This window comes from Trachypithecus francoisi, unplaced genomic scaffold, assembly GCF_009764315.1.
Source record: "Trachypithecus francoisi isolate TF-2019V2 unplaced genomic scaffold, Tfra_2.0 Lachesis_group5, whole genome shotgun sequence".
Classification (NCBI taxonomy): Eukaryota; Metazoa; Chordata; class Mammalia; order Primates; family Cercopithecidae; genus Trachypithecus; species Trachypithecus francoisi.
In genome coordinates, this window is record NW_022681470.1 from 88,807,134 (window position 1) to 88,868,081 (window position 60,948).

Below are 60,948 nucleotides of genomic sequence, written 5' to 3' on the forward strand. Positions count from 1 at the left end.
CCTCTCCTGAGGTGCTCCCAATGGAAACTTTGGAGATGCTGAAGAATGCCTAAAAACCACCTCAAGTTATTTCTAATGGTCTTTCCAGTTCTTGCCTTTTAAAATGACTTAATTCTGGATTGTGTATTTTCTCTTGGGCATTTTGCCTATAACAGAATGAACACCCATCCAATAAATAGTAGCAAATGAGTTATGGTTTCATGTTGCAAAGAGTCAGGAATAATAACTTAATGAGATGATAGTTCAAAAATTGTCCTTTTTGCCGGTGCTAGTGATGTGTATCAAGTATTGTTTTCATCATCAGCAATCAGGGATGTGGCAGAGGAATTACAAAGGGGAAGAATTTGTGCTAGGACTCAGAGTCAGGCAAAACTGATAGTACGAATCAGGGCATATAGTAGTTGAAAGCATACTGAAGTTGACTATTGAGAAATTTAGTGCTAGGCCAGCTCCACACTAGTTGTGCAAGTTTGAGATTCACTCTTCCCTCTGGACCTCAGTTTCTTCATATTGGGATGTTAGCTAAGTGACTCCAAAAATCCTTCCAAGTCTAACCACCTGTGATCCTACAAGTGTGACTGAATTCAGGCTAGTCTTATACTCCTCCGACTACTTCACTCTTCTTCATCTGACTAGTTACCAGCAGGGAAATCCCTCCAACCCCAAAATAGCCATTATTTTCATAATTCAACTATTAAAATGAATAAGTTTTAAGTTTGAAAATCTCTTCAAACTGTATACATTGTATAATGTCATTGAAAAGGTAAAACTATAATGACAGAGAACTCATCAGTGGTTGCCAGAGTTGCAGGTGGGGAGAGAGGTTAACTACAAATTGGTAGCACAAGGGAATTTTTGAGGGTGATGAAACTGTTCGGCATCTTGATTGTGAGGGTGGTTACGGGACTATATGCATTCACAAAAATCCATGAAACTATATATCACGAAGAATAAGTTTTACTGCATGTAAATTTAAAACTAAATAAATAAATAATTTTTAAAAATAGGGCAACAGCTTTGGTAGTGATTTACATCCATGTTTCTTTAAGTGTGCATCATTTTAATATATTCTAGATGATTTTCCAGGGATTAAATTTATTCTTATTTGAATAGCCTCTCAAAAGTGTATAAATTATTAGCATACACTTTAAAATACATAATGTATGTTTTAAAATAAATAATGGTTTTTTTTTTTTTTATTTCTACCACTCTTATGGCGATTATTTATTTTACCTTATTATTTGTGAAGAAGCCTAGAATTTGTTATATTTACACTGTTAAATGGTCACAACATTTTAAAAGCTGTAGAACAGTTATAGTTCATATATTAACTTTATAATTAAATGAAAAGGCAATGTTTATTAGCTGTTTCATACATCGTCTCTGAAAAGTTCTCAGTTCTTCTCACTGAAACTTGTAAGCAACTGAGCAGCTTCTGTCTGTATCTGTTTATCCTCCTCTGTGTGTGCTGGATAGTCCTTGGCTTTCATTAGCCAGAAAGCAGCAAGCTTTTTGTTGTGTAGTTTCAAGTATGTCTTTCCTTGTTCTGCCCTGTGAAAGTAGCCTAAGGCCTTCTCATAGGTGGAACTCGGAGGAGTTGCAAACAGCATTTTAGCAATTCTTCTTTGATACCAAGGCATTTCAGCAAATGTATAGCACCAAATACCCATAAGGTGAATTGAAGTCGCATCTTTAGGGTTCAGTTCAATTGCTTTCTCAAAATGCTCCTTGATAATATACGCATTTGCAATTTTAGCCTTGATGCCTTCATAATCTCCAACATCACTAAGGCAGATTGCATACCACTTATGCGCTGCAAAATGTGATTCATTTTTCTCTAGTGCTCTTTTTGCATACTCTAGGGCTTCATACACCAATAGCTTTTTCTCCTCTTCTGAGGTTCTGCTAAGCTGAGCAACATCACGTGATGCCCGTGCCAAACGCCACAGTAACTCTGCATCTTCACTTTCCTTGTATTGGGTTAGCAACTGATAAAGTTTTTCTGTTTCTCCGCTTTCATACAGGTAGTCTGCTTGTTCAAGTATTTCTTCAATGTCATGCGCGTCCATGTGGAGAGACCACCAAACAGGCTTTATGTCAAAATAATGGTTTTCAAAATATGGCAGTTATAGTCTTAAAAGACTTTCTAAAAACAGATGTATTGAGACATAATTTACATACCATGAAATCATTGGTGTGAAGTATTCTGATATTTAGTAAATTTACTGAGTTGGGCAACCATCACCACAATCTAATATTAGAACATTTCACCATCCCAAAATGATTCCTCATGCCCATTTTCAGTTTAAGAGACTCATAAAAGTAGAAGAGCGGTCAGTCTGCTAGTAAATTTGCTAACACAGAATCACAACATTTTTAGTGTTGGAAAGCTCTTAAGACCACCTTAAACTCCCATCCCCTGTTTAAATACCTCTGTAACAAGTCTGATGGGTAGTTACCCAGCCTAGCTAGACAACATTCAGTGATAAGCGACTGTCTTGTCTAACAGTCATTTCATCCTTGGCCAGATCTATTTACTACACAGTTATTCCTCACTTTGAAGCACTGAGGCTTTATATGGGTAATCCCCCATACACTGTAACTGAGAACTACATTACTATCGAAGAAAGGTGGCAGGAAATGTTTAAAAGGAATTATTCCTGAGCATTTGAGGTTCAAACACAAAGCTGATATAAGTAAAAGAAGCCTGCCAGCTTTAAAGCAGAAGCAAAGGCCAAGAGAATTGAGTATAGCATTCAAAGATGGGCTGGCACTGGTGGATGGCTATGGAGCATGTCCTGAGTAAAGGACAAAGAGCAACAGAGTAAAAAATTAGGAGACACCAATGGGAAAGTGCAAGGGACCGCATAAAACCATTCAAGGCAGCACTTTGATATCAACCATGTCAAGAGGCCCTATCATGAAAGTAGACCAAAATCACTAAAACTAAGATTATTTACATTTTGGCATATAATATCTTATTCTAGCTGGGCATGGTGGCTCATGCCTGTAATCCCAGCACTTTGAGAGGCTGAGGTGGGTGGATCACTTGAGGTCAGGAGTTCGAGACCAGTCTGGCCAACATGGTGAAACCCCATTTCTACTAAAAATATAAAAATTAGCCAAGCGTGGTGGCACACACCTGTAGTCCCAGCTACTCGGGAGCTGAGGTATGAGAATCACTTGAACCTGGGAGACAGAGGTTGCAGTGAGCCAAGATCACACCACTGCACTCCAGCCTAGGCGACAGAGTGAGATGCTGACTCAAAAAAACATACCTTATTCAGTGAATTTCCTCACTTTTTACTAAATTGGTAATAACTTGCATGATTGATCTTTTTGTATTGCACTGGGTGAGTGAAAAGACAGAAGCAGAAGTCATAATCCTGTAAACCATCAAGAAATTCAAGGACAGGCCAGACATGGTGGCTCTTGCCTGCCATCCCAGCACTTTGGGAGGCTGAGGCAGGTGGATCACCTGAAGTCAGGAGTTCAAGACCAGCCTGGCCAACATGGTGAAAACCTGTCTCTACTAAAAATACAAAAATTAGCCAGGTGTGGTGTCATGCACCTGTAATCCCAAGTACTCAGGAGGCCAAAGCAGGAGAATCACTTGAACCTGGGAGGCAGAGATTGCAGTGAACTGAGATTGGGCCACTGCATTCCAGCCTGGGTGACACAGTGAGACTCTGTCAAGAAAAGGAAAGAAAGGAAAGAAGAAAGAAAGAAAGAAAGAAAGAAAAGAAAGAAAGAAAGAAGAAAGAAAGAAAGAAGAAGGAAAGAAGAAAGAAAGAAAGAAAGAAAGAAAGAAAGAAAGAAAGAAAGAAAGAAAGAAAGAAGAAAGAAAGAAGAAAGAGAAAGAAGAAAGAAAGAAGAAGAAAGAAAGAAAGAAAGAAAGAAAGAAGAAAGGAAGAAAGGAAGAAAGAAAGAGAGAGAGAGAAAGAGAGAGAGAGAAGGAAGGAAAGAAAGAAAAAGAAAGAAAGAAAGAGGGGGGAGAGAGAGAGAGAAGGAAGGAAAGAAAGAAGAAAGAAAGAAAGAAAGAAAGAAAGAAAGAAAGAAAGAAAGAAAGAAGGAAAGAAAGGGAAAGAAGGAAGGAAAGAAAGGAAAGAGAGCGAGAGAAAGAAAGAAAGAGAGAGAAAGAAAGAAAGAAAGAAAGAGAGAGAAATGTAAGGATAGCAAACATGCTAGGTGCCTGGAAAATTACAATCTGGAAACAAAATTATCAAGGCTGGATTTATGGACTTGTGACCTGCATAGTCACTCAAGGTCTCACATTTGATTTAATGCTCTGCCATTGTTGTTTTTAAATTCTAAATAATTTTTTAACAGGGGACTTGCTTTCATCTTGCAATAGGCAAGAGGTCTTGTTTTCATCTTGCAATAGGCAAGAGGTCTTGTTTTCATCTTGCAGTAGGCCCCACAAATTAGGTAGCCAGTTTTGCAATCCATTCAAACCTGGGGGAAGAGTGCGGTGGTGATAGTAATAATCACATCTCATTTGCATAGCTTCTTAAGGTTTCAAAGTCCTTTCACACACATCTTACTTGACTCTTACAACCTATCTACTAAGGAGGCAAAAATGACAAGGAATAGCTGTGTTTGTCCGGGCGCACAGAATCAGAATTTTAGAACAGATATTACCAGCTGTCCAGTTTATCTTTCCTATTCCTTATTGTACAAATTATAAAGCTCAGGTTCAGGGAAGTTAGAAGACTTAGCCAAGATCACACACAAGTACACTATCAGCAAACAAGCCTTCTTGCATCTACTCCAGTATTCCTCCCATGATACCATGTTGTCTCTAAAGAAGTTCTGGACTGTGGGCCGGGCGCGGTGGCTCAAGCCTGTAATCCTAGCACTTTGGGAGGCCGAGACGGGCGGATCACGAGGTCAGGAGATCGAGACCATCCTGACTAACACGGTGAAACCCCGTCTCTACTAAAAACTACAAAAAACTAGCCGGGCGAGGTGGCGGCGCCTGTAGTCCCAGCTACTCGGGAGGCTGAGGCAGGAGAATGGCGTGAACCCGGGAGGCGGAGCTTGCAGTGAGCTGAGATCCGGCCACAGCACTCCAGCCTGGGTGACAGCGCGAGACTCTGTCTCAAAAAAAAAAAAAAAAAGTTCTGGACTGTGAAATCCTTGAGGACTGGGATCATATTTTATTTGTTTTGACAGGACCAGAGTGGATGCCTGGTGAATGCCTATACAGTTATTTCCATTTTAAAAATACTTTACTATTTACAGCTATACTATCTGATGTGATCTTCCCAATACGTTTATAAAGTGAGGTAGCTATTGATATTCTCATTTGTTAGTGGAGGAAACAGGTACAAAGAAGATGTATTGTTTTAAGCTTCAAAGTGACCCCAGGGGCAGCCTGGGTGGCTCTTTGCCCTTTCTCATAAACTTCTCATCTACTCAGAGTCCTCTTTTCCATTTCCTCCTTAGATACATCAGCGCTGTTCTACCCAAAGCAGGAAGAAATCAAATATTTACTTAGTACTCACTCTAAATAGTATCTGTAAGAGAAACTGGAGCTATGGAAAGAAAAACCAAAAAGATATTTAGATACATATAGTCACACAAAAAGATGGTGACAGAGTCTCATTTGAATTTTAGAAGTGAAAGAGATAGTGTAGCTCATGTAGCCCAACAAATAAGAAAACTGAGAACAGGGTCACACACAAAATAGTTAAAGAAAGGACGGAGATCCTCTTGCTTCCAGGTTAGTACACAACTTCCGCAGACACTACTCCTTTAGTTCACTGCCCATATTATTTGCTTAGTGACTTGAATTTTCTCCTTCTTCTCCCCAGTATCAAAGCCTGAGAGTCAACTATTCACAACAGTTACCAACCACTCAGCTCTGATTTGCATGACTTGGGATGAGGCCACCAATGGGGACACAGCATCCAAGGGGACTTACAAGTCATGAATGATAGTTAAATCAAGGAAGTTAAGAGATAATACTGATTACACTATAGTGTTTTCATGATACTACATCTGTAAAATAACCACATAGAAACAATAAACGGAGAAGAAGAGAGAGCAAGTACACAAAGTTAATCATTCAACTGTTCTCAAATATGAACAGGGGACAGTGATTACCCCACTGGAAAAAGTCATGGAAAACTGATATATAACAAAGATAGTAATGTGTATCAGTAGGAAAACAAAGGATCTTTTTTTTTTTTTTTTATACTTTAAGTTCTAGGGTACATGTGCATAACGTGCAGGTTTGTTACATATGTATACTTATGCCATGTTGGTGTGCTGCACCCATCAACTCGTCAGCACCCATCAATTCATCATTTATATCATGTATAACTCCCCAATGCAATCCCTCCCTCCTCCCCTCTCCCCATGATAGGCCCCAGTGTGTGATGTTCCCCTTCCCGAGTCCAAGTGATCTCATTGTTCAGTTCCCACCTATGAGTGAGAACATGCGGTGTTTGGTTTTCTGTTCTTGTGATAGTTTGCTAAGAATGATGGTTTCCAGCTGCATCCATGTCCCTACAAAGGACACAAACTCATCCTTTTTTATGGCTGCATAGTATTCCATGTTGTATATGTGCCACATTTTCTTAATCCAGTCTGTCACAGATGGACATTTGGGTTGATTCCAAGTCTTTGCTATTGTGAATAGTGCCGCAATAAACATACGTGTGCATGTGTCTTTGTAGTAGAGTAATTTATAATCCTTTGGGTATATACCCAGTAATGGGATGGCTGGGTCATATGGTACATCTAGTTCTAGATCCTTGAGGAATTGCCATACTGTTGTCCACAATGGTTGAACTAGTTTGCAGTCCCACCAACAGTGTAAAAGTGTTCCTATTTCTCCACATCCTCTCCAACACCTGTTGGGAAAACAAAGGATTTTTAAGAATAAATCACACTGGAACACTAGACCTCCTCCCACTACCTGACACTATACACAAAACTCAACTCTAGGAGTATGAAAGACCTCAATGTAAGAGACAAAAATACAAAGATTTTAAAAGGTATTATAGGAGAATATCTTCATGACCTTGGCATAAAAGAGGATTTCTTAAACAAGAAATAAAAAGTACTAATCATACCCATACATTAAATTTTTTAAAATCCTTTTACTTAAAGAAACCATAAAGAAAGTAAAAACCAAGCCACAACTGGGAGCAGATATTTACAATATATGTAACTGACAAAGGACTAATATCCAGAAACATTTAATGAATTCCTGTGAACACACACACACACACACACACACAAGCAGCATTTCCCAAAGGGTAAAGAAGAAATCCAAATGATCACTGAAGATACGTAAAACTGTTCACCCTCTTTAATAATCCAGGAAATGTACATTAAAATCACAGCGAAGGATCACTACACACCCCTAGATGATAAACGCATTAAAATCTAATAACGCGGCCGGGCACGGTGGCTCAAGCCTGTAATCCCAGCACTTTGGGAGGCCGAGACGGGCGGATCACAAGGTCAGGAGATCGAGACCATCCTGGCTAACACGGTGAAACCCTGTCTCTACTAAAAAAATACAAAAAACTAGCCGGGCGAGGTGGCGGGCGCCTGTAGTCCCAGCTACTTGGAGGCTGAGGCAGGAGAATGGCGGGAACCCGGGAGGCGGAGCTTGCAGTGAGCTGAGATCCGGCCACTGCACTCCAGCCTGGGCGACAGAGCGAGACTCAGTCTCAAAAAAAAAAAAAAAAAAAAAAAATCTAATAACGCCAAGTATAAGAGAGGACGTGGAGCAATGGAAACTTGGTACCTGCTGGGTGCAGAGTCATTTAGTGTAAACGGTTTAGCTTTTTCTTCCACTCAGTAAATCTACCCGTAAATATGTACACTAGACTTGGAGGGATTTCTGCAATCTGCACCAGGAGACACATGTAGGAATGTTCACAGGAGTGTTGTGCTAATTAGCTAAAACCCAGAAACAACCAAAGTGCTCTTCAACAGTAGAATGAATAAGTACGCTGTGATTTATTCACAGAACGGAATATCATACAACAACAATAAAATCTATAGGCCGGGCATAGTGGCTCATACCTGTAATCCCAGCACTTTGGGAGGCCAAGGTGGGCGGATCACAAGGTCAAGAGATCAAGACCATCCTGGCCAACATGGTGAAACCTCGTGTCTACTAAAAATACAAAAATTAGCCAGGCATGATGGCACATGCCTGTAGTCCCAGCTACTCAGGAGGCTAAGGCAGAAGAATTGCTTGAACCCAGGAGGTGGAGGTTGCAGTGAGCCGAGATCGTGCCACTGCACTCCAGCCTGGCAATAGAGCAAGACTCCATCTCAAAAGAAAAAAAAAAAACTATAAATGCATACCCATGGCTTAGCTCCTACTTAAAAGTAAGAACATGCAGTATTTGGTTTTCTGTTCCTGAGTTACCTCACTTAGGATAGTGGTCTCCAATTCCATCCAAGTTTTGCAAAAGACATTACTTCATTCTTTTTTATAGCTGAGTAGTATTGTGTGGCATGTATATACACCATTTTCTTTATCCACTCATTGGTTGATGGGCACTTGGGTTGATTCCTATCTTTACAATCATGAATTGTGTTGCAATAAACATACGTGTGTAGGTGTCTTTTTTAGTATGACGTCTTTTCCTTCCTACTGGGTAGAAGGAAGTAGCAATCCCAGTAGTGGGATTGCTGGATCCAAGTGTAGATCTACTTTTACTTGTTTAAAATATCTCTAGATTTGATAAACGAATTCATCAAAGTCTTCAGGTTACAAAAATTAATGTACACAAATCAATAACACTGCTATACACCAACACAACCAAGCTGAGAATCGTATCATGAACTCAATCCCATTTACAGTAGCTACCAAAAAAAATAAAATAACTAGGAATACACTTAACCAAAGAGGTGAAAGATCTCTACAAGGAGAACCACAAAACACTCCTGAAAGAAATCATAGATGACACAAACAAACATCCCATGCTCATGGGTTGGAAATCTAAGAAAGTGGTATAATGGACATTGGAGACTCAGAAAGGGGGAAGTCAGGATGAGAAAAAGGGATGAAAAATTATCTATTGGGTACAATGTACACTAATTTGGGTGATGGATACATTAAAGCCCAGACTTCACCACTCTACAATTCATCCATGTAACTAAAAAACACTTGTACCCCCAAAACTATTGAAATAAAAATTAATTAATTAATTAAAACTATAAATGCATGCATCAGTCTGGAAAATCTCATAAACCTAATATTGAAGGAAAAAAGCAACTTGGGAAAGAACACTTGCAGTATAATCCATTTATATAAAGACATAAAAAATAAAAACTAACTATATTCTGTAGGGATGCCAACACAGTTGTTAAACTACAAAGAAAAGAAATGATTATCACAAAAGTCAGCATAGAATTATCTACAGAGGGGAAGGAGGAGGAGGGGCACATAGAGGGCAATGCTCTACTCTTTAAACTGTGTGCTGGTTATATTAGGGTTTGCTTAACTTTAGTTCATTAAACTAAGATATAGTAGTTCATTAAATAGTTTCATTAAATATGAATGAATTGGCTGGGCGTGGGGGCTCAAGTCTGTAATCCCAGCACTTTGGGAGGCCAGGGCAAGTGGATCACTTAAGGTCAGGAGTTTGAGACCTGCCTGGCCAACATGGTGAAACCGTGTCTCTACTAAAGATACCAAAATTAGCCAGACATGGCAGCACATGCCAGTAATCCCAGCTACTCAGGAGACAGAAGCACAAGAATCTCTTTAACCCAGGAGGTGGAGATTGTAGAGAACCGAAATCATGCACTGCACTCCAGCCTGGGTGACACAGCGAGACTCCATCTCAAAAAATTATATATATATATATATATATATATATATATATATGTACACACACACACACATATGAATGAATTAATATAGTTCATTAAAATACAATACAGTATATTAAATCATGAAGTTACTATTGTTATGTGCCAAATCTGAGCAAATATTGACAATTTCACATGGTTCAACAAATATAGTCTGTGTGTTCATCCAGTATAGTCTGTGTATGACATATTTCACAATAAAAAAATGAAAAAAGCAAGAAAGAAGCATTGGATAAAAGTCAGGACACCCAGGTTCTAAGGTAACGAATTGGATTCTAACCTGAGTTATAATACCACACGGGTGCCCTTTACCCTAGATTCCACTCGCTAGTGGTTAAACACTGGATTCTGCAGATGGCAGACCAGGTTTTAATCCCAGCCCAACACTTATAAGCGATGTCTCCTTGGCCCAATTAATCGACTTTTTGTCATTGATTTCCTTTTGTGTAAAGCAGAGGTAGGTAACAGTACCTATCTTACACAGTTATTACGAAATGTATGTAAATATATATGTTCATAAAGTGTTGTAAATAGTGTATATAAATAGCTTAGCTTAATACCTGACACTTCATAAATAATTTATCAATGTTAGTTTTGTTACTGGGTCCCATTCTCTTCTGTCACATTTCTTCAGATGGTTTCAGAAAGGGGCAAATGAAGAATTGTGTGAATATGCTTTGAAAAAAACAGAAGATCCCATGCAAGCACTATGACTGTTACTACTCTTATTCTCTTACACGTCCATATCAGTCCATTATCATTCATCACAAGAGCAACATTATCAGTGTGGAGACACTGGAGGCAAAGCAGCCAAAAAGAGTTAAGACAGAACCACCACTGCTTTCATGAAGTCTGGTGAACAGAACAGAGATTTAAACTGCATACTCTTCCTAACCCCAATCTCCTAGTGCAAAACTGAGAGTCTTGAACTCACAAATCCCAAGCCACCTTCCAGGGGAGCCAGTTGTGCCAGGGAGTCAAGGTCAGCCAAGGCTTTGAGGATACCAGGAACAGAAGCTCTGAGTGTGTAAGGTCCCTTTTCAGACAAAGCCACAGGCTGCCCAGACTAGGGTGGATTTCTGCCTCACTAGGGCTTGCAGATGGCTTGTTTTTTTCCACCCTGAAACTCTTTTTTTTTTTTAATTCAAAGTTGTACAAACTATTTCTATATAGAACGTTAAAAAAATAAACAGGAAATGGGAGGTATCTGCTGTGGAAACAGGATGGATTGTGCCAACGGTCCCTGCCCCACCCTCGTAAACACCCCACCGCCATCCAATTAGCACTAGGCACCAAAGACTGGAAACTCAGTTTAAACTTGGGACCAGAAGAAAGCTTAAAATCCCTGGCTGATTCAGTTTCAACCAGTTTAGTTTAAAAACAAAACAAAACAAAAAACAGGCATGTGGAAAGAAGGCAAGTTATGTAGAAATGTAAGCACAGCATAGCTCTCTCATTCATATTTCAGGTAAGAACTTCAAGTTTTGTTTATCATTTGGCTGATACTGTTGGGTGAATTAAGAGAATGCAACAGACTTCCCAAAATTCAATGCAAAGTACTCAGTTACATCCTTCCAAAAATTTCCTAAGACCCCCTCAGCCCATAATGTCACAGATATCTGGATCTAATCTCTGGGGCATTACCTTGTTGGGTTCATCATTTATTGGTATAAAAAATGACTTTGACAATCCCCAGTGAGTCCCAATACTATTCTAGAAACTCAAAAGAAACCAAACACTAACAAAAAGTCAAAATGAAAATAAATACTAAGACCGACAGCCTGGGCAACATAATGAGACCCCATCTCTACAAAAGAAAAAACAAAAAAAAGTTTTTTTTTGAGATGGAGTCTCGCTCTGTCACCCAGGCTGGAGCTCAGTGGCACAATCTCGGCTCACTGCAACCTCTGCCTCCTGGGTTCCAGCTATTCTCCTCCCTCAGCCTCCCGAGTAACTGGGATTACAGGTGCACACCACCACGCCCGGCTAATTTTTGTATCTTTAGTAGAGATGGAGTTTCACCAGGTTGGCCAGGCTGGTCTTGAACTCCTGACCTCAAGTAATCCACCTGCCTTGGGCTCCCAAAGTGCTGGGATTACAGGCATTAGCCACCGTGCCTAGCCCCCCAAAAACTTTTTAAATTAGCTGGTAAAGTGGTGCATGCCTATAGTCTCAGCTACTCAGGAGGCTGAGATGGGAGGGTTGCTTGAGCCTAGGAGTTCAAGGTTGCAGTATCACACCACTGCACTCCAGTCTGAGTGACAGAGCAAGACCCTATCTCTAAAAGAACAAAAAGTACTAAGACTGACCATACACCACATTATTCTTCCCTCACTTCATTTACATTGTCTTTTACCCAGAGGATGCCCTTTTAAAGATGATATTTATATAGGTTTATATGTTCAATTAGCTTGAACATTTGAATAGTATAACTTTCAAATCTCCTAGTAAAGTTTGCAGCACTACACAGAATCACGTTTTTAAAAAAAATTTCAGATCTGTTCAAAAAAAGGATAATAATAAACACCTATGTAGTCAGCACCCAGTTTAATAAATAAAAATTACCATATAATATAAAAGTAGATACATAGACCAGTGGAAAAGAATAGAGAACCCTGAAATAAAGCCAAATACTTACAACCAAGTAACCTTTGACAAAGCAGACAAAAACATAAATTAGGGAAAGGACACTATATTCAATAAATGGTGCTGGGAAAATCGGATTGCCACATGTAGAAGGATGAAACTGCATCCCTATCTCTCACTATATACAAAAATTAGCTCAAGATGGATCAAAGACTTAAATCTGGAAGATAACCTAGGAAAAACTTTTCTTGACATTGACCTAGGTAAAGAATTTATGACAAAGACCCCAAAAGCAAATGCAACAAAAACAAAAATAAATAAATGAGACCTAATTAAACTAAAAAGCTCCTGCACAGCAAAAGAAATAATCATCAGAGTAAACCTACATAATTGGAGAAAACGTTTGCAAACTATACATCCAACAAAGGCCTAATATTTACAAGGAATTTACAAGGAACTCAATCAAAAGAGGGCATACAAATGGCTAACAAACATGAAAAAAAAAGCTCAACACTGTTAATCATCAGGGAAATGCAAATTAAAACCACAGTGAGATACCACTTTTTTTTTTTTTTTTTTTTTTTTTTAGGCCGATTCTTGTTCTGTTGCCCAGGCTGGAGTGCAGTGGCATAATCTCGGGTCACTGCAACATCCGCCTCCCAGATTCAAGTGATTCTCCTGCCTCAGCATCCCAAGTAGCTGAGATAACAGGCACCCATCACCACACCCAGCTAATTTCTGTATTTTTAGTAGAGATGGGGTTTCACCATGCTGGCCAGGATGGTCTCAAACTCCTGAACTCAAGTGATTTATCCACCTCGGCCTCCCAGAGTGCTGAGATTACAGGCGTGAGCCACCAAGCCCAGCCAAGAATAGCCGTTATTAAAAAGTCGAAAAAGAATAGATGTTGGCATGGATATGGTGAAAAGAGAATGCTTAGTCACTTCTGGTGGGAATGTAAATGAGTACAACCATTACGGAAAACTATGGAGATTTATCAAAGAACTGAAAGTAGATCTGCCATTCACTTTGGCAATCACACTACTGGTTTTCTACGCAAAGGAAAAGAAGTCAATATATCAAAAAGACACTTGGACATGTATGTTTACTGCAGCACAATTCACAACTACAAAGATATGGAAACAACCCAGGTGCCCATCAAACAATGAGAGGATTTTTAAAATGTGATATATATGTACACCAGGGAATACTACTCAGTCATAAAAAGAATGAAATAACACCCTTTGCAGCAGCTTGGAGCCAGAGGCCATTATTCTAAGTGAAGTAACTTAGGAATGGAAAACCAAATACCACACGTTCTCACTTATAAGTGAGAGCTAAGCTATGGGTATGCAAAGGCATACAGAGTAAGTCTAATGGACATTGGAGACTCAGAAGCAGGAAGGGCGGAAAGGGGTGAGGAATAAAAAGCTACATATTAGGTATAATGTACACTACTCAGGTGACAGGTGCACTAAATTCTCAGACTTCAGCACCGTACAATTCTTCCGTGTAACTAAAAACCACTTGTACCCCAAAAGCTATTGAAATTAACAATACGTATTAATTTAAAAAGAAAGAAACAAAGAAAAGGTGAATTTGTTGTTAGTCCCAATGTCTAAGGAAAAACAGAGATTAATAGCAAAGAGATGTTTAAATGGGTGGGGGCAATATTTCCTTATTGTAAAAGAAATATATCTTAAACAGAGGCCTTACTAATAGCTTAACAGGATTAGACCCCTCTCAGTAAAGTTCAAACTATGTCTTTTTGGAATTAAATTTGATTCTCATCCATTAAGTCAGGGCTTCTTAAACCTCTGAATGAATCATCCTTAATGCTTTATAATTATTTAACACAACATTATCCATCACATGGATGTCTCACCAGTGCATGGCCATTAGTAACCAGACATCTCATGAACCTACTCATTCATATTTCATTTGAAAATAGTACTAGCCTTATATTTGTTATAACAGTCCTGTTCATTATACTTATGGACAGAACATCTGGTCACTGTACTTTGAATGAATAAACTGCCATAACTCTTGGCCAGCTTTTAAGTTCCATTAGTGTTTTATTACTCTCCTTTAATTTTGTAAGAAATTAAAGGCAGTGAAAACATTGATAAATCTCGAGGTTTTCAAATTTTAAAATTTGTTCCATAAAGTGTGTGCCTCTATTACTATTAACAGACAAGGATATTGCAAACTGAGAGATAGTGTCTTCTGGAAATCACTTACAGACCATCAAATAAGCCCTTACTTATGAACATGCTAGATGAACATCCTATAAAGTTAGAATGTAGGTGAACAACACTTTGCTTGTATAAATCAATCCAACTATTTACTAATGCCTCCCACAAGGGGAACTGAGCTGCCCCCTTTCCCCTAAGGCCTGATAGAGGAAAACCTGTACAATATCATTGAATAACTCTGTTCTCATACAGCAAGCCAGCCATGCCTGATAATTCCTTTTGCCCTTTCTTTGTTCACATGTGCCATATGATAGACTACACAAGCGTGGTGCTACCAAGCATCTATTTAAGGAGCCCCAAAAACTATGGGTGCAAAAAAATAAAAAATAAGCAAAAACAAAATCATTCTAATGGTCTCCAAAAATTCTGAATATGAGATCTGATTTTGGAGAAGAGAAGCATTTGATAGAATCACCAGAGGGAATATTGTAATAAATCTACCATTTTTACCTTTATACAAAACAAATTTAGGCCTGGAGTCTCTTGCATTTCTTTGTAATCAAATTTAGATGGATTTTTTTCCCCCTTGGAAGTCTTTGAGATCCCCCCAGAGATTTGCAATAAGCTGATGTCCGCTTGTGCTGACAACCTTTCGCCATTTGTAAAGCAATTGCTGGGTTGCTTCTGAGAGCTGGTAGAAATTGAATGTCTGCCTCGGGACACCAAATTATGATGCAACACAAACTGTCCATCATGAACTGGGTGTCACCTGAACCACCAAATATAAAACTGAATTGCCTAGCAGGAATTCATTATAAAACAGAAGTGGAGCCGGGCGCGGTGGCTCAAGCCTGTAATCCTAGCACTTTGGGAGGCCGAGACGGGCGGATCACAAGGTCAGGAGATCGAGACCATCCTGGCTAACACGGTGAAACCCCGTCTCTACTAAAAAATACAAAAAAAAAACTAGCTGGGCGAGGTGGCGGCCACCTGTAGTCCCAGCTACTCGGGAGGCTGAGGCAGGAGAATGGCGTAAACCCGGGAGGCGGAGCTTGCAGTGAGCTGAGATCCGGCCACTGCACTCCAGCCTGGGCGACAGAGCGAGATCCCGTCACAAAAAAAAAAAAAAAAAAAAAAAAACAGAAGTGGAATATACAAAACTGGATCTGAACAGGTCCAGAATACACAAGTATGCTGCATAAGCAGGGAACTTTGTAATTCCAACTACTCTTCCACCTCTCCCTCGCCCCACACTGACAGCCTCATGAGGAATTCCCTATGAACAGTTAATGGAGGAAGAAAGAGCATGGGCCTGGATTTGCGTGCTACGTCAGCCCCAGATGAATGAGAATGGCCTCTCCACTACAGTGAACCTCATTCAGTGGAGGCTTCAAAGTCACTAATGAAAGAAAATCTCTCCAGCGGGCAGAACTTGAAGCAGCATATCTAGTTGTACACTTTGTTTGTAAGGAAATATTGCCTGAGGTACACATCTACATTGACTCATGGGCAGCATCTTAACAGATTGACCACCTTTCAGGCACTTAAACGAAAAACAATATTGGAAAAGCAGTAAAAAGGAAGTCTGGGAAAGAACTACATAAAATGGTCAGAGTATTAAGATATCTGTGCCTCAAGTAAACGCTCTTTAAATACTAGGGTTTCCTAATCCCAGGGTTCTCAACCATGACACAAACTTACTGTATGCAGAGCATCCAGATTGGCTGCTCCGTATCACCCAGTGGAACTTAGAAGCAAGGAGAACTAATGCAAATATGAAGCTCATACTACCTGCTGGGCCAAGGGTAATAAAGACCTTTGTCTCTGACCCAGGAGTCTCATGTTTTTTTGTCAGTACCCATGGAATAGTAGCAGGCAAACTTATTAGTTTAGAAGTGACATAACATCTCAGGCTTTTCACAGTTGTTGGAAGTTCTGGCAATGAGGACAAGATGCTGACAGAGATATGGCTTTCAGGAAGAGGAAAGTACAATAGCCTCTTTGCAGGCCTGGTTGGAAGATCTGAGAGATTCCTGGGGATCCAGTAGTGACTGTTCTCATCCAAGTAGTGAGTGAGAGGTGTAGAATGAGGATACCCACTGTTCTACCTGTTAATGGGGCTGAGAGGTAAGAGTCAGGATTGAAGCAAGCTGTCCAAATGGTGCTTGGTGATTGTTCTTTCTCTTCTGGGCGGAAGGAGGGGGGGCATTATTATGATGAAACAGTAAGCCCCATGGCACCAGCCAACAAGCAATAAGGCAGTGGCCACTAGTTAAGGGGTCCCCACAACTAAAATAAATAGTGTTGGTAGTGAGGATATAGATGTTTGGGTAAACCGCAAACAGAATTTGTTTACTTAAACCTGGATCACCACCAGTCACTTGAAACTGAAAGTAAGAGCAGATTGCTTATTGACACAGAGCCGTACTTAAGAGCCTGGTAAAATCATTGCTCTCTGCCCCAGAGACAAACATTATCTTTATCTCGCTAGGCTATTACTTTCTATAGTAAGTTTGAAATATCTCTTAGATGTCTTTGTGAAGATGTCAAATAAGCACTTAGATTTATAAGTCTAGAATTCTGGGGAGAAGTCAGGGCAAGAAATAGAGATTTGGGAGTACTTGGTATATAACTAACGTTTATTGGGTACTTACTACATGCCAGGCATATCAAAGTAGTTTATGAATATTTTCTCAGTTGCACTCCCAACATCCCTATGAGGTTGGCACTGTGTTATTGTCTTTATTTTAAAGATGAAGAAACAGAAAATTTCCCCAAGGCCACATAGCTACTGGGAGCAAAACCGGAAGAAAAACCCAGGCAGGTTGACCCCAGAGCCCATGTTCATTACTACTATGCTGTGCTACCTGGTACACAGATGGTATTTAAAGACTTGGGATGAGTTGAGGATACCCGTGGGTAGTATGTAGAAAAGAGAAAAGGGGACTGAAGTACTGCAACATTTAATGATGTCCTTCAGAATTTCCAATTCCTCTTGTCTGGTTCTACACTTAATAGACAAATGCTTATACCTGTACAAATTACCAACTCCAGTTCTCAAACTAGATCTATCAGTTGTTGTAAATTGATAAATTAACATTCTTATTTATAATTGCTCTTTTATATGTATGGCTGGTTTTATTCCATTTCCAGAATGTTATTTCCCTTTAATTAATTAATGAAGACAGAATGTCTGGACCAGTAACGACCTCCTAAGATACTGACACTCTGTGAGGTACTATCTGAAGCAAACAGGCCTTCTTGGGCATCTCTTTGGCCACAATATGGCACCATACCAGGAATCTGAGGAAGCAGAGGTTCCACATGGTTTGTTGAAAATTCAAGGGGAAAACAACATCTGAACTGAAAATGCTTAACTCAGAGCTCTCCTCAAATAGTAAATACTATTTCAGGAACTGTTGATAAGCTTTGGCAAGACGCTGCCCTCAGAAAGAACCATGGCAGCTGAGAAGTAGCGAGTACCAGGTATGGGTTCTGTGGTATAAGCATGAGGGGCTCCGCAAAGGTGCTCTTCTCTTTAGTGTCAAGCAATTATGTGTACATATACACAGGGTACATTAGATGTTCCAATTCTTCTCCGTCTTTGATTTTATTCTTGAAACAAAAGATTCATTTGTAACTTTTATTTCAGTTGCCGTCACTGAGTCTTAGCAAAATAACAGTCCCTTAGTTGTTCAGAAATTCATTTTTATTTTTAGTTATATGGCTGCATAATAGTTGTACATATTTATAGAGCACATATGATGCTTTTATACAGGCATATAGTATGTAATCATCAAATCAGGGTAATTGGGGTATTCATCATTTCAAGCATTTATTGATCATCATTTCTTTGTGTTAGGAACATTCCAATTCAACTATTTTAGTTATTTTTAAATATACAATAAATTGTTGTTAACTACAGTCACCCTGTTGTGCTACCAACTACTACAACTTATTCATTCTATTTAACTATATTGTTGTATCCATTAACCATTCCCTGTTAATCCCCCTGTACCTCCTATTCTCCCCAGCTTCTGGTAACCATCATTCTAGTCTCTATCTCCATGACTTCAGTTTTTTTTTAGCTCCCATATGTGAATGAGTACATGCGATATTTGTCTTTTTGTGACTGGCTTGTTTTATTTAATATAATGTCCTCCAGTTCCATCCATGTTGTTATAAATAACAGAATTCCATTGTATATTTGTATCACATTTCCTTTATGCATTCCTCCATTGATGGACATTTAGGTTGCTTCCGTATCTTGGCTATCATAAATAGTACTGCCATAAATATGAGAGTGCAGTTATCTCTTCAATATACTGATTTCCTTTCTTGTGGGCATACACCCAGCAGGGGGATTGTTGGATCATATAGTAGTTCTGTTTTTAGTTATTTGAGAAACCTCCATACTGTTCTCCATAGTGACTGTACTAATTGACATTCCCACCAACAGTGCACAAGTATTCTCCTTGCTACACATCCTTGCCAGCCTTCTCAAGAAATATTTTGACAACTTCCAAGGTCCAATTATTTCGACACTCAATTTTTAGACAGCAATTACTTGTAGAGTTTGGTTATTGAAGAGAATGAGGAAGCTCTTCCTAGTCAAAAAGATTTTGTGCCCCATCCTTTATTTCAAGGAAACCTTTCCTGACAACCTTGGTCAGGTTCCTACTGTAAGATCCCATAGTCCCCTATACTTCATCACTACATTCATCACCTTTGAAATTAAGTGATTACTATCTGAGAACAAAGACTATATCTGTGTTATTCATTGCCATGCCACCAATACCTAGCATAGTTCCTGGCACATGGAAGGTGCTCAACAAATATTGGTTAAATGACAGAATGAGTGAAAAACACTAAACACAGATAAGACAGCTTCCAGCAACATTTAACTACAAGATTGTCAAGATCTTGAAGTTTGTGCAGTGACCAAGACTTGGGCAAAGAAAGTTGAGAAGATATTTCTAAATTATTGATATATGATGCTACCTACAATTATTGAAATATGATGTTACTTTTGTGAAAGGAAAATGAATCTTGGGGCCCCAAAATCACTAAGCTAAATGGAAAAGTCAACCAAGGAACTGCTTAGGGCAAACCTGCCTCCCATTCTCTTCAAAGCCACCCCTCTGCTCACTGAGATAAATGCATGTATGATTGCCTCCTTTGGAGAGGTTAATCAGAAACTCAAAAGAATGCAACCATTTGTCTCTTATCTACCTATGTCCTGGAAGCCCCTTCCTCACTTCGAGTTGTCCCACCTCTGCTTCAAGTTGTCCTGCCTTTTCCAGACCAAACCAGTGTTCATCTTACATATGTTAATTAATGTCTCATCTCGCCCTAAAATGTATAAAACCAAACTGTGCTCTGACCACCTTGGGCACATGTCATCAGGACCTCCTGAGGCTGTGTCATGGGTGTGTGTCCTCAACCTTGGAAAAATAAAGTTTCTAAATTAACTGAGACCTGTCTCAGATATTCAAGGTTCACACTTTCATTCTATACCCATAGAAATTAATGCAAATATTGAAGTACATTAAGTCACCTTATCATGCTATCTCAACATGGTAAAACTCATGAATTTCCTCTGTTCTATTGGTCATTGATATGGTTTGGCTGTGTCCCCACCCAAATCTCATCTTAAATTGTAGTTCCCATAATCCTCATGTGTCATGGGAGGGACCAGATGGAGATAATTGAATCATGGGGGTGATTGCCATCATGCTGTTCTCATGATAGTGAGTTCTCACAAGATCTGATGGTTTGATAAGGGGCCACCCCCTTTAGCTGGCACTCACTTCTCTCACCTGCCGCCATGTAAAACATGCCTATTTTGCCTTCTGCCATGATTGTAAGTTTCCTGAGGCTTCCCTAGTTATGAGGAACTGTGAGTCAATTAAACCTCTTTTCTTCATAAATTATCCAGTCTTGGGTATATCTTCATAGCAGCATGAAAACAGACTAATACAGAAAATTGGTACCACAGAGAGTGGGGTACTGCTATAAGGATATCCAGTTATGTGGAAGTGACTTTGGAACTGGGTAGCAGGCAGAAGTTAAAACAGTTTGGAGGGCTCAGAAGAATACAGGAAAGTTTGGAACTTCCTAGAGACTTGGAGGGCTCAGAAGACAGGAAAATGTGGGAAAGGTTGGAAGTTCCTAGAGACTTGTTGAATGGCTTTGACCAAAATGCTGATAGTGATATGGACAATGAAGTCCAGGCTGAGGTGGTCGCAAATGGAGATGAGGAACTTGTTAAGAACTGAAGTAAATGTCACTCTTGCAATGCAAAGAGACTGGTAGTTTTTGGTTCTCATTCTCTCTCCTGCTGCCAAGTGAAGAAGGATGTGTTTGCTTCCCCTTCCACCAGAATTGTAAGTTTCCTGAGGCCTCCCTAGCCATAAGAAACTGAGTCAATTAAACCAGTTTTGGGTATTTCTTCATAGCAGCATGAGAATGGACTAATAGAGTCACGTTGGCAAAAAAAAATTCTAGCCAAAGATAATTTATATTGTAAACTGCTCCTTTAATTTCTGTGGCCTTTAGTGATAAGATCTCATCTTGGCTCTTTTTTGTGTCATTTTAAATGTCTCATTGGATCAATGAAGTTGCCTACTGAACTGCTTTTGTATAAACTCCACACATAAGGCCTATCTCGCAACATATCATTTAAGATTCTCATAAAATCACAATTTGATACAGGTGGTGCAATTTTATAGCATGAACAACAATGACTTTACCAAACTATTTATTACATTCATAAAATTTAGACCTCTTAACAATTTTGATCTCTTGCACCATTATCTTAGAGTTAAGTAAGGCATGTTTAGGACCCTCAAATTGTCAGGGGTATATTAAGCTTCTTTTAGGGCCTTGCTACTCAAAATAAGGTCTGTAGAAGAGCAGCAGCAGCACCTGGTGCTTAATACTGTGTTGCCCCGGGATGCATATGTTGAAGCCTAACCCCCAGTTTGATGTTATTTGGAGATGCGGCCTTTGGGAGGTAATTAGATTTAGATGAGGTTATGAGACTAGGGCCCTTGTGATGGAATTAGTGCCCTTATAAGAAGAGACGTAAGAAACCTGGCTCTCTCACTGTCTCTCTCTCTCTCTCTCTCTCTCTCTCTCTGCCATGTGAGGGCACAGCAAGAAGGCAGCATCTTATAAGCCAAGAAGAGATCCCTCATCAGATCCAAACCATGCTTGCCAGCCTGATCTAGAACTTCCAGCCTTAAGAACTACGAGGAGTAAATTTCTGGATTTTAAGCCACTCAGTCAGTCTATGGTATTTTGTTATGGCAGCCTGAGCTGACTAAGACACCTGGGCACCTGTTCAAATTGAAGAAACTCAGACCCTACCCCAGACCTGTTGAATCAGGATCTGTATTTCACATAATCCTCAAGTGATTTGTACACTTGCTATATGTACCACTGAAGTTTGAAAAACTCTATTTTGGGGACCTATTTCAAGACAGAGTAAAAACCCGATGAACATTTCAATTACAGGAAAAAGGTTGCCCAGCATCGAATTCTTCAATATGCTCCAAATCAGAAGTACACAATCTTGTACCAGTCACTGAAAATGAAATCTACAAGGTCAGTTTTCCCTGCATACGGTTTGGCTCTGCTTTCACTTTAACTGGATTCCATCTTTGAGGCCGGAGGTACTGTGTTAAGATATAAGTAAACTAGCAGAAGACAAGAAGTCTTTCAACAAGTGTTCTTTATTACAGTAAAAACCATCCCAGCCAACGCCACCCTAAAATCACACATTCGTATGTCAAAGAGAACTAACATTAACAGGAACTTGAAAGGAGCGAAAATCTTCACTAAGTTAAATCACATGTTTCCTGACTCATTTAAGTCCCCTCATGCAAATTTTTGGTTGTCCCAGTATTATTGATGGACCAACAGAGCTTCAGCTTCCTCTTCAGTGGTCTTTAGCAGATTTCCAAGCTCCAGAATGACACTGTTAAGGGATTCAAGAGAAACAGCACACACCTGCACTTTTTGCCCCCTGCATCACAAGTACCTACAATACTATCACTTTTATTACTAGAGCAGTATCTAGAACTAGGTAAAGTTGTGCTTGATGTCTTCTTAGTCAGGTTTTTTTAAAATAGAGTTTGTTTGTATTTATTTATTTATTTATTTATTTTTGAGATAGAGTCTTGCTCTGTTGCCCGGGCTGGAGTGCAGTGGCACAATCTCAGCTCACTGCAGCCTCCACCTCCCGGATTCAAACAATTCTCATGCCTTGACCTTCCGAGTTCCTGGAATTACAGGCGCATTCTACCAAAATAATTTTTGTATTTATAGTAGAGACAGGGTTTCACCACGTTGGCCAGGCTGGTCTCGAACTCCTGACCTCAAATGTAAAAGACTTTTTAGAGTAGTCTTAGTTTCATGAGAAAATTGGGTGGAAGGTACAGGGATTTTTTATACATGCCCTGCCCCCACACTTGCATGGACTCTCCCATTATCAACATCCCCCACCAGAGTGGTACATTTGTTAAAATTAATCACTCAAAGCTCATAATTTACATTAGACTTCACTACTGGTACTGTATATCCTATGGGTTTGGGAAAATTTATAATGCCAAGTATCCACGTTTATAGCACATACACAGTAGTTCCACTGCCCTAAAAATCCTAAAAATCCAGTTTCACTTTTAACCACATACTTACCCTAAGTGAAGCAACAGCATGACCTAATTGTGCCCAAAAGCAAGAAGGGACAAGACACAACCGAAGACCTCATACTCCTAATTATTTTTTCTTTTTTTTTTTGAGACAGAGTTTCGCTCTTGTCACCCAGGCTGGAGTACAATGGCCCAGTCCTGGCTCACTGCAACCTCTGCCTCCCAGGTTCAAGTGATTCTCCTGCCTCAGCCTCCTGAGTAGCTGAGATTACAGGTGTGCACCACCACACCCAGCTAATTTTTGTATTATTAGTAGAGACGGGGTTTTACCATCCTGGCCAGGCTAGTGTGGAACTCCTGACCTCAGGTGATCCACCCACCTCGGCCTCCCAAAGTGCTGGGATTATAAGCGTGAACCACTGCACCCAGCCATACTCCTGATTTTTATAACCTTATAACCAAAGTCATTCCTGTTACAGGATATCAGAGTACAGATGGATATTTTTGAGAAGCGACATCAAAATAGTTTACATATCAGGCTCAATACCCTCATACACTGTCGGCTTCAGTCTGCCTTTTACAGATGGTATTTACCACCTCCAGGAAAACAGTGTACTTCCTTGGGTTGCCTACAACATATGACAAAATAAAATTTCCCAACTTATCTTGTAAAAGTCCCATGAGCTCCAAGGGGAGGGGGCCAATGTTTTATTTATCTTTGTATCACAATGCCTACCACACAGTAAGTGTGCCCCCAAAACTTGCTGAGATGAAATGAGAGAAGCCAATGCCTTGGCCAGGTTTCCCAACTCTAAACCAGTACCTTCTCCCACTATTCTACATACTTCAATGTGGCATTCACTGTTATGAGCAGGTAGGATATCATGTCTGCCCTGTCCTTTGTACCAAGGGAAATGGATCCCATTCTCAGCCTAAAAAGAAACTAGGGAACTGGACAGGGATGACTATTCTCCAAGATTTACTATGTAGGTGGTCCCTTATGATCTCTCTAGCATCTTCCATGACCTTGTGTATACTAATGCTGCAGTGGTTTTCCAAAGGCTGACTTTCCCCTACCCCAGCCTTCCTGGCAATTGGAAGAGCATTACTATCATATGCCTAAAGTACAAAAAAGCCAAGGGTTACATTAAGCAAGCTTTCAATCTGTAGAAGCCATTAAGCTATCCCAAACAAACAAAAAAACAAAAAGTAACAAAAAAATAAAATTAAAAAATAAAAAACTAATAACAAATCAGTGAGACCTTGGGCTAAAGATCTTTATGTCTCCTCATCCAGAGCCCCAGCCCCCAGTTCCCCCTCTCAGCTGTATTTCAAAGGCAAAGGCTAAAAAACAAAAATCACACGTGGGCAGCATATGTAATCACATATAATGTCATGAAGTGCCAGGCATGACCCTGACAATCCACCAAGCTGGGTCCCTAACTTCAGTACTATGTGAAGTACTCCCATGGAAAACACATCCTTTCAGACAAAAGTTACAAATACTCTTTGCTGCATGACTAGTGGTCAGGATTATCACTTTTGCTTGCAGCAAACCTCTAGAGAAAATATGATCTTGTCAATCAAATATTGAGGTCTGGCTTTAAATCTATGAATTCCTGGGGCCAGCATTACAGGAGGAGGTCCCTGAGGTTAACTAGGCTCCTCAAGGGTCCACCAAGGTTAGCTCAGAGAGGGCAGGACCATATCCAATATCTTTACCAGAGAAAGTACTTTAGCATTAGGCTGGGAACATCATAGGCACTAAATAAAGAATAAACTTAAAAGGTGTTTACTATACTTCACTGTTGAGAACAAGAATAATTTCAGAGGCATGCTACGATAGAAATTTGGTCACAATGTAAGTCACAAGTTGACTCTGAAATGAACTGAAAACAGCAAGTGAAACTACTCTACAAAACTAGTTACAAAAAGAACAGAGCCGTGAAAATGGGGATGCAGTTTCAAGGGGAAGTATTTTTGTTTGTTTTCACATGAGAAAGACTGGAGTGTAATTTTAAAGGGAGAAGTAAGTACATGATCCCTTTCATGAGCCCCTATTGTACTGTTAGTTGTTAAGTTCATTATTCATTCAATAATTTTTTATTGAGCACCAACTATATGCGAGGAACTGGTTTTGATTCTAGGAATACTTAGATGAACAAAACGTAATCTCAAAGTAAGGGTGTTCCCCCATCTTGAGCCTTAAACAAACTCCCTAGATTTCTTGAAGAAGGAAACTCCCCGAGCTCCTTGGAATTCAGCCAGGGTTAGTCTACACTCTGCCTGAGAACACACCATGAAGCCTTGCACTAGGGTCACCCAGCCTGTCACCCCTGTAAATTGGGTCATCCTCCAGGATGGAGCCTCTCTTGCCTTTGCATCCCCAGAGCCTGGCAGAGTATGAGGCAGGGGAGAAGAGGAGGAAATCTAGTGAATAGGCCATCTCCATACAGAAATGCTTGTTTTTAACCTTAGTAGGCTGTTTACATGTGAAGCATCTTGCCCAAAGTCACAGAGGTCAGGTCCAGGTAAGACTGGGAGAAGGGCCCCAATCTCTTGAGGATGATTTTAGTGCCTGATTACATGCATTACAGTGACAATGGAGCAATGAGCTCTCTACATATTTAGAACTAAGACACATACTTCAGAAACTTGTCTCAAAGAATTGTGATGAGCTGTCACCATTGACTGAAATCTCAATTATCCCCTGAAATTCCTATGGCACTTTCTGTTTTAGAAAGACGTTTTAGAAACCCACTCCTGTCCTAGAGGCCATACAGATACAAGCTTGCTCAGGAGAGTGGACCCAGGAAGTAATCTTTCTTTCTCTATCCTGACAACTACACCAGGAAGTGGTTGAGTCCTCATATTCTTGTTTCTCTCTCTTTAGAATCAGGATTCGGAATAAGCAATTTCCTTTTTCATTTTCCCATTTCTCTCCAACACACCCTGAAAGCCTGCAGAGCAATGACGGGCTCACACTGCCCCCTCCTGCCCATTCCCTCCCTAACAAGGCGTATATATTCATTCTCCCCTGGCCCTCTTTTGCTCCCATTCCTGTAAAGAAAGAAAAGCAACAGAATGCCCCCACAAAAGTCAAATGTCTTTATTTTATATAAAAAAAAATTTGTACAGTTTTAGTTCCTATGTTTAAGAAAAAAACCCTAAAATTGCCATAATGTTTAGATCCACTGCAAACTGTAGAAACAAGCTTTTTATATATTAAAAAAAATTTACATTTTACAATTTTCTACATGCATGCACAAGGTCTCAGCTCTGTAACCCCCCAAAAAAAAGAAAAAAAATCTAGACCCAACAGTGGAAAATTCTACATTTACAATCTCACTTGGAAGGGACTCAAAAAGCCCCCTTTCTTTTGCGCACAGAAGAACAAATCACAACAATCACACACCAGGACTGAATCCATCAGCAGATACTGCCCCGTGGGAAGGGCAGAGGAAGGAGAAGACAGACAGACTGACAGACACCACAGAGGAACAGGGGAGTTCGCCTGGGAAAGAAGAGAAGTACAAACCCTGGGGAAAAGATGTGCCAAATGAGAAAGTTCCGGAGAGCCCGATGTCTCATCACAGGTGTTACATCAGGGTTTGCCATTGGAATACTGAGTGGAGATGGGAAAGAGAAAAGTAAAGGACTGAAATGGGAGGGGAAGAGGAAGAAAAGATGAGAGACAAGAGGGAAATAAACAAGAAAAAAAAACAAAGAGAGCACAAAGACTAGTTTAGGAGAAAGGACCAATGAGGACAGTGGCAGAGTGGCGAGGTAGGTGAAGGACTGAGGCACAGCGTCCTGGTGTGGAGGGAGGAAGGGCAAGCGTTCCGAGGTGGTGAAAAGGAAGGCCAGCTAGGCACGGTGGGGATGGGCAAGGATGCCATGAGTCACACAAAAGAGAGTACTGGAGAGGCCCAGCCACAGCAGCCCTGTGGTGTCCAGGGGGTAAGAGGTGGGCACACCCCCACAGCAGGAGAATAAGCAGATCCAGCGCATGATGGGACAGACACAGTGGGGAAACTGCTCAGAGGGACTGAGTCAGCCGCACACCCCACAGCAGTTTACAGCATGGAGACAACTTCCCACAGAGGAGAAGCAGAGGACAAACACATGGCCATACGTCTGACAATTCATCCTGACATTTTAAAAAACAATAGTAATAACAATAATAATAACAATGAAAGAAGACAAAGATACCACAGTTCTGACGCAAAAGACCAAAATGCTACCATTCTCAGGCACAGCCCTTAGTGCTTAGAGAGAGAGTTGGAGGAGAAAATTCTCTTTTTTAGGAAAGGGGAATGAAAAAAAATCACAGTGATTAAAAACATGGCAGGATCTTAAAATAAACACTCCCCTGCCCCTAACCTAGGACAGCAACTAAGATCCCAAATCCTTTCCCTCTCTCCAACCCCAACCTGCTCCTCAGACCACACCACACTCCATCCTGCCCCCAAAGGCAATGACCCTGGTCACCATCCAGGCCCTGTTTTCCAGGATAGTGAGGTATTTATGTGACTAAGAAGGGACTCCTCTGACACAAGGATTTTGAAGAGAAGAAAAGAGACAGACCCCCAGAACAGGACGTATTTCATACAGGCCTATCTCACAACCCTGGCCCCAGCCAGAGGCCATGCCTAAGTGAGCTCCACAACCCACCCCTTTGGGGACAAAGTAGGCATTGGCCAATGAGCCCCTCTCTGGCATGTGGTGGGTGAACAGGTGAACTTTTGCAGAAAGGACAGCAGGAGAAACCCCGATCACTAGGCTCCATCATTCCCAGGGCTGGCACTACACAGAGAGGGAGCCTCCCAGGTGAGACTCTGAGGATCTTATCCCAGGATGTGCTCTGCAAGGTAAGTACCAACGAGTCTTCCAGGGAAAAGAAGGGCCTGCAAAGGGACACTGTGAGTTACTCAGAGGAATGGCCTAGTCATTGCAGCCATTGGAAAGGTCCTCCATGTGGATCCTGGCTAGATGTATATGGGTACTTCCTAATTCTATTTTCCTTGGCAAAAATGTTTGAGTCAAAGGCTCAGATTTATATTGAAAAGATTTATTAGAGGACCAGCAAATTCTGCTCAAAATGAGATCTAAATTATCAAGAAGTTGGATTTGGTGCAAAGACTATGGAAGCTAAAATGGGGTGAGGGGTGAAGTACCTACAAAAGGCAGTGATCCTTGTCCCTTTACCCAGTACAGAGGGAGCCCAGAGCTCAGAGAATCAGGCAAGGAGAAAAGGGGTGGGGACCCTGGAAGGCCAAGGAAACCAGACCCCTGAGGCAAAGAACTGGACTTAAGGCAGGGGATGAGGAGGAGCTGCCAGCTCTTCCCCAAAAGAGATGAGGCAACAGGTCTCTGGAGTCGAGAAAAGACAGCAGGACAGGGGTGGCTGATGACAAAAACAAAACCATTTGTCTAAGACCACAGGGGCTGGGTCAGGGTCAGCAAGCCACTAAGTCTGTACAGGACTTACCATCCTTCACTGGGAGGAGCAGGGAGGAAAGTGAGGGTAGGGTCAGGGAGCAGGAGTCAATGACGGGGGTCTCTCCAAACTCTCAGGGATCTATTCAGCCCTCCTCCTCAGGGACTGCCTAGGAAAGACACATTGGAACAAAGGTACCTTCCCCTAAGTCCCTGGAAAAGTCGTCACAGAGAGTTTCCACTTGTTTGCCTATGGTCACGTGACCATACAAACCAAAAACATTAGGTGGAGATTTCTGGGAAAAGGATGGGATCCTTCTTTGCTCTAAATATATGTGGAAGCAAATGCTCCTGGCAAGGAGATTCCTAACTCAGACTGTGTGGCAGGAGTATCCCTGCCCCAGAACCCAGGGTTTGTTGTGGCTGGTGTGAGGAACAGGAGGGCTAGTTGCTGCCCTGGAGGAGTTTGGCACTGTGGCTCTCTGGAGTCATGACCATGTGCCCCAGAGAAACCCTGCTGGGGCCACTGAAGAGAAATGCTACAAGAACTTGCGTTTGTGGGTCGAGGTTCAGGAGGGGAAGGTACAATTAGCAGGGTCCTGTGCCCTTTCAGGAGAGACTGCAATCTGGGAAAAGACTAGGTAGGGAAAGAAGAGGGAGAGAGGCACTGATTCCTGCAGGGCCTAGAGTAATACAAATGTTGCTGGGGGCAGGGGAGAGGGGTCCTTCCCAGGTACTGTTGACAGCAGGATGGTCCAGGTTCACATGGGGTAAAATAAGGAAGAGGCGAGGAGAGAAGGTGGGGGTAAGTTAATTCAAGTAAAAAAAAAAAAAAAAAAAAAGAGCAAGAAGAAGAAGGGTGGCAGGAATGTGGCTGGGCCTGAGAACCAAGCCCCCTCCCACCCCCTCAGGAGCCCCCCAGAGTCTCCCACTCCCCCTGCTGTTGCACAGTCACACTGAGGTCTCAGACTGCAGCCTCATGACAAACTTGTGCGACTTGGGATCCACAAATTCCTCAGAGAGTTTGAAGAATGGGACCTTCTTAGTGCTGACCACCAGGCTGAAGTCCTGGCGTTTTAAGAGGAAAACGATGCCATCCTTAAGCCCGTTGGTCACCGGCTCCTCGCTCACCAGTGTCCACTGTTTGGCCAGCCAGCGTTCCTTGTGGTACTGGATAGTAGGTCCAGCCGCCAAGTATCTCTCCAAGAAGGCCTGAAGAGGAAAGAAGGGGCTGAATAAAAATCTCTGTCGCCTATGCAGTATCCTTCATCCCCTGGGGCATAGTTTCCAAAGACAACAAGGACATCCCTGAGCTCACTCTATGCATATGAACTAGAACCTCAGAATGTTACAGCAGGAAGGGGCCTGAGATCATCTGCTTCAGACCCTCATTTTATAAATGAAGAAGCTGGAGTGCACAAGGGGATGTGGCTCATCAAGTAGGACTGAACTCAGCTCCCCTGACCCCCATCTGCTGCTCTTCTCCCTGCACCAGGCTGTGACCTGGGCAAGCCCTCCCTCATTCTTCCTTCCTTCCCACACAGCTTATACGATTAATGCCAAGCAGGTTTTGTTTTTTTGCACCAGGAGGGAGCCAGAGGTGTCAAAGTTAAAGTGCAACATCTTTAGTTACCTGCTCACCAAGGGTGGCTCAGGGAAAGCAATTCTTGGAAGCTGGCAATAGAGTTAAGGGTGGGCAACGGCTCAAAATGACACAAAGCCAAGACCAGCTAGTGGAGGTGAAGAGGGTAATGGGGGTAAAGGTGGGCCTTTGGATCTGGTAATTCCAGAGCCCTCATAGAGATAAGAACTAAGTCTCAGCCATCCCCAAAAATGGTCCTGAGGACTCCCTTCTCCTCATCCACCTAAAGACTTCACCCCACACAGATGGGACAGGTGGAATAGGAATGAGAGAGAAGATTATAAAGAGGAAGTGATGAGGAGAGAGAAATGAGGTCGACAGTGAGGAAAGTAGTGAGAGAATCAGGGAAAATGAATGTGGGAAAGAAGAAGAGCTGGGGAAGGAGGAAGGATGCTGGCAGCAGGGCAGGCCTACCTTGGGCGTCATGTCATGCGTGATGCAGAATTCAAGGTGCTGCAGGATGCTCTCCATGGTGTGGTAGGGTTGCTGCTTGGTGGTCCGAAGGTACTTCTGCATGGCACGGGCCATGGATGCGAAGATGGCTTGGGCTGCCTCCCGGGGGTCCATCACCTCCCTGGGGTTCTTCTGCTCCTCTTCCTGCAGCCGCTTAATGTGAGTGAAGGCCTCTTCCACTGCCACGACAAGCCTAGGGGACAGGAGGGGACTGGGCCAGATGCCCACCTCTCTTTCCACCACCCCACCCCTCTCCCCTAGCTCCAACACTCCAGCCACCTGAATGAGGTCAGGCCTTTGTGCTCACCCAAAGCAATACAAAGCCAGGGGCAATCGTGCCTTTCTCCCACTGGGAACAGTAAACAGTCACAGAGTTCATTGGGCCCAATCCAGGGATTCAGAGGGCAAACCTAGTGTCAAACCCGAGAGAGACAACTGGGAACTGTGCTATAGGAAAGACAAAGCATTCCATCCAACTTTAAGGAAAACCTTCTTAAATAAGACCCCCAAATCATATTTCACTGGGTCAACAATTAATAGATATGACTACATCAAAAAGACAGATTTCTATTCAACCATGATCGCATGGGCAACATTAACTGACATTTGATGGAGCTGGGGAAAATATACACATCTAAAACCAACAAGGGATTCATATCTAGAACATGCAAAGAATTTGCTACAATTTCTATCAAGAAGAAAAAGGCAGGAAGCCTAGAGAAAAAAGGGCAAAGGAGGTGAACAGAAAATTCACAAGAGGACTGAAAGGCTAAAGAATATATGAAGTAGTTACTGGCCAGCAATTAGAGAGATGCAAATGAAAATGTTAGTAAAATACTACTTTTCCATCAAAATGGAAAAAAGAAAGAAGTAACTATAAACCAAATATTGGATAGGATGTTGGGAATATTCCACGAACTACTGTGCAGCAAAAAGATGCAACAAACTAGATGTACAGGCAACTTGGATGAATCTCAAAAACTCAGTGTTAAGGAGGAAGCACGAAAAAGAAGTCCATTTACATTAAAAGCATACAGATGGCCGGGCGTGGTGGCTCATGACTGTGATCCCAGCACTTTGGGAGGGCGAGACAGGTAGATCACCTGAGGTCAGGAGTTCGAGACCAGCCTGGCCAACATGGCGAAACCCCATCTCTACTAAAAATACAAAAATTAGATGGGCATGGTGGCGCACATCTGTAATCTCAGCTACTGGTGAGGCTGAGGCAGGAGAATTACTTGAACCCAGGAGGCGGAGGTTGCAGTGAGTCGAGATCACGCCACTGCACTCCAGCCTGGGTGACAGAGCAAGACTCGTCTCAAAAAAAAAAAAAGGCATACAGACACACACACCAACACCAACACAGATCACTACACTAACACTAACTTTGCACAAGGATACATGTGGGTTTTAGGAAATCAAACACACTCAACTGGATGCCTCAAATGTGGGGCTGGAGTGAAAGTGGGAACTGGAGGAAAAGAGAAAACAGAACAAAGAACCAAGAAAAACCCTATAATGACAATATGTTAGAAGCTGAAAAGAGCCATTAATCCAATTATCTGCACTTCAAGTCCAAAAACCAAAGTAAAAGACCCCTGGCCTAAGAGCAGGACCAGCCTGAAGTGACAGGACAAAGAAAGAAAGTGAGGCCTGCTATGCAGAAACCCAGGAACCCAGGAACTTGAGTCATTTCAGATGGGACTCTGGGTATGTACGTGTGGATCTGTGTATGTCTATCATTTCTTTCTTTATTCTCTTGCTTCCCCTACATTTCTCAGTAAATTCCCTTTGAAAAGATCCTTTTATCTCAGATAAACAAAGGAAAAAGTTTGCTCCTGGTTACAAGTAAGGTAATGGGGAAAGGAAAGAGTCCTCTACGTGCCAAAAATGGTGGTGGCAGCACAGGAGACTGGATGACCCTGGTCAGGGCAGAAGGTAAAGGGGTAGGGACATCACTGGTTTCCTTCCCATGAGGGCCATTTCCAAGACATTTAGAGATAGGTTGGAATGCTACAGAAATGGCGTTGGTGATCTTTGTGCTACTACAGGGGATGCCAGCCTCATATAAGAACAGGGTAAGGGCTACCTCTTGCCCTTGAAGCCTGGAGATGGTGTGGGAGATGGGGCGGAGGGCAGGTGCGTGGTCAAGTCCAAGGCACTCTGCTCCTCCCTCAGGGAACTCCCGACAGACCAAGATGGAACCCGGCAGAGTAGGCACCAAGTAAGATTCTTCAGGGTTGACTAAATTCACGTAATAATATGAATAGGGAAAGAGAGAAGCAAGGATGGCATTTAAGAATTTACCAAAATATAGGCACTAAAACCTCATTTTTTGAAGGCAACAAAAGCACCATCTGGTGAGTCCCCTCAAGATCGAATGGTAGGCAGGCTAGTCTAGCCTGAGTCCGTGCTGTTGCAGGTAAAGCTCACATCCCTTTATTGGGCCCCTACGCCACTGTGGCAGGCAAAATTTAAAGATACCCTCCACTTCTACCAGACTCCCATCCCCTCATTAGACAACAATCTTGGTACATTTCACAGATGTAATTAATGTGCCAAGTTAGTGGCCTTAAAAGAAGACTGTCCTGTTGGGCCTGATCTAATCACATGAGCTCTTTAAAAATCAGAGTTGGGCTGGGCGTGGTGGCTCACACCTGTAATCACAGCACTTTTGGAGGCTGAGGCGGGTGGATCATGAGGTCAGGAGTTCAAGACCAGCCTGGCCAGCATAGTGAAAGCCCATCTCTACAAAAAATACCAAAAAAAAAAAAAAATTCAGAGTTATCTCCAGCTGGTGGCAGAAGTTAGAGACCTGTTTCTGCTGGGAAAAAAAGTGCACTGCCATCTTGTAAACTGCCTATGGGGCTATGTGACAAGGAACTGAATTCTCCCCCTAATAATGAGCTTGAAAGAGAAAGCATAGGCTCAGATGAGAGTCCTCTTGATTTCAGCCTGTGAGCCCTGAGCACAGCCTCCAGCCAGCCTACACCTGACCCATGGAACTGGGAGATAATAAATGTGTGCTGTTTCACAGCTGCTAAGTTTATGGTAATCTGTTAGGGCAGCAATGGAAAACAAACACACCCCCCACTCACGTCATCATTGCTCTATATTTCCAGCAGTTATAGAGGTTCCTTGGTCTTCCCCATTCACCCAACAAGCACCTCCCCTCCTCTTCTCCCCCAGGGACCCACCTGGCCCTCCTCTTGCGCACCCTTCGCTCATGCTCAGCTTCCTCATAGTAGTACTCATTGTGACTGTTGTCCCGCCTCCGAGCTGCCGCTGCGATCACAGCCCGAGACTGGCCAGTGGAGTTGTTAGTGCTGTTTTCTGCACAAGAACAGGATAGAGGAGATGGTCACATCAGAGTGTGGCCTCTCTTCCCACTCCAGGAGCTCTGGAGACAGCAGCCTGACATGTCCAGAAGAAGCTGTTCCCACCACCCAGCAATACCTCCTAATCCCAACCCTCCTGGCCACCTCTGGGAGAGGCCACAGGAAAGCAAAAAGGAAGGCACTGGAAACGCAGGAGTCCTGCAGGTGTTCCTCCCCAGTGCAGGGGGTTCTGCAGCCCCAAGAGCTGAAGGGCTTAGACCAGGGCTGATGAGAGATACTGAGGAGCCAGATCAGGGGACACGCCATAGCATAAAGGGACAGCAAGTAGGATGAGCAGCTCAGCCACCTGGAGTCAAGGGAAGTGACTGAACAGAAGCGGCTGGAACATAGGCTAAGGAAAGGAAAAAGCAAGGGACGAAGGGTAAGAGAGAGGCGGGAACTTGGAGTCCTGCTTGGGAAGACAGGGAAGGGCAGAGGAGCAGGGCTGCTCACCCTCTCCGAGGGAATACACCTTGAAGCCAGACACTTTCTTGGCCAGGACGGACTTGGGCAGGTTGAGGAGGGCGGGGTTGTAGACAGGGAAGTCATGGTAATACTTCTCCAGGATCCACACTGCCACGCGCTGGATGCTGTGGGGGAGATGGCAGGAGGGAGCGGAGAAGGAACAGACAAGGGGCACAGGGGAAGGGACACATTAGGGTAGGTTGGCAGGGCAGGAGAGGACACAGGACAGGGACAAGCTGCTTCCAAGAAGCCCGACTCTGGGCCTGAGGTCTACTTACCAGGCTCCCAAGCCTTCCCCAGGGATGGGCCTGCCAGTCCCTCCCTGCCATGCCAAAGCCCAGCAGAGAAAGGGCATTGGGCCTGGGTCCCCAGTCAAAGATCACCCCATCCCCATCCAGCATTCCCCCAAGATTCTCTACAGGACCAAGGATGTGCCACTGATACTCTGTGTGGCCTCGAGGGGTAGCTTGTTTAGTGGGAGCTGAAGAACTCTCCTCCTTATCTCTTTCTCTGGGGATCCCTCCTCTGGCCAGGTCACTTCACAGGCCACTGAGTGCTCACAAGAAGCTGTGCCTCCCAGAAAGGACTAGAAAGGGGATTCAAAAAGCCCCTGTTTGTGCACCTCCCAATATTTCTTCCCTTTGGTTCATCCCCCTCTAATATTCCCCACCTCTAAATGCCTGTTCATTCCCAATTCATAACTCCCAACTGATCTTGCCCCACAACCGTGTACATGAACTTGCCCATCAAAAGCAGCAAACATTGGTGAAAACCTACTTGGTGCAAAGTACTCAACTCCCTCCCACATAGCCCTCCAAGCCCATCACCTCCAGCCCACCATCACATCCTCCCACCCTAGCAGTCACTCCACATCCTCCCATGCCCTTTCCCTCCCAACCCTTCTCCAGCCGTGGGCTAGTACCTGAGATGGCCAACGTTGTAGAAGCGGCTGGCGCCGTCGGTGGAGCGCACGACCTTGAGCGTGAACTGAGGCTGGAGCTGGCGCAGCTCCAGCAGGACCACGGCCAGGTAGTGCACGAAAAGAAGGGCGTCCACCAGCGACACGGCGAACTGCACCACGCCCTGGTAGCTGCGCTCCCGAGCATCGAGGATGCGCACACCATAGAAGAGCCAGTAGGAGACCACGAGCAGGAAAACCAGCACCATGAGTAGGGCGCGCAGCACAAAGATGCGGGGCAGTGAGGCCTTGGGCCGGCGGAAGAACAGAGCCCAGCTGCCCAGCAGCAGGATAAGCAGCTTGAAGGCCACAGAGATGAAGAGGCCCTCGCAGGCCGTCCCGCAAGGCTCCAGCTCCTCCCGCCACAGCAGTGGGGGCAGCAGCAGGAAGGCCAGTGGCGTGAGGAAAGACAGCAGTGCCAGGGTGGCCCCTGCCGCCACACCCAGGTGACGGGAGCAGTCCAGAGGGACACTGTCCTCCATGTCCTTGGCGATGCGCGTGAGGTCATCGTGGGAGATGCTGTGCTCTGAGGTGCCCGTTACTACTGTCGTCGTTTCCCCCCAGTTGTCATCCTACAGGCAGAAGGGGGCCAGCCACACAATAAGGAGGAAAGGATAAGAAGAGGAAGAGGAGATGAACAGGAGAAAGGGCGAGGGGAGAGGAGACAGAGAGGAACACATGGGAAAGGAGAAGGCAGAAAGAAGAGAGGGTAATCAACAAATACGCAACCATCAAAGTATTTACTGAGCTCCACTGTGTGTCCAAGTCTGGCCTCTACAGATGGCCAAGTCCAAGGCCCGAGCCCTCGGGGAGCTGGACACTGGTCAGTGAGAGAGGAAAAACCACACATGCTGCAATGACCCTCAGAGCAGACAGCACAGGACAAATGCTGAAGGAACTGCTCAGGCAGTGACTGTGATCCGAGGGCAAACTCGCCAAGCAAAGCAGGCAGGTGGGACCTGAGCTGATCCTTGGGGGAGGGGAGCTCCCAGGAAGATGTTCCCAATCCCAGATGCACACATTAGAACTTATGGAGGTCAGAAAATAATACTAATTACTGGGGAATATGATCTGCTTGTGAACCTTTTCAAAAAAAAAAAAAAAAAAAACTCCCCAGATGATTGTAGTGGCATCCAAGATTGAGAATCGTGAACTAAATGATCTCTAAGGGCTGGTTGGCTACTCAAAATGTGATCTGTGGACCAGCAGTGTGGACATCACCTGGGAGCTGGTTAGAAAGGCGGAACCTCAGGCCCACCGCACGTTTACTGAACCAGAATCTGCATTTTAACAAGATCCACATGAATCACTCAAACATTAACATTAATTCTGGAAGTCCTGCTGAACGTGGTGGCTCATGCATGTAATCCCAGCACTTTGGGAGGCCAAGGTGGGCGGATGACCTGAGGTCGGGAGTTTGAGACCAGGCTGACCAACATGGAGAAACCCTGTCTCTACTAAATATTAAAAAAAAAAAAAAAAAAAAATTAGCCAGGCGTGGTGGCGTGTGCCTGTGGCTACTTGGGAGGCTGATGTGGGAGAATCGCTTGAACCCAGGAGGCGGAGGTTGCAGTGAGCCAAGATTGCACCATTGCACTCCAGCCTGGGCAACAAGAGCAAAACTCCATCTCAAAAAAAAAAAAAAAGTATGGAAGTCCTATCTAAGTTCTTTCCAGCATGCCATGATTTCAGCAGAAGCTAGAGGAGGAGCCTGCAGGGCAGGAATGGCATGAACTGAGGCACCCAAGGGCTATGAGAGCAGAGGATCCATGTGCAGAAGCACAGCAAGGTGCAACCAGGAAGGTGAGGCAGAGAACAGCCAGGCGGGGCTTGTGCAGGCCATGCTGCAGTGCTGGGCTAGGCAATAAGCACCTATTCTCCAGGCATGGAGAGCCACTGAAGGTTTCCAACTAAGGAAGTAACCTGACCAAAGCAGCACAGAGAAGCAGAGAAGACCCCAGGGGTAAAGGGGTGAAGGTGTGAAGGACACTGTGCAGACTCAAGGCCACCCTGGGTCTCTGGGTCTCTGGTCTGCAAGGCCACCTCTGCTGGGCCATCTAAATGTCTACAGCACAGAGGCTGCCTATCCCTAGAGGCAAGAAGGTGGCCAGGATGAGGTCCCCAGGTGCCCCTCTAAGTGTGGTCTGCTCAAGCTGTTTCTCTGCAGTGTCTGGAGATCATCCCACAGAGGAGTCCCAAGACCACCAGCCGCCTTCAGCACCCACAGCCTTCACTCCTGGGACAGCCTGGGGATATGGAATCACATCCTGACACTTAGAAGGTTCAGATTACAGGATGAAGGCAGCCCGACAGCACCAGTGATTAGGGAGGCTGAGGAACCTCCTCTTCACAGGATGGGGAATGAGTCTAATGTGAAGATAGAAAGCAGATGCACTGACTGCTTTCAGCTCAAGGCCCTGGGTCTGTTCCCTGCCCTCTGACCCCCAGACATACTGCCCACCCTCTCCAAGGACCAAGGGCTTGGGACCTCCTCCCCAACAGCAGGAGAGCTGGTCATGCCTCAGGGTCACTTCAAGAACTCAGGAGGCCAGGCCCCAGGGAGAAGGAATTGGGAGAGAGGGAAAAAGAACATTTCCTTCAGGTATTGACCTGCTCCCAAGGCCCAGGAATTCCCAATGTCAGTCACAAGGATTTCTTCTGAGGAAAAAGGAGCTGGGAATCTCCAGCCCCCAGAGATGCTCCCAAGAGGAATGAGACCTGGGCAACCTGTGTCACCTCGAATCCTGCCTATGCTCTATTCCAGGACTGTGTTCTGTCCGCTGTCCTCCCTACCAGGTGAGCACAGTGGGCAACAGAGATTAGAATAGAAAACCTGCTCACCCCTGTCGTGGAGAACTCTCTCCGGGGGTCTCTGCTCCATCCCTCAGCCTCACTTCTTCTCCCTCAGGCTTTCTTCATCTACTCTTCCCACACTCCTTTCCCAAGACCTAGGTGACGCCATTCTACAGGCTGACACCAGAGGGCACAGAGCGCCCACACCTGGAGGCTCCGGGAAAACTCAGCTTTGCTCACACACACCCCAGGCCCAGCCACCACCACTGCCCTCCTGCTCCAGACTCCCAGCGGGCCTGACTGGCTGGCAGCAGCTCCAGAGGAGCTGGGCAATTCCCATCACACAGCCCAGGTCACCCCCCCACCCCTCTGGAGATAAAGAAGGAGAGGCTGCTGCTTCCAGAGGGATCTCTATACTGAAATTTCTGAAGGTCCTACCTTAAGACACTGAGCCAACCTAAGTATAACACAAGACACACTCCCCAGTCTGGCAGCTGTCTGAGACCAGGTTTCCAAGCCCTCCCCCACTCTGTGGAGCCTCCAGCCCCTCAGGAGCAGTCTGAAAATGCCCAGTCTGGACCACCACATCCCCGGTGCTCACCCGCTCATCCCCTCGTGTGGACTCATTGTCCAGCAGGGGCTCCCCAGGAGCCTGGATTGTCACCGACTTGTCCCCTCGGCTCCCATCTCGACTCTTAGAGCGGTGTCGGTCCCGGCGGTCCCTGCAGCAGGAAGCCAGAAGAGGCACAGAGAGTCCAGCAGTGGACCAGGATCTTCTCGGCAGCCACTCTACCCCACCACCCCTGCACGTGCCCACCTCTTAACAGCCCCCAACCCTCCCTCTGCCACACATGTCACCCCACATGCCTGCCCACCTGTGCTTGCGGGAGCTGCGGGAGTGGCCCGACTTGTAGGAATAGCCCGAGTACTGGGACTCGGTGTCCATGGCGTCTGAACGCCGCGCCTTATAGCGCTCCAGGGCCGCAGGCTGGGGCCTCTTGGGGGGCCCCACAGCCACCTCCTTCAGCACCGGCTTCTTCAGGCCAAGAGGCACCTTCAGGAAGTCAACTGTCACCCTGAGGGACTCTATTTTGCTGGAAGGGTGGGCTCGTCTCAGAGAAAATCCAGCGACGCTCCTGGTGAGAGGAAGAAGCTGGTTAGAGGCGGCTTGAGCTCTCTATGGGGTCAGAGCAGAGGAAGACCATCCGCACACAACAGCCACAGAAGGCTCAAATGAGCCCAGCCATGGCCTGAGAATATCTCCACCCAGGTTCCTGCTGTCCACTGGGCCCAGTTCCTCCTACCCTACTCTAGAAAGAGCCCTGCCAGGCTGTGCCAAGGACTCAGGCCTAGGAGAAGATGGCTAGCAAAGGCTCCCAGGGCAGGAAGGGCAGGAAGGCTCACCCAGAATGACCCAACCACAAGTCCTCTGAAAGAGAGGAGCAGGGCATTGCTTCCCTATTCTCAGCCAGGAAAACTGAGGCGTGAAGAGGGCAGGTTCTGGCCAAGCCAACAGGCTGAACCAATGGACACCTCAGAGAGCAGAAAGGAGCTGGCTTCTGTCCAGGGGCTACCCCAGGCATCTCCTCCACATGCTACACCTCCTCCCCTCACTCATACTTTCTGAGTGTGCCCACAGCAGGCTGCTTCCCTTGGTACCATCTCCCCAGCATCTACTTCAAACACACCCAGGTTTACTGGTAAGATCAGGTTGGCAGCTTCCTTGAGGCTGCCACGCGTATGCACACCCCCAGGTGAGGGTGAGGGGTGGAAACTATGGATAATATGGTGGGGGTGGGAGGAGAAGACAAGTTTCTACTTGCCTAAAGTTCTGAAATAGGCAAGGTACAAGTTTATCTGCCTACTTATAGGCTTATCTTTCAACCATACTTCACCTTCTGATTCTGCAGAGGAGATGACCTCTCCTGTCTCTAAATCCCTACCGAAATCCTGCTCATTCTTCAGAGCCCAGCCCCACTCCCTCATAGGAGCCCCCACCTACTCTAGCACCCAATGTTATCTTCCCTGCAGACCCTGACTCCCCTAACAGTCATCATCATCCACTGAACACTTACTTCCTATCTTCAGTCATTGACGCATCAAATCTTGTTTGAGCACCTTCTATGAACATGTATTCTGCTAGGTGTAAAGTGGCATAACAAACGCTGAATTTACAGTCTAGCAGGGAAGAGGGCACACCAAACAAGTAAGCAGATAAGTATAAATGACCGATTGCAGGTCGTTTATACTTATGGATGGAAGGGCGGAACAGGAAACTATGAGAGACACCACATGGGGTAAGGGCTACTTTAAACTTAGCGGTTCTAGAAAGTCTGAAAAAAATGACATCTCAGCAGAGGCCTGAAGAAGAAACAGGAATTAACCAAGCAAAGAGTGCATGAAAATGCCCATGGAGCAGAGGAATCACATGTGTGAAGGCCAAAGGCAGGAAAGAGTTTGTTGTATTTAAAGAACCAACAAAGGCCAGTGGGGCCAGAGTTGAGGAAGAGAGTGGGCGGTAGAAGGTGGCACTGCAGAGACAGCCAGGCACCAGGTGAAGAGCATGAGCTTTATTTTATTCTAAGGCCACAGGAAAACTTCGAAGGATTTTAGCTATGCAGATATGGATTGAAAAGAGGGAAAAGTAGAAACAGGGAGATCAGTAAGGAGGTGACTGCAGTAGTACAGGCTTGCTAAGGGTAGAGCCACAGAAGAGTGAGTAACAGTCAAATCAACAGGACCTAATGAGCGGGACGGGAGTGTCAAGAATCCCCAGCCTGAGCAAGGGAGCAGATGGTAGCACCATCAGTAGGGTAGGGAAGACTGAGGAGGAAGCAGCCTTGTGAGGGAAGACAATTAGTTCAGCTTCTAGCCTGCTAAGTTAGTGGCCATGAGACAGTAGGCAGCCAGGTATCAGAGGAGCCAGACTCGGAGGACAGTCCGAGCTGGAGGTACTGAGGGTGTGAAAAGCTATGGGGATAGATGGAATCACCTAGGGAGAGGACTACATAAGGACATAAAGAACCCCAACATGTACACATGTCCAGAGGAAAAGGAGCAAAGGGGATGAGAAGGCCAGACAAGGAGGGGAGCCAGAAGAGTGGGGTCTCAAGGCAGCCAGAAATTTAAGAGTGTTTTGAGGTGGCAATTAAGTCAACCAGGTCAAATGCTGCTGAGAGGCTGATTATGTTAAAAACTAAAATGGGGCCGGGCGGGGTGGCTCACATCTTAATCCTAGTGCTTTAGGAGGCCGAGGTGGGTGGATCACGAGGTCAGGAGTTCAATACCAGCCTGGCCAAGATGGTGAAACCCCATCTCTACTAAAACTATAAAAATTAGCAAGGCGTGGTGGCAGGCGCCTGTAATCCCAGCTACTCAGGAGGCTGAGGCAGATAATTGCTTGAACCTGGGAGGCGGGAGTTGCAGTGAGACGAGATCACGCCACTACACACCAGCCTGGGCGACAGAACAAGACTCTGTCTCAAAAAAAAAAAAAAAAAAAAAACACTAAAATGGATTTGCTGTGTATAGTTACCTTTACTCCAACTACTCTAAACCATCAGTAATTTGAGAATAAACAATATGATTGATACATATTTATATCAATCTCCCCTCCCATGGGCGCAGAGCAAGGAATTAATACCAACCTAGTAAATGAACATAGTCATGCCTCGCTCAACCACAGGGATACTTTCTGAGAATGTGTCATTAGGCAGCTGCATCCTGGGAACATCATAGAACATACCTACACAAACCTTGTGTTTTTGTAGTATAGCCTACTACACGCATAGGCCTTATGGTATAGTCTATTGCTCCCAGGCTACAAACCTGTGCAGCATGTTACTGTACTGAACACTGTAGTTAACTGTAACACAATGGTATGTACTTGTGTATCCAAACATAGAAAAAGTACAGTAAAAACAATAGTATAATTTTATGGGACCACCATCATATATGTAGTCCATCGTTGACCAAAACATCCATGACTGTACACCTCTTTGGCTCTCGGGAAAACTATAATGACTGTAGGGAGATGAAAGCAATGTGAAATCTATTCATTCATCCTCTTAACAGAGCTCTATGGAGGCAATCCTCCATAGGATTAATTATATTTGTCAGTATCCCCATGTCAAAGCATGTGTGTGATAAGGGCACACTTACAGGACAGAGACATAATACCTTAACCCAACCATACGACTTTCCAAAAACCTTTGCAGCAAAAATGATCCTTATTTATCCACTTACCTGAAAAATATATGTTGGGCTCATCTACCCACTCTCCTGAGGACCCTTTCTACTGGTCTATTCCTCCATATAGTTTAGACATCTCACCTGCATTTCTCTTGTGGTTCCAGCCTATTCTTTCTAGTCTTCCTCATAAAAACTGAATTTTGCCAGGAGGCTCAAAGATAATAAGTGGGTCACAGAGTGACATGGGGGTAGAAAAGGGGGTGGAGAAGTAAACAACTGCCGTGGACTAGAGTCTAGACACACACACTAGATCCCAGGCTGTCCATCTCCTCAGCCTCCTGTATACCAACCATCTGCCAAAGCCAACAGCCAGAAGAGCCAGGGATGTGCACTCAAAGATCTGAGTTTAAAACCTAACTCTTCCACTGACTAGCTGTGTGACCATGTGTAAGTTACTTAACATCTCTGTGCCTGTAGCCTGGTAAGCTCATTAGTAAAATAGGGAAGATAATGATGCCTTTTCATGGGGTAGCCGTAAGGATCACGAGGGTGAAAGAAGTGCTTTTATAAATGGCTCAGCTAGTAATTAAGCAATTAACAAGTTTTAGCTCCAGGACCACTCATACTCCAATCCCCAGACACTTCCTCTGAGACTAGAGAAAGAGGTGGTATAAATAAATCCTGCTGTTAGTACAACTAAATAAAGAAGTCACACACAACACACACACACACCAACCAGAACCACCACTTCAAACACACCCAGGAGGTAAACTGATGCCATTGCATTTCCCCTCCAGATAAATTTCAAACCAGACAAGGGTGCCAGTCCCCTCCCATCCTTTTGTTCTGAGCTGCCCAGCCTAGTGCCCCCTATCTTCCTCCCCTGTTACTTACTACAGACTCAACATGAATCCTGCTTCCCTGGCCTGCCAACCCAAGTTAGGGAGCCCAAAAAGCACCAAAACACGCTTCTCTCCTCCCTACCAAACACAGGCACCAAAAATGAACCCGACTTCTGAGACCCTTGCCTGCTGTGTCTTCAAGTACCCCAGGGAACTAATCCAAGCACTGCTGCTGGGGGGCCTGGGAGGAGGGAGGGGAGAGGAGTAAAGAGAAGGGCAGAAGTTCCCCTTATTTAATCAGTCTCAGGAATCAGGGGTTTGGAGGGTCTCCCGGGTGGGCAGCGTTCCCAGGGAAGAGATGGGGGGAGGGGATCACTGGATGAGATCAACAAGTGGAAATGTCAAAAGGGATGACGAGACGGGGAGGGAAGTCCGGACTCGGTGCAGGACAGGGAGCTGCCCTAGTCTGGGGAAGGGGGAGGCTGTAGAAAAGGAATGTGCCCCACTGCCTTTCACCTTGCCCCCCACTTCCCAAGACACAAACACACACACTCAGTCCCCTGTTCAAACCAATCATGGATTATCTGGGGTTAAAAAGAGGCCAGGGAAGAGAGAGGGAGAGAAGAGAGAGCCTGTTACAAAAAGGAGACCCTTCTCCCCTCCAAAGGCCTTTCAGAAATAAAATTAATGGAATGTGTCTCAGTATCATCCCAAGGGGATTGGGGGAGCTCGGCGGGGGGGAATGTGGGGGCTTTTGTCCCGGCTGCCCAGCTTCTCCCACATTGATCACCATGGCAACAAAAGCCCCCTGTTGCCTAGGTGATGGCAGCCGGGTCCTGGAACCCATACCCAGCATCCAAAGGGAGGGAGGTTATAGAGGTGGGGGCGATAGGGACAGAGGAGGAGAGAATGGGGTTTCTCCTCTGACGGCCCCAGCTTTTGTCTGAGCTCTGGGATCAGGTTTCTTCAGGAAACAATTGGAGGCCCCTGGAAAAAATACACTCAGAACCTGGCAACAGGCAGAGGGAGCAGGGCCCTAGAGTAGTGTGTATGTGGGTGTGAGGGTGTGTGTGTGTATAAGGGAGGTGGGTGTTGGCCAAAACACAGACCAGGGCGGACCAACCCTTTCCCATTTCCCACTCAAAGGAGGCAGCTTAAGTGGGCAAGGTGTTGAACACAAACGCCAGCACCCCCATGCGTGGCGCGTGCTGAGGACCGATGACCAGATGCAGGCGGCTGCAGGCGCCACCTCCTGCCACTGCTCTAGCCCGGGCCCACCCCGCAGTCCAGTCCCAGCTACTTTAGGCCTGGGGTGGGGTAATGAGACAGAGCATAGATGAAGATGGGGCTGGGAGAAAGAGCTGTGGAAACCAGGGTGACTCCCGCAAAGACAAGGGGGGCGGGGACAGAGCACAAACATGCACCTAAAAAGGGCACCTATTGTTCCTCATCTCCACCAAGGACAGGGCTGGAAGCACCTAGCCAGCCAAGCTGCAGAGGGTGCCTGGGTTTGATTTTTAAAAGACTTCCAGCCAGGTGGGAAGACGATGGGAAAGAGGACAAGAAGCCTCAAGTTCTCCTCAGACAGGAACAGAGATCTCTGATAGGACCATTTTCCTCTCCACAGTCAGGGACTAGAGAAGGGTGGTTCTGCCTGACCACAGGGAAATGGGCATGATTACTGCTTCAGACCCTGCCTGAAGAGTCGTCTGTGGGCCCCTGCCTACTAAAGGTCTCCGATTCCTATACAGGGGCCTGGGTCTTCCTGCATATTCCCTGCACCCCTTTCCCACTGCAGCCCATGGGCAGGGGTATACATGTGGGCACCTCCTAGCTGCCTGGCTCCCTAATCATCACCAACCGTAGTGCCAAGGTCCAAGGATATCAATACAAGTTCCACTCAAAGTGCTGGATGCCCACCTTCAGCCGTGGAGATGGCAGGAACTAAGCTGAGGGTCCAACCTCCCAACTCACGATCCCAGGAGCTAGCTCTCTGTGCAGTCAGGGCACCTCACCAAGGCCTAAGGCCAGTGCAAGGCACAGCAGAGACTCGAGACACGGCTGTCCCACTCACAGCCTTGCTTGGTTTTCCTCCTTGTCACACTCCTCCCCTGAGTTTCACAGATGTGCTTAACCCAGGCAGAGCTGTCAGGCCCTGGTAGGGGGCTGAAGTTGATGGGTGTGGGTTGAAAATGCAGATACCCAACATGGCTTCCACAGAGGAGAGGAGACGAAGGCACCCGAACCTCTGACTATGCCCACATCACTCCCTGACACCCCTTTCCTTTTCCCTTTCCCCTTCAGGAGGACACGGCTGGCTGAATCACCCTCTTCTCAACAGTTTCCAACACAAGCTGAAAGGGGCCTCTCTCTGGGACCCAGAGAAAGAAGGTGACTAGCCCATGGCCACTACTTCTACAGCAGCCCATTTCCGGCCTCCTCTGATTGTTGGAAAATTGTACTAACACTGACTTTGAGGGGTGCTCTCTTGGAGTGAGACCAGGTTTCTCCATGAGACTGCTCTGGACGCTGCTTCCTTGAGTAGACACAACTGCAAGAGGGCCACGACAGGAGAGGATTTGCTGACTCCATCCTGCCCCCTCTTCTCACCAGGGACAAAGAAACAGAGACTAGACAGGCCTCAGCTAAGACAGCCAGAACCAAAGAGCCTCTATCCCCAAAAGGGGTGGTTCCTGCACTCATCCTTCTACCACTTCTAAGAACCGTGATGTTCCTTCATCCCCATCCAGCCTTGGGCCGTGGGCAAGCCACCCATCTGGAGATGCTGGGCTTTGCTATCACCAAAAGGACTAAGGTACAGAGTAGGCAAGGAACAGCTCCAGTCCTGGACCACAAATGGGGTGGAGATTTTGTCCCGACCCGCATTCCTAAACCCTGAAAAAGGCTATCTTTGGATGACAGTGCTGCCCAGGAGGCCAGAGAGAACAGCTGGATCTTGGTGGGCTGAGGGGTGGGAAGAGCAGAGCAGGGAGCCCAGGAACTGGCACCAGGTGCCCCACCCCCGCCCTGTTAACCAGGCATTCTCCCAGGACAGCCCCAGACATGAGCTCACCATCCTCATAGCCCCAGGGTGGGGGCAGGATCCTTCTCCTCACTGGGCTGAGTGGCAGAGGAGGGGTGGGATCCTGGCCGTGCTTGGGTCATCCAGGCATCTAGGCTTCCAGAGCAGCATCTCACCAGCAGACCGCAGTGCAGGGTGCACCGCAGGGGAAGGGCCCACAGACTAGGTTCCTGGCCAGGATACCTGAGCTTGCATTCTAATTCAAAAGCAGTTGGGGAAGCCAGAGCCAAGCCCCTCTCCACCTACTTCCTTAATTTCCCTCAGTCTAAGGCCGGGGGTGAGGCTGGGGACCTCTAAATCCACAGACACACCGAAACACCCACCCTCCACACACATACACCCACACTCTGTTGCCCCTCTGAAACCTGGAATCACTCCTGCCTGCCCCACCCAGCTCCACCCACCCTCGCTAGGCAGGTTCTGTAAAGACCTGCTCTGCTGTCTCTCCAGCACCCCCACCCCCATCCCAGCTCCCAGAGGTACCTGCCCCCCAACACAGCACACGAAAGCACACACGTGTGTACATACATGTCCCATAGCACCCCATGCCCTAGCCTTCCCCAGACCCATTCCCAGTCAGTCTTGCAGAGAACACTGGGGGTGGAAAGGCTGCAGGAGAAAAGGTGAGTAATCCCCCTGGCATCTGTCCCAGGTAGGGGCCAGTGAGAAGAGGGGACACTAAGCTGGTGGGAAGGTAACCAGGGCTTCTGGATCCTCCATTTAATTTTTACCAATGGGCAGGCATCACAATTTCCACCACAGGGATTTGAGCTGCTTCCTCCCTTGACCTAGGCAGAGAACTGGCCCCTACCTGCCCACCAGGTGAGCTGTGGAAGAACCAAGAAGGAAAACAGGCAGCTTGAGGTGTCTTCAGGGAGAGGGTGGACAATGAGAGGTGGGTGAGCTGTGCTGACCCATAAGCCAGCTTCCTGTGCACTCCAAAAACAAATGCCCCCTCTTCACAGCCTGCTGCTCTAGGTAGGCCGCAACTGTCCCTGGCCCCAGAAGACCTTCAAAGCCTACTCACCTGGCCCCTGCCCTGGGGTGCAAAGACGTGAAAAGCAGCTAGTTGGGAAGGGGAAGTTAGCCAACCTTGGGCTTGCTGTGGATGGGGGGAGTTGAGCTGTGAGGATGGAGTGCAGGGGAAGAACACATGGGGACACCGTCAGGAAAGGCTGAATTCTAGGAAGGCGGTAGAGTGGGCCTCCGAGTGTGAGATGCAGTGTGACTGGGGGTGAGGGTGGCAGAGCTGGGTATCCCCATCCTGAGAACCTCCTGTTGCCTCAGCCCAGAGCCTTGGATCTGGCAACTTGGCTAGTTCTTATCTAGAAAACCAGAGACAGCTGAAAGGCCCAAGTACCAGCCAGCCTCCACCATCTTGACCACCCCCCTACCTAAGATTCTCACTCTTTGCTGAAAATTCTCATCTCCCCCATCCCTTATATCTACAATCTCCATTCCTGAAGTAAAGCAGGTGACAAAATGCATGTTTTGTTCACAGTCTGTTGTTTTTTAAGTGACTGCATTCACACCTCGGGCTCAGCACCTGTTCCTATCTAAACCCTACTTTCCCTAAAAATCCAGACCCCCTGGGCCAGGCGCAGTGGCTCATCCCAGCACTTTGGGAGGCCGAGGCAGGTAGATCACCTGAGGTCAGGAGTTCGAGACCAGCCTGACCAACATGGTGAAACCCCACCTCTACTAAAAATACAAAATTAGCTGGGCATGGTGGCACATGCCTGTAATGCCAGCTAATTGGGAAGCTGAGGCAGGAGAATCACTTGAACCAGGGAGGCAGAGGTTGTAGTGAGCCGAGATCATGCCATTGCACTACAGCCTAGGCAACGAGCCAAACTCTGTCTCAAAAAAATAAATAAATAAATACAGAACCCCCTCCCCAGACCCACAAACAAACACACCCTCTGTCTCTGACCAGGCTGAGGGAGCCAAGAACACTCTGGTGAAAACAGGGGTCTGAAGGACATTGTTAGGGGCTGTGAAAAAACCCTATAGACAATAAGGACCAGGCTCTTCCCAGTCACAAACAAGACCCCATGGGCCATGGTGGCCAGAACCTACAGTCACTCCCTTCCCCCAACCACTCTGCAAAATCATGGCCCAGCAAGAAGTTTCTGCAGAAATGCCAGCCCCACCCCAGGTTTATGACACCAAGGTGCTCCTCCTGGAGACGAGATCGTTCTCTGACTCCTACCCTCAAGGGTAGGCTTCTCTACTCCTCAGGCTGACAGTGGACTCATGTTTGCTTTTCAGAAAATGGGGGGATTACTCAAGTGCAAGATTAAAGGAATAATGAGCAATCAGACCTAACTGGAATGACAGTCGGGGAAGGTGAAGAGACTTTGGGAAAAAGGAAGAGCACTGACGTCAGACCTGGCACAGTCTTTTACGAGCTATGTAATCTCACGTGAGTCGCTCCTCTTTTCCAAACCTCAGTTTCCTTATCTATAAAATGGGAATAATAATGCCTACTTCAGAAGGTTAAGAGTTTTCAGCAAAATAATGTAAACAGAATATTACAGATTCTGGCACACAATAGATGCTTTAAAAAATGTTAGTTCCCACCTTTTCTCCTTTAGTGGGTCCACAGCCAACCCCCTCCACTTCCTGCTCCCATAACCTCACTGTAAGGAGAAACACCCCAGAATAAGATGGAGCCACCTTTAGGTGCAGGGTTGGCCCTGTTCTAAATTAGACCATATCCAGGTACTGCCTGAGAGAGCAACCAAAATGCCTCTTCCTCCTCTCTGCTTCTTTCTTCAGCGGCCCTTGCATCCCCCACCTTTCTTCCTCTCCTTCCTCCTTCCTCACTTACAGTAAGGCAGACCTGGGTTCCAATCACCTCCCACTCTCCTCTAGGCTCTATGCCCAGCTGTGTGTGGAGTGGCAGGGGAAGGGGGTCCCAAGCCTCCCACCCTACCCAGCCCCCAGCTTCTTCCCACTCTCCCCTCTCCCTGCCCCACCCTGATTACTAGGATATCCTCAGCTCTGCTGATTCCAAGCCTGCTTCTCCCAAACCAGTTCCCAGCTGTTATGTCTGTAATTACCAACCTTGCCAGGGGCATCTGACAAAGCACAGCAAAACTTTATTTCCAAAGGGCCCCACCATAAAGGGCCTCTGCCTCCTATTCTGTACCAAGCAGGGTAGAGACAAGGAATGCAAAAATTCTCCCTGGCCTACCACAGTGTTCTAGCCAGATCACAACAGAGAAGGTGAGAGAGGGCTGCCCAAGCCACAACACCAAGAGACAGGACCAAGAAGGGGAGGGCCACCGTAGGGTAGAGTGTGAGTAGGACTTACTCCCAGGCTTTCCTTCACCTCTGCTGACAAAATCTCATCATGCACAGGGTTACCCACTTTGGAAGGTAAACGGGGAAATTTCAGGTCAATTCAGAGAGAGGGGAAGTTGATGCCAAGTGAACAGGGAGATGGCTCCCCACAAGGATGAGGGTTGATGCGTACAGGAGTGAGCTGCCCAGGAAAGAGGAGGAAAGAGCAAGTTTTAAAAGTCCCATCCCTAGCCCAGAGCCTAAGAAGAGGCCATAATACCCTAGCCTCTCTTCTCCCTTAATACCTCCAACTCTACCAACTCCATAGGACAAGCAGGAAAGGGATGATAACTTTGTTTTATAGACAGAGAAACTGAGGCCAAATCCCTACTTCATACTTCAAGGTGCAGGACTACCAAACACCCTGTGTGCCTTCTTGCTCACACTGAGCCTCCACCAGCAGTGCCCTCCTCAGATCCTTCCTGTTGGCCTAACTCATTCTTTAACCAGCTAAAGTCTATCACACAAGGGAATAATATTCAGCTATAAAAGGGAATGAAGTACTAATACATGCTACATGCTACCATGTGAATTAACCTGGAAAACATTATGCTAAGCGAAGGAAGCCAGATTCAAAAGGTCACGCATTCTATCATTCCATGTGTATGAAATATCAAGAATAGGTATATCCATAGAGACAGGATGCAAATTGGTGGCTGCCAGGGGCTGGGGTAAGGGGAAATGGGGACAACTGCATAATGGGTATGGGTTTTCTTTCAGGATGGTGCAAATGTTTGGGGACTAGACAGAGGTGGTTGTTGCACAGCACTGTGAATGTACTAAATGCCACTGTTCACTTTAAAGTGGTTTATTTCCTATTATGTGAATTTCACCTTAATTTTTTTTAAATCCAGCTAAGGGGGCATCTCCTCCAGGAACCTTCCCTGGCACCTCACCCCAGGGCCAAGCACTCTTCCTCTATGCTCCAGTGGCCTCCTGAACACACATCCACACAGCACTCACTGGGCTGCAGTGAATCAACATGTTTTCGCATGTCTCCCCTGGGAAACGTCTTATTAGCCCTTCCATCCCCTGTGCTTCATACAGCGCCTGGCAGATAGGAGAGAATGCCTAATGTGGCCAGACAGAGGTAGATCAGAACCAAAGCCTATTTCTCCTGTCCCGACCCCGACCTCTCTCCCTTAGCCATGATTATCCCTCAGAATCCAAACCATCCAGCTAACATTTACTATGTGCCAGGAACTGTGCAACGTGCTTTCTCTATTATTTCAGTTAATCCTCATAACCCTAAGAAGTAGGGCCTATTATTAATTCCAATTTACAAGTGAGGCTTCAAAAAGTTACCAGTTTTGTCTGATGTCACAGAATTAGAAAGTGGCAAAGCCAGAATTTAAAAGCAAACCAGGGAAGAAAGCCACTTGGCAGGGGACCAGGGATTCCTTGTGGAGGGGCTCAGTCTAGGCTTGGAGGATGTGCCTTAAGACACCTAAGAGGCTGGGGAATGGGGTTTATTACTTGCCAAGATCACACCACTGTTAAGTACTAATTCCAACCAACTCTGACTCCTTTCTCTGGCCTCACAATGTGAGGAACACTTGAGGGAAGGAGAAGACTGGAGTCTCTAAAACTCAGAGGGGATCAGATCTCTTCCTTTTCCCTGCCAAAGCTTCTGTTAGCCAAGTTCCCTCCCCATTAACCGGAAGGACCTGGAAACCAGATGAGCAGATAAAAGACTGTCCTGTTCTAGGGCCAGGGAAGGGGGGATATTTCCTCAGACCTAAAAGGATCAGGAGAAGAGGCAAACAAACCAGAGAAGCCTGCCCCGGAAGAATTAGAGGAAGTAGAAGTCAGGAGCAAGACAATGGGTGAGGAGGGGCCAACGTGGCCACCAACTCCCAATCTGGAAGTACTTTCAGATATGGCATTTCCTATTATCTAACCACAATTCCTCCTCTTTGGAAGAGCCCCCACCAGTATAATATATCATGCATGTGATGAGTGTATACAGAGCAAACAAGGTACCCCAGAGGGCCAGGGCACACCATCTTAGATGCAAGTGCCTTGCTAGCCCTGGGAGCTCTAACTGTCAGACAGGTGTTGGGTTTGGGGGAATGATCCACTAAAAAAAAAAAAAAGGCTTTTCCTACTCTGCCCCGTTCCTCATTCAAACATTTTGTAACCCCCACTACTCTTATCTCCAGGCCTTAGGGAGGGTAGGGAGCCCTGAGGACTAAAGAGGGAACATTCCAATTGCACATGCCCATTAGAGACTCTAACATTCCAATTGCAATTGCCCAGAGACCCTAATGGGCATGTGCAATCTCACCTCAGCTCTTAAAACTGGGTGCCTCAACCCAGCCACTGGCAGCCAAAAGAAAACTGCTAGAGTGTACAATGGAGGAAGGCTAGTATCCTTAAGAAGGAGGTGAGCAACCCCTTCCCTATACCCCAAAAGAAAAAGGATGAGAGAGGACAGGGAGAGAAGGGAGCTGTGGCTTCTTGGTGGAAAGAGACACCCTGGATAGTCACCGACTTCCCACCACACTATCATGATGATGAGTATGGGAGTATAGCCCGCAATGGGTACCCGGCCCTTTCCCGACACACAGTCAGTCAGTCCTGGCCCCACACCCAGAGCTCCATCTCAATCATGCTTCACACCAGGGAAAAGGGAAACTATGTGATAAACCACACAGACTCACTTGCAAAAACTCCTGAAGAAACACCCTATGCCACCTTCTCAACCCCATGGGCAGGGAACCCAAGTTGTTCCCTACCAGGTCTCATCCCTCCAGACATGCTTCCTCCTCTTGTTTCCATCCCGCACCAAAATCCCAAGACTCTTCAGGAACTTTAGTATCTTAGAGTCAGGGCAGAGTTAGAAGGCTCTGAAGCAGCAAACTCTGAGACGGCTTTCCAAGAGAACTGTGGCCTGAGGCTTTTAACTAAGGCTGGGAATATAAGAATGTAGCCTCTCCAAGCGCTGGAACCCAGCCTATGATGATGGGGGAGGAAGTTCCTCTTATTCTTCTCCCTGACCCCGCCAATCTTCCAAATTCCTCTAGGACTACAACCAGACCCCTTGTTCCCTATTCCCCACAACACACGCCCTCTTCCAGAAAAACCCATCCCCCCAAAACAGGCACTTCATAAGACAACCCATTCTCTCCCACCCATAGGTCTCAGATACTTAAGGTACTACCCCTAAATCCAGGCGAGGCCATCCACGAAGTCTCAAAATCCTGCAGACAGCCTTCCTTTCGGGACTTTTGCCAGGAAAATCTGCCTGCAGAGACAAGAGGTACCCCTTACACACACTCAGAAACATACATACCAGCTAAGGCAGGCACACACACTGACACCCATCAACACAGGTTACACACAAGAGAACACAGATTCACTCACATCCCTTCCCAGTACACAGGTGCACATGCACCTATCCACATACATTCCATTCTGCTTTTACACACCCACCTTCCTTGGTACCTACACACCTCTTTCCCGTGAATCCCTCTCCCAGTACACACGCATAAACATACACGCCTTCCCCTAAGTATACATATAAACACATATCCAAACACACAGCAGATGCGTGGTCAGCCGCTCTTTGGGTGCACACACAGTCAAGCACACAGAAAAACACCTACACATCCAAACCAGGGGCCCACCTAAAGGAACATGCAGCACGTCAAGGCATGCACACACACCAAAACAAAGAATCATGCACACGGATCCTCCACCAACCCTTCAAAACTCACTAACGCAGAGCCCACAGTCCCCTAAATGGGTAAATATGAGTGGGGAGAAGGATGCCAGCGTCTGTTCCCTCGGCCCGTATACACAGTCTACCGCTTCCAGCCCCATCCTCTGCCTGTACACACACCCTATCTACTCTGCCCAGCCCGCCCCACAGACTCCACTCTAAACCCTTAATGCATACCTGCCTCCGTCCCTCCCCACGCTCCTGAGGGGTGTGTGCACCCCAAAACACCCTTGGCTTCCAATACCTCCAGACTCCGATCCTTCCACGCCTCTCCCCCCACCTCCAACACAAGCTCCCAGTCTCCGGCTTCAACCGGCTCCACTGGGATCATTAAGGCCCCCGCCCGGGCCCAGGAAAGTCCCCGGCTCTCCAGGCCTGGGCTCCGCCCCCTCCCCCACGAGCCCCTTCTCCTCCCCAAAGTTGGGGGGGGTACTCCGCTGAGCCGTGGGGAAGCGCACCGGAAGGGGGTTGCACGGAGCCCAGCCCCCCTTCCCCCATATGCCACCCCGCTCGCTCTGGGGTCGGGCACCCCCTGGCCCCTTGCATGATTTTCCCCCTTTTCCGTTTCTTTTTTTCTCTTTCTTTCTTTTTCTTTTTCTTTTTTTTTTTTTTCAAACTTTGCCCGCGCCCCCGCGGCCCGGCACTCACCCGCCGCTGCGAACTGCCAGGTGGGCTCAGCGGGCGCCCCGCTCGGCCCGTCGCCTTTGTATCCGCAGCGCTTCGGGTCGCTCCGAACTCGGCGCTCCCGGACAGGCAGCGCGGGCGATGGGGGTGTTGAGGCGGGGGGGTTCTTCAGTCTGGTCACCCCCTGCTCCGTCCCAGACCGCTGCCTCTTCCCCCTCAAGGCCCCGAGGGCTGGGGGCCAGGGGGGAATAGGGGGCGCTCAGGCTCCCATGGCGGGACCAAGGATCAAGGAATCAAGGATCAGGAATCAGATCGGGAGCCGGCGGCGGAGGGGGGAGGGGGTGGAGGGGGAGGGGATGAGGGTGGGGGGTGCAGGGGGCGGGGGAGCGCGAGCTCCCGGGTGCCGCCTCCCGGCTGTTCCCGCAGCCGCCGCCCCTCCTACCGCCGCATCCATTGTCTGCGGCCCCGCTCTTACCCGAGTCGCCGCTCCCCCAGCCCTGCGCCTTCAGATGCCCGGCGGCCCTCAGCGATTCTGGGAATCCGCGGTGGGGCTGACACTCGGATCCCGAACGGTGGGCAGGAGAATGCCTCGATTCTTGGCCTTGGCCCAGCCCGCAGTCCCTCCTGGGGCTGTCCTCCTCGACCCCTCCTGTCGGAGACGGAACTCCCAGATCCTCGGGCCTGGCCATATTCCCTTTAGGGCCACGGACCCGGCTGCACAAAATCCAATGGAATCTGGGAAGTGGGAAGACTGATTTTTTTTCCCCCTAGGGGTGCGAGAAGGGAGGGTCATCCCTGATTTTAATTAGTGGCGACAGACGCACGCCTCTTCCCATGCATACGGGGATTTCCCTGACACCATCACCACCATATCCCCTCCTTCCAAAAATAATTTAATTACTTGGAGTTCTAGCTGCGAGTAGCGACCGCCCCAGTCAGTCTGGGACGCTGCCTCATTAACACGTTTTTCCTCCCCTCTGGTTTGAGTGTTGGGATTAATTACAAAGGGAACCCTGCCCTGGGGAAGAAGGGGAGGAGGAGACGACGCGGGCGCCTGGGAGTTTGGATGGCGGAGGAGAGGGGGCCTTCTCCCAGGAAACCTTCAAGAGGAAAAATGCCTTGGCCTGTTGGGTCACCAACTCCAAGCAGGCAGACTGTGCATCCCAGGAGTTTCAGATACTTTAGAGTTGAAGGTGTCATACAGGGATTGTAGGGTCTCACAAAATATCCTACACGTCTGGGGCATTTCTGCCTCCCAGTATGCCAAGAAATCAGTTAGGGTTCTTTTATATCTGACCCTACAAGAGTGACCCCACACCGTAAAAGCCTGGGCTGTGGGAAGTCCATGTTCCCCTTGGAGTAAGTGAAAGCAGTATTCAATTATCATTAGTGTTATTGACGAGCAACCCGCCACTTAGAGTAGTATCATTTCGAAAGCATCTTCACATACTTCTCCCTAAGCAGGCCAAGGCCTTTTCAACATCTCAGCCTCCTTCAGTTTCCAGTCCTGGCACCTGCTCTAACAACCCTGTGATTAAGGAATCCCAGAGAAGGAGACACCCAGCCTCTGTTCCTCACTTGTTTCGGAATTTTTGCTCCTCCCTAATGAAAATTATTTCCTGAGACCTAATCTCACCCCTTTTGATAGTTCATTCTAACCTGTCCAAAGATGAGGACAGAGCCAACTTCGCTGCATTGTTCAAAGATGCAGAACAGTAAAACACACTTCCTTTCTCCTTTGCCCAAACTCTGCCTTTCCTCATCCCCTTCTCCAGTAGTGTGGGTAAGCAGGTGACTCAGCACCAAGACTACATGAAATATGCAGAATCATCATTTCATGTACCCAAGTCCCTGCATGCGTCCAGGCACTCATTCACCTTGTGCCTATCATGTGCAGGCACCGGGCTGCACTAGGGCTTGTATGAGGGGGTGGCAGGAGAGCTGGGAAAGGGTTAAGGGAAGTAGGGAGGACGTAGGTGTCCCCAGCCTTGCCCCAGAGCACACCCCAGTGCTGGGCAGCTAGTGTGTAATTTGACACAGAGTCAGGGCTGCCATGGCACCGTCTGTCAGGCAGATTCAGTGTGAATTATGTTCACATGCTGCTAGCCTGTTTCTCAGACCTCAGAAGGGCCCGAAGAACTGGAAAAAGGGCTCCTGATGCCAGAATTACAGATAATAGTCTGGCCCCACTGAAAGCTTCAAACCTAAGTCAGGATGTTAACAGACGAGGCTTCCCAATTAACAGGTATCAGGCATCAGGCTAGAGTAAGTTTGGTCCCTCCTTTCTCTTCTCTGAGGGTGAGGTTGGGGGCTTTCAGTTACATCTCTGCAATGAAAACACCGGATTACAGAGTCCAAGAATAAATTTTACTGGTGTGGTCTGTCCCATTCAGCAATTCTCTGTACTACCTTCTACCTTCACCCCAGGATAGAATCCCATCTGGATTTCACACGTCCCCAAGTCACGGAGTAAGGAAACAGAGACCCAACTAGAAGGCCCATGTGCCCTACGGTCTAAGGGACCTAGCTTAATTCTTTAGAAGGAAGGAGAGCACTGAAATGACATTCAACTGAGATTTTCCCAAAGGGGTCAATCTACAATAACAGAGGGAGGCCAGGAGCCTGAGGGACGACAGAATGGAACAGATTGGATTTTGTACAGCTCCTGTCCTTGAGGACATAGTCGAGTTTCTTGATTTCTTCAAGCCTCAATTTCTGCTTGTATAAAAAGGGTCTAATGAAGTAACCGAAGGAACACCCTCCACATACCCATAGTGCCACAGTCAATTCCCAATCGAGCTTCCCCTCTCTGTTCTGTGCCTAGGACACTCCTCTTAGGAGAGAACACTTCTCTAGGACACTTCTTTCAGTACTCTTCCTCAGAGAAAGAGGGCCCTAGCTAAAAGCCAGGGCTCTCCATTAAAGCCCTTTCAACCCCTCACCAGCTCACTAGGTGGAGGTGGGGCTGGCGGAGTCAGATCAGAGGCTTCCCAGAAACCCTGGGAGTTGGACTCTCCTGGGGAAGATTCAGGGAGCTCAAGAAGTGACAGTAGACTCTTTCTGAGGGAAGGTCCAGACTATAGAGAAGCACCTACCTACTTCCTGTGTGGTTGAAGCTGTCCCTGGAGGTCAGGCCCAGACCACAGTAGCAAAAGTTAGGTTTTCTGCTCTGATGAAAAGTAGGGCCTTTTTACAATGCTGCTCAGAGAAAGGGAATCCTTGGTACCTTACTCATAGAAGCTTCACACTACCAGAATGGCCATCAAAGTGTTTCCATGTGAGCAATTAGCAATTTTAACCACCTCCCAGGTACAGGTGACTACAGTAATGTACCCACATGCAGGGCCACAATCACCATCTACTTCCAGCCCTGCTGATGAGCCTGGGGATGAGTTGATCTCCCGGAATAGTTAGAGATCTTTCCCCAGCACCCACCTTCCCAGAAAGGCTACTCTCAATGCTCACAAAAGGATTTCCAGACCCAGTCTATATTGTGAAATACGTGGGTTCTGAGGGTGAGGGGTTTCCCCCGCTCAGTTTTAGTAAAAAAAAAAAACTGCTCACACAAAAAAAATTTAACTGCTCAAGAACTGTACTACATCATAGGCTTGTGGTGAGGTGTCTCTCATTTGAGATCCTGATCTCTAAGAAGGACCACACCTCATTCATTTCTATATCTCTGGCACATAAAATACACTAAGTTAGCATTAGCTGCTTTCCCTTCTTGCTTCCTTCTCTTTCTCCCTTCCTCATCTATGAAACCTTGATCACTCCCTATTCACCAAACCTTTATTAAGTGTGGTTTCCTCAAATCCAATCCTATTATCATGAATCTAAAATGTTACCTACAATTAAACCAGTAGTTGTGAACTTTGACTGCAGATTTTAATCTCCTGGGAAGCTTTGAAAACACATCAATGCCCAGGACCATCCCGGACTCATTAAACCAGAAACTTCTGAGGTGTGACCCAGCTATTCGCATTTTTTTAAGATACCTCAGTGATTCTAATGTGAGAACCACTGAATTAAACTCTTTCTGATTTCCTTCCTCCTTCTAGGGAAGAATAAACACTCTCCACCTCCCTTGCCTGGGTCCAGGCCCTGCAGGTGTGTGTTATATCCTGTCCTTTCCCACCTCCATCCATTATTCCCAATCTCTCCTGTAACTAACTTCGGCCTCTTCACTGATCTTTGCCCAACAGACATAATAAAATGAAGTACCTTCCTCCACTCAGTAGTCTCCTCTTGCTTTAGCCTTCGCTTTCATTTCTTTCTCATCTAACCCTCTTAAAAGAGTAGATTATTAGGCCAGGCCTGGTGGTTCATGCCTGTAATCCTAGCACTTTGGGAGGCTGAGGCGGGTGGATCACCTGAGGTCGAGAATTTGAGACCAGCCTGACCCACATGGAGAAACCCTGTCCCTACTAAAAATACAAAATTAGCCGGGCGTGGTGGCAGGTGCCTGTAATCCCAGCTACTCGGGAGGCTGAGGCAAGATAATCGCTTGAACCCGGGAGGCGGAGATTGCAGTGAACTGAGTTCACACCATTATTGCATTCCAGCCTGGGTAAAAAGAGTGAAACTCCGTCTCAAAAAAAAAAAAGTAGATTCTTCACTACTATCTCTCTTCCTTCCTTCACTCCTCAGCTCCTTGAACCCCAGCCACCCTTCCAATGTGTTTTCTACTCCTGACTCCAAATACTGTTATTTCCCAGAATTTAGCCTTTGGCCCCCTTACTCCCCACTCCACATGCTTTTCCAAAGCAATGTCATTCACTCCTGTGGCTTCAGTCAGTGCTCACTTATGAATGCTGTTTAATCCAGGTCTAACTTGTGAGCATAAGACTCAAATTTCCAACTTCCTATCATACATTTTAACTTGGATATTCCTTGGGTATCTTAAATGTAATAGGTTTAAAAGGAACAACATTATCTTCCTTCCACCTCTATCCCCTTGACTTATTCAGACCTTTATCTTTTCCAAACATGTCTCATTCTCTTTCAATCCATCTTCCTCCCTGTTGCCAATGTGATTTTTATGAAAGGGAAATCAGCCTGTCACTCTCTTACCTAAAACAACCCATGGCTTCCCACTGTCTACAAGATAAAGTCGAAACTTTTTGGCACCATATATAAGAAACTTCAGGCCCCAACTCATTCCCCTTCTGCAGGCTTATCTCCTAGTGTTCCCTGTGCATTTAAAGCCCAAACTTTCAGCACACATATATCCAAGCTATAACCATCTACTCGTTGTTCTGCCAACCTGAGGCTCTACTACTTCTCTGCCTTCTCACAAAGTTTCCTTTGCCTAAAATGCCCTCCTCCTTCTTTCTGCCTGGAAAGTTCTGTTCATCCTTCAAGACTCAACTGTAGCCTCCTCTGCAACTCTTTACCAACTTTCCCAAGCAAAGCTAGATGGCCCCACACCCAGAGAACCTCCTTTGTGCTCTCAAAGCTCTGCATACCTTTGTTTTAGCATTTATGACATTGTATGGTAATTTCTTCATAATAATTGAATGGTAATTTCTCAATAATAGCATTTTGAGATTGGAAGAGACTCTGAATTTTACAGATGAGGAAACAGGTGCAAAGTAAGTGCCTCATTGCCCAAAATCATATGGCTAATTAGTGGCAGCACCAGAACTAAACCCCAGGTCTCCTGACTTACTGTTCAGTAGTCTGTCAACTGCACCACATTAACTGAGCATGGTTTCATCTGAAATAAAGATACAGGGTAGTGACTCCTAGCCTTTTGTGGACTTTCGAGACTTTGATGAAGGCTACAAGTACTCCCCAGAAAAATGTACACATGTACACACACAGAACTTCACATCCATCTCAGGGCATACAGGGGGGTATGTGTGGCATTGGTTTAAAGAGAGAAGAATCTAGAAGTAGCAAAACCAGTAAGAAGGCTAATTAAACAGTTTGGGGGCAGGGTGGGGGAGGGGAGTTGAGCCTGGCTCCAAGGCTGTGGGGATAGATAAGGATAGAAAAGAAAGTTCGTTGCCAGGCACCGTGGCTCACAACTGTAATCCCAATACTTTGGGAGGCTAAGGCAGATGATCACAAGGTCAGGTGTTCGAGACCACCTGGCCAACATGGTGAAACTCTGTCTCTACTAAAAATACAAAATTAGCTGGGCGTGGTGGTGCATGCCTGTAATCCTAGCTACTTGGGAGGCTGAGGTAGGAGACTTGCTTGAACCTGGGAGGCAGAGGTTGCAGTAAGCCAAGATCACTCCATTGCACTCCAGCCTGGGCAACAGGAGTGAAACTCCGTCTCAAAAAAAAAGCTGAAATTTGGAAGAGATGACCTGCAGGTGGGATGAATAGGGTTGAGGAACAAAGAGGCATTTAAAATGACTCAAAATGACTATCTGGTATGTATATTAAGGAAGCTGGTGATACCATACATAAAATTAGGGGCTATTGAGAGAGCAGGTTTATTTTTTTGTTTTTTTTTTTTTTTTTGAGACTGAGTCTTGCTCTGTCGCCCAGGCTGGAGTGCAGAGTGCAGTGGCCGGATCTCAGCTCACTGCAAGCTCCGCCTCCCAGGTTCGCGCCATTCTCCTGCCTCAGCCTCCTGAGTAGCTGGGACTACAGGTGCCTGCCACCTCGCCCGGCTAGTTTTTTGTATTTTTAGTAGAGACAGGGTTTCACCGTGTTAGCCAGGATGGTCTCGATCTCCTGACCTCGTGATCCACCTGTCTCGGCCTCCCAAAGT

At 46.0% G+C, this 60,948-nt stretch overlaps 2 protein-coding genes across 4 annotated transcripts; both read right to left on the reverse strand.

The window, feature by feature from the left end:
• Positions 1–1,297: 1,297 nt before the first annotated feature.
• Positions 1,298–2,069, reverse strand: LOC117074107 (regulator of microtubule dynamics protein 1-like). The gene has a single exon (XM_033195326.1). The coding sequence runs from the start codon at positions 2,067–2,069 to the stop codon at positions 1,395–1,397; it is 675 nt and encodes a 224-aa protein (XP_033051217.1). The 3' UTR covers positions 1,298–1,394.
• A 24,302-nt stretch (positions 2,070–26,371) lies between these two features.
• Positions 26,372–54,550, reverse strand: VANGL2 (VANGL planar cell polarity protein 2). Of its 3 annotated transcripts, XM_033196876.1 has the most exons (9): positions 54,247–54,550; positions 53,038–53,121; positions 39,287–39,547; positions 39,013–39,133; positions 35,583–36,190; positions 34,649–34,785; positions 34,016–34,151; positions 30,780–31,011; positions 26,374–29,935 (listed from the first exon to the last, which is right to left on the reverse strand). In XM_033196876.1, exons 3-9 carry the CDS (start codon positions 39,355–39,357, stop codon positions 29,675–29,677), a joined length of 1,566 nt encoding a protein of 521 aa, XP_033052767.1. In that variant the 5' UTR covers positions 39,358–39,547; positions 53,038–53,121; positions 54,247–54,550; the 3' UTR covers positions 26,374–29,674. The 3 variants fall into 3 exon arrangements, with proteins under 3 accessions (XP_033052768.1, XP_033052767.1, XP_033052766.1); XM_033196877.1 differs by lacking the exons at positions 53,038–53,121; positions 54,247–54,550 and adding an exon at positions 46,518–48,185 and having other exon boundaries at positions 26,372–29,935; XM_033196875.1 differs by lacking the exon at positions 53,038–53,121.
• Positions 54,551–60,948: the final 6,398 nt, after the last annotated feature.

Coding starts and splice junctions, on each gene's coding strand:
- LOC117074107 (XM_033195326.1), bottom strand. CDS start 2,069: ATGGACGCGCATGACATTGAAGAAATACTTGAACAAGCAGACTACCTG.
- VANGL2 (XM_033196877.1), bottom strand. CDS start 39,357: ATGGACACCGAGTCCCAGTACTCGGGCTATTCCTACAAGTCGGGCCAC. Junction 39,134..39,286: donor CGCAGCTCCCGCAAGCACAG/GTGGGCAGGCAT, acceptor TTCCTGCTGCAG/GGACCGCCGGGACCGACACC. Junction 36,191..39,012: donor CCACACGAGGGGATGAGCGG/GTGAGCACCGGG, acceptor TTCTGCCTGTAG/GATGACAACTGGGGGGAAAC.